This window comes from Castor canadensis, chromosome 5, assembly GCF_047511655.1.
Source record: "Castor canadensis chromosome 5, mCasCan1.hap1v2, whole genome shotgun sequence".
NCBI classification, from domain to species: Eukaryota; Metazoa; Chordata; class Mammalia; order Rodentia; family Castoridae; genus Castor; species Castor canadensis.
Genome location: NC_133390.1, coordinates 132,013,547 through 132,085,450, shown reverse-complemented (window position 1 = coordinate 132,085,450; position 71,904 = coordinate 132,013,547). Strand labels below are relative to the sequence as shown.

General features: G+C 43.6%; 2 protein-coding genes and 1 non-coding gene across 8 annotated transcripts; 2 read left to right on the top strand and 1 right to left on the bottom strand.

The window, feature by feature from the left end:
• The first annotated feature begins 2,593 nt into the window (after positions 1-2,593).
• Positions 2,594-12,065, top strand: Cst7 (cystatin F). The gene is made up of 4 exons (XM_020171581.2): positions 2,594-2,727; positions 9,015-9,190; positions 10,675-10,791; positions 11,707-12,065. The coding sequence occupies exons 1-4, from the start codon at positions 2,658-2,660 to the stop codon at positions 11,782-11,784; spliced, it is 441 nt and encodes a 146-aa protein (XP_020027170.1). The 5' UTR covers positions 2,594-2,657; the 3' UTR covers positions 11,785-12,065.
• Positions 12,066-15,974: 3,909 nt separating this feature from the next.
• On the bottom strand, positions 15,975-63,532 carry Apmap (adipocyte plasma membrane associated protein). Of its 6 annotated transcripts, none has more exons than XM_074074211.1 (10): positions 52,696-52,808; positions 52,135-52,165; positions 35,192-35,308; positions 32,316-32,431; positions 24,766-24,858; positions 23,367-23,483; positions 21,907-22,081; positions 21,166-21,300; positions 20,515-20,707; positions 15,975-17,149 (listed from the first exon to the last, which is right to left on the bottom strand). In XM_074074211.1, the coding sequence occupies exons 3-10, from the start codon at positions 35,281-35,283 to the stop codon at positions 16,940-16,942; spliced, it is 1,131 nt and encodes a 376-aa protein (XP_073930312.1). In that variant the 5' UTR covers positions 35,284-35,308; positions 52,135-52,165; positions 52,696-52,808; the 3' UTR covers positions 15,975-16,939. The 6 variants fall into 6 exon arrangements, with proteins under 6 accessions (XP_073930312.1, XP_073930310.1, XP_020027166.1 ...); XM_074074209.1 differs by adding an exon at positions 51,944-52,023 and having other exon boundaries at positions 52,135-52,800; XM_020171577.2 differs by lacking the exons at positions 52,135-52,165; positions 52,696-52,808 and adding an exon at positions 63,353-63,532.
• Positions 25,250-25,358, top strand: LOC141423664 (U6 spliceosomal RNA). Its single transcript, XR_012448495.1, has one exon. It is a non-coding gene; the product is annotated as a U6 spliceosomal RNA (small nuclear RNA).
• Positions 63,533-71,904: the final 8,372 nt, after the last annotated feature.

The window sequence follows — 71,904 nt, the reverse complement described above, 5'->3', positions numbered from 1 at the left end:
TTCCTGCAACTCTGAATCCCTTCCCCTACATTAACCCAAGGCAGGTGCAGCATTTCCAATTTGCTTACTATGGGCCATCTTTTGGTCCACAATTCAGTCAAATTTACAAAATTCTTTCTAACTCCCTGAGATGCAACTCAAATGCAGAATCTCTGCTTATTGAGCACATGTCATAAATTCAGCCTGATCCTACTTTATCCCACCATTTTCCCAAACCTTTTAATATCCATTCCCACACATGTTCCACAGACCTCTCTCTGTATAAATTAGGAAACTCAAGTACTTGAGCCAGGTGTGATGGCATACATCTCTAATCCCAACTACTCAGGAGGAAGAGATAAGAGGATCATTGTTTGAGGAAAGACTGGGCAAAAAAGTTATCAAGACCCTATTTCAAAAAACAATCTGGGTGTAGTGATACATACCTACAATCCAACTATAAGGAAGGCAGATGTAGGAGAATTGCAGGCTTAGGCTGGCCCTGAACAAAAACTCAAGACCTTATCTAAAAAATAACTACAATAAAAAAAGACTGAGTGTGGCTCAAGTGGTAGAGCACCTACCTAGCAAGTGCAAGTCCTTTAAAAAGAAGAGGAAAACTGAAGCACTTCTTTCAGTGTTAAATGCAACTCCTTGTGTGTCATACTTTGTACCTTACCTTGAGTTTTACTATAGGCCTAGAAGCAAAAGGAGATGGTAGGGAGCCCTAAAGAGGATTTGCATTTTCTTGCATGGCAACTGCCTCAGGGGAGACAATTGCAGCTTCCTTGGTGAATCCCCTTAGGCAGAGATAGGGATAACTCTTCAACTGAAGGTGAGGACACCTCTTCCTCTGGTAAAGAACACCCATCAGAACATAGGAGGTCAATATCCCCACCTTCCTTGGAATCCTGCAAGTTGGAATTAGAATGAGGACATCCCAACTTACAGGATCCCATTCTTCCCAGTCAGTGCCCTCTTTTAACAGTAGATCTCAGCCAGGCTGGAAGGTCAACTTACATACAGGCAATTGAAGGATGAGATTCTGTATTTGATTTTCAGCAATCTCAGCTTTACAGCTAGAGGAGATAAGGGTCTCCTTCGAGTCCTACATAGAAGCTTTTGGATCATTTATGTAGTGTTGAGCTAAGAATTCAAATCCTTTTATTTCACCACTTTGTCCAGCAACATTAGGATCTACCAGCCAAACTCATAAGATTTGTTAGATTTCCAAAAATGATCAAAAGTATCATTTGTACAGTCACTTGACAACTGCTTCCTATAAGTGGTTGAAGTATCCAGTAGAGATATTTTGCATATTTCTATTACCAGATCACTCCATCGACTATCAATGTTATACAGTTATTTCTCTCCTATCCATGAAGTATATATTCCAAGACTCCCCAGTGGATGCTTGAAACTGAGGATGGTACTAAACCCAATATATCCTGGAAATCTCATGTGACAGCCAAAAGATGAGGATCCCAGGGCCAAGTGTGTCAGGGCAAGCAGGGCCATGGGGGCAGTCATGGCAGCCACCATATACTGAGCACTGCCCCCATGCTTGGTGACAAATACCTAGATAGCAGTCCTCACAACAAATTTCAGAGCAACCAGGGCCCTCAGGGCCCCTGAGATTATGTGGCTCATCCCAGTCCCACAAACTCAAATCTCCCTGCCTAAAACTCAGTATGACACAGCCAGACCCATCTGGTACAGATTCCCTGGGATCTGTTTCAGAGTGTGTGTATGCAGTCAGCCTAGGTGACAATGGCATGGTCACATCTTCCTACTACCTGCACAGCCCCGTTCTCAGGGGCACATAGAATTCTCTGAAGCTATTCCAGCCCTGAGTATTCATATTGAGGAAGCTTCTAAATCCTGACCACATCCTTCCCAGAAGGAAACTGAGGCACAGATATGTTGTTCCTAGTCTAACATCAATAGGTGTTAAGAAGCAGAGCCAGAATTCCACTCAGGCCTCCCAGTTTCTGAGGCTCACTGTTAACCCTTGGGCTGGGCATGTAAAGGGAGGATTGCCAGGGCACCAGAACCTCTGAGACACACACTCTTCTTTCCTCTCCTTTACCAGCTTTGAACCCAAAAATGGAACATGAAAACAGTGCAGTTGGCAAACTCTGCACTGGAAATCTTCCTGATTTCCGGGTGCAAAAATCATTCAGAGGGTGCATGCATGTCTGACGATGTTCATGCTCTGATTCTGCAGTCTGGATCCTGTTTTCCTGCTCAAGAAAAAATGGCCACTCACATCAGGAGACCAGAGTCTCCTGCCAAGGGCCACTCAGAACTCCCTGATAAGGTGAGAGAGGGGTGTATAATTTGAGGAAGGGAAGTCAAGTGACTCTGCTTATGAAAGTCTCCACATTGTTTTACGGCAGCATCTCTCCCACGTGTGGTCCTGGGGTAGAACATTGCACCAGGCTGTTCACAGGTCTGTTCTCTTCCTCCTCCCCCAGCAAGTGATCGCTGCTTGGAAACTTTTATAAAGGAAGCGGTTGCCTTTGTGGCCAATAGATCTGGAGATGAAGGGCTTCTGGTCAAAATGATTCAGCAAGAAACCACGCCCCTCCCCAGCCTCAAAAAGGCAGCCCCCTCCACCTCCCCAGCCCAGTCAGTACTCAGCCCACTGTCCTGCACTACCTTCCTCCAAGGCAACCATGTGGCTGGCCTGGGCACTTTTCACCTTCTGCTGCCTTGCATCAAGAACCTGCGGGGACCCTGCCCCAGGTAAGAGGAGGGTTTCCCAGCCATTCACCTGCATGCTGTTCCTGAGACTGCCAATGGCAGTAGTACAGGATGCCCTGGGCTTCCTCCCTGGCTAAGGTCTTCCCCAGGGCACTCTCCTGGCTTGGAGCCCCACTGTGCAGGGCTCTGGGTCCTGGCAGCAGCTGCTGGGGTTGGCAGGGGGAGCAGACTTCAGGATGAAGCTGTATAGGCTGCCCCTGCCGGGATAGGGGAAGTTCTTCTGTTCCCTGCTGCTTCTGAGAGCTGAGGGGCACAGAATAGGAGATGCACTGTGGTCAAGCCACTTCTATCTATGACCGGACTCATTTTGTCCTTCCTGCCTGCCTGTGGGTGCTGTCCTGTGAGTTACCTCCAGGTACCCTAAGGATAACATCAGATACTCTCCTCCTTCCTGCAATTGGCATGGTGATAGCCACTGGGGGAGGAGCCAGGAGGACACTGCCTACACTGGGAAACTGAGGCATAGCCAGGTTAGGTGACTTGCCCAAGTCACACAGCAAGGACTGCCTGCTCCTGGAGTTGGAGTTGGGCCAATATCCTCCCCAGCACACAGAATCAGCCCCTAGATAGATGGAGACTTAGAGGGCCCTGCTTCATTTAACCAACAACGAAGCTGGCCACAGCCCACCACCCAGTAGACAGAGACAGCCCCCAAGGCAGCAACTGGCTTTGCCCTCCTTCCTCTCGGAGGGGGCTGGAGCGTGGCCATAGGTGACCAGGCAGGGGGACTTTGAGGTAGGGGCACAGTCCCAGGCTTCTAGACCTGACATAGCATGGATGCTGTAACTTGGGGACCATGCAGAGCAGGAGTGAGAGGAGGACAGCTTCCGTGCTCAAGGGGACAAGCCACAGCAGCTGGGTAGGGAGGTACTCAGCCAACAGATGGTTAGCACATTGCTAAGCAGAAGGCTAGAGACAGCAGTGGGGCTGAACTCAGAGCCTCAAACCCTGCCTCCTGCTGACTCCCTGCCTTCTTAGCTCACAGGGTGAGGCCAGACCCCTGCCTCTTGGCCTCTCCTCCTGGCCCTTTCCTGATACACACTGGCTTCCTGTTCCCCACCCTCTTGATGCCATGGGGACAGGGGGAGATCCTGGGGCAGAAGCTGGATATTAACACCAGAGAACAAGCCCTTCTCAGCCTCAGTGATAGATCTCCTTGAGGGAACACTGAGCCTGATGTCTCACCTGTCCCAGCTTTTAATTATTTATACTCTCTGTTCATGATTTGCATAAGTTCTGCTTGCCTTGGTGACCTCATCCAACAGGGTAGGGTCAGGGTTGTAACAGGATTTCCTGGGGGAATCCTTGAGACCCAAGATGCTAGACTGCTGTTAGTGCCTTGTTATCGACCATGCTATTGTCCTTTAGGCTGGTGTGTGAAGCTGGACGGAGCCCTTCCCCAGGCCTCCCCCCATGTCAGACTGCCAGGGCTGCATTACAGCTGCAAGAGGTGGGCTTCTCCCTGCTACAGCCCCCTGAGCTGACCTGGAACTGCCACCTCAAACCTATTCTCTATTCTCTGCCATTGGGCCAGGATGAGCACCCAGAGACCACCTCACACACAGGGCACCTGGGGGCACCTGCCTACTAGATATAGACCCTTGCACTTGCCACTCTATCCTGGGGAGCTGTAGTTGATTGCTTCAGGGGTGGCACCACAAGGTGTGTGGTGGGTCATGGTGCCCTTAGCAGCATCATCCCTTGCTCCTGAAGCTGTGGGGTCAGGCCCTTCCTCTGTTGTCCTGGTGACCACCCCCTCCCCGCAACCCCTCAAGTTTCAATCTTTCCTGGTGCTTCCAGCAAGGGCCTCAGGTCCTTGTCTGTATAGTGAGAGTGCCTGGATGCCCCTTTGGGGTCAAACAGAGCCAGAAATCTGCCCCACCCATGCCATGACCTCTACAGCCTCTCTCTTGCTTCCTCAGAACAGATTCCAGAACCTTCTGAAGGTTTCAGGGAAGGGGCACAGGGACACCAGGGGTGCATTCTCTGGGTATCTAGTTTCTGTATGCCATGAGCTAATCCACAGTGACTCACACACTGGGCCCCAGGCACACTGAGCCCTTCAAAACGTAGGAAGTTGCCACATTGGTTTCCTCGGTCCTCTCACCGTTGGTTGAAAATGGAAAGCCCTTCTTTCTCAACCTGTCCCCTCTTCCAGGAAGCACCCTGGCAGTCATGTCACTCTGCCCCACCCCCCACCCCCTCCGGTTAAGCTTGGACAGGGAAACCATGGTCAAGAGCCACATGCTCTCCACTACAGCTAGAGCTAGAGGACTATGCCAGGCCACAGAGACATCCTGGGGGTGAGAGGGCCTCCCACAGGAGCCCTGGGAGCTACTGCTGCCTGGGTTGGACCTTGAGGGGAATACTGTCTCCCTGTGTACTGAGAGTTCTTGCTTCCAATAGGGCACATCTGTTTGCACTTACAGGTCCCCTGCTGTGGCTACATTCCATTTGATACACTGGATAATAATTATATAATTGTTTCATGTGTATTCTGACCTCACTGAGAGGTCAGTGCCATCATCATCCTCATTTACAGCTGAAACATGGAGGCTCAGAGGTTAAGTAGCTTGCCTCCAGCTTCACAGAAAGTGAGCAGGGATTCCAACACTGAGTGTATCCCGGTAGGATAAAGCCAGGACTAATCCTAGGAGAGACCAGCATCCCAAGTGTGCCGGGGTCGGGGGGCACATTCAACCTCATTCCTCATCACTCAGGAACTGAGAACAGCCAGGTGTGGCCCATTGAATTTATGGACTTTCCAGCAAGAACTCAGACTCAAGGAAGTTTGATGGCATGGGGTGAAAGAAGCAGAGAGCGCAGAGTGCTGGTGACTCACCCCCAGGTGGCAGAGCTGGACATTCACTTTCCAGGCCCCAGTCCTCAGGCCAGCCCCTAGACTGAAGCTCTAAGAGATGAGGGCCCTCCCCAAGGGTCCTAACACCAGCCCTAAGAAAAGAGTCCCCAAGTCAACACATGGCACGGGCACCAGCAGGGACCATCTGCATTTGGCCCTGGGACACCTGAGTTCCCTTCTCAGAGATGGTTCACAAAGTGGGGTTCTTCCAACTCTTGAACCACACCTAGAACACTCCTGAAAGAGGAAGGTGGTAGGCAAGGCAAGCATCCCCTGAACACCTCCCCTCCCTGACTGCAGGCAGGGAAAAGGGGAGCTGTCCAAAGGGCACATCTCCCACTAAGCTTCAGTACTTGGAAGGTGGCATGTATCAAATTCTATTGCCCACCTACAGGGACATGTGACCAGTGTAAGGGATGACTACTGGGTTGTTTTAGCAGCTACTTTGGAAGGCCTTTAGGATCCTGGCCACTCTGTGGGTGGTAATTCCAGAGCAATTCTGGTCTCTGTCATCTGGAAACAGTGAACCATTGCTGCAGCCAACTGCATCCCCACAATGGCCCCCAAGTTCAGGGTCACTTGTTTGACTTCTGCTTTCATTTAAACTCTTGGATGTCTTTGTGAAGAGTCAATATATGTACATAAAGTATGTTCAGGCTAGTGTAGGGAGCTGACACCCACACAGGACTGAAGAGCCTGACATATGAAGACCAAATCCAATGTCAGTGTTAGGATTCTGAAGGCAGGGGTGGGGGGGAGGGAATGGGAACAGAAATAGGAACCGGAACATTGGTATCCGAGTCCTTTGTGATATATACAGAAAATTTATATCTTTAAGCTTCCCTCTCATTCTGATCCTCACCACCTGGGAGCAGAAGGACCGCCCTCCGCCCCACCCTAGACTCTGTGAGCCATGGATTCCCAGCCCTGAAGCTCCCTCTGGGAGCCTGGCCTCATGTACTGCCCAGGAAGAAGCCTACACCAGATGTCAGAGGCTGATATCCTAATACTATGGGCATAGACTCTCGCATCCTCTCTCCAGCATGTTGCATCTGCACCCTGGATGCTCAACTCTCTGCTCTTCATAGTGCTGACTGCCCTGTGGCAGCACCTGGGGGGGCACATGGTGCCCATCAGGACCTGGCACTAATCTTCTCTCTAATCCCTCGCCCCTTAGGGAAAACTGTCTGGGTGGGTGGTGCCAGATTCTCCCTCAGTTGCCCTCCCCTGCCCCACCTCCCTCTCAGTGTGTTCTGGAAGTTTCCTCCCTCTCTAGTGCATTGCCCATGCATTCCACCTCATGTATTTTATTTGAAAAACAGTTCATAAAAGTTACCTTCCAGATATCAAGAAAGATCGTCATTTTTTGCTACACTCTTCTCAAAATTTCAAATTTCCTGCCAAAATAGGTAAGTTTATATCCAAAAAAAGCCACAAATGTTTTTGCAAAGAACAAAACAGCCACATGAATTTACCTTGAGGAAAAAAAAAAAACACTAATCTCTGATGGCACAGATACACTGAAAATGCTATCTTCCCCCAAAAAAGTGTCCGTCTGCCTCTCTGCTATTTGAACTACAGTGATTAACAAATATCAAGCCAGCTAAAAAACAACAGTTCTTTGTCATTACTAAAAGCACACTGAATTTTGAGTGGTTGGTAAGCACAGGTTCTCTGAAAGCAATCTCTGTCATTCAGATCCTGCCAATCCCTTCATAGGTTGACATCAACTTTGACAGAGCCCAGGAGACCTCCACTGTCACTACTTGTTCCAGGAGCCAAGGGATGAAGCTTCCAGGGTCTCACCCAGGCCAACCAAGTCCAGCAGCTAACACTCAAGAACAGGTGCAGATAGTGTTTTTCTGGACCTCAGGGGCCTTCCACAAGGCCTCTGTGAGGATGTCACAAGGAGCTGGAGTGTGTACTGTGATAGAGAGCCCTTGAGGATACTTGAGCAGGACACAGCTGTGAACAACCCACAAACCAGCACCCAGTCACAAAGTTCTAAGGGGAGGTCAGGTTCTTTGGGAGCCAAAGCCTAGCAAACCTGGCACAGTAACTGTAGGCTTATCGGGGTGCTGTGTTCCTGACCTTGGAGCCAAATGGGGAGGCCCATTTGCCAGGTGGGGCTCTGCTTGGTCAGGCAATGTTGAACTCCCTCAGAGCCCATGGGATACCCCAAAGTCACAGAATTCCAACCACCCATGTCTTCTCTAATATACCACCCACCCCTTGTGCCACAGAGAGGAGACCCCACAGATGGGCTATATTGACCAGTGGCTTCCCAGTCTTGGCTCCCCACACTCAGGCCCCTGCACTCCCACTTCCCCACCTTTCTCTTGCTGCTCTGATGTTGATCTTGTTTATCTGGAAAACATTACACTTCTGCATCCATGCCCAGCGCTGGCAGGAGGAGGAGCGCTCAGGAAGGGGCTTGGCAGGTGTCATGAGTACCATGGGTGAGCTAAGTTGAAAGGAACAAATGGCTCAGGTTCTCTAGTGAGCCAGACTTAAGTAGAGCCATCAGGGAACCCTGGAGTCTCTCAGTCCACTTCTCTGGTAGCAGCAAAGCATGGGTAACGAAGGAGGCAGGTACTGAGTTCTGTCTGGCATAAGCAGGAGCCTGGCTGGGGCAGAAGCCCCCTCATACTGCTCCCCCCATCTTTCACATAGGAAGAGCAGGAAAAGGTGGAAGAAATCCAGCCTGCCTGGCTGGCCTCACTCACCTCCACTCCAGGCTCCACAGCCAAAGTTCATGAGATAACATTCACTCACAAGAGTATAACAGCTTGGACCCAGGCAACCACAGAAGTGGCACAGGAAGGTGCTGCAGGCTGCTGGGAATGGGAGCCCTTGAGTGGGACTGAGCCAGAGCCTGAGAGTGGTGCTAAGGAGGGTGCAAGAGTACAGGAGGGTCGCTGGTGGGGAGGCCTCCTTACCAGTGGGAGGCAGGACTGGGTCAAACAACACTGAAATGTGGCATCCTTGGATGGGACAAGCAGAGCAGGTAGAGGGTAGACAGTGCACGGTGGCCTCAGGGGCCAGGCTGACTTCTCCTTATACCTTAAGGTCACATCCTACCCTGAGGTCCTGCTGCCTGGAGGTCACATGCTGAAAATAACCCTGGGTTCTGAAAAGGGCTATGTGGGCAGGGGCTGGAGGACAGGGACTCTACCATTGTACCACCCACAGCACCTGTCCTCAACTTCAAATATGGAGCATATGAGGGGATGCACAGCACATGCATGATGGAAGTGAACAGGTGATGTGTATGCAGTGAGAGTGAAGAAGGGGCCAGGGGTCACATGGACAGAGAGGAGCACTGGGCATCACTGAGCATAAGGCCTGACCCCTGGACCAAGTATCTCACTAGTGCCAATGTTCTTGTCTGGTTCTTTGTTGCTTTCAGATTTTTGTTCCCAGGACCTTAAAAGCTCAGGTGCAAAGCCAGGATTTCCCCAAACAATAAAGACGAACAACCCAGAAGTCCTCAAAGCAGCCAGGCACAGTGTGGAGAAGTTTAACAACTGCACAAATGACATCTTCTTGTTCAAGGAATTCCATATCAGCAAAGCCATGGTGCAGGTGCGGAGTGGGGGTCTGGTCACCAGCATTTCAGGGACAGCTCTGGGGAGCCAAGCTACAGCACCCCAACCACCTAGAGCATACACAAGCATGGGAGTCTGAGGACAGCACTAAAACCAGTGTCACCCAGAGCTAAGCACAATTTACTCAAACTACCAAGCCTCTGGGCCAGAGCTTACTCAGTGGGAGTAAGGAGGCACAGGCCATAATGAGGCTCCTAGAGCTGAGCGAGCTGAAGCTGATGGCCCTGCGGCATGGACCACTGCACTGCAAGTCAGAGCTGCCCTCATCAGGGTCCTGGAATCCCTGTCCCAGCCTCACCTTTCATCTGTAGCCCCAAGGGCCTTCTTGCCTTTGTCCACCAGATGTGTTCATTCACATCCCTGAGCTAAGCCCAAGCCACTTCCTTCCCTGACTGACAAACCCACTCTGCCTCCAGCCTGTTTGAATGTCACACCCTGCAAGGCCATCACTCTTCTTAGTGACCTACAGCAACTATTGAGCACTCTCCTTCCCAGAGGGGACCTGACAGGGCACAGCCATCCTTGCAGTGTCCCAAGAACACGTCAATGTGGATGAGAGGATGCAGAATAGTGAGGAGACAGCACCAGCAGGTGGCTGGCAGGTGATCTCTGTCATTTGCTAAATCCAGGGACACCATTTGCTGTTATGGGAAGCTGGCTTTAGATGACATCCGTGTGTGTGTGGGGGTGGGGTGCTTGGAGGAAGAGGAAGAAGGTGGTAGTAGCCTGCTCTAAGGCTGATGGCTTCATAGCATTTGTAGTTACTCTGGGTCACAGGGCTAGGGATGATCATTACAGTCTTCTTCAGGGCTGGGGATCTTGCCTGGGCGAGGCACTGCCTTGTCTAGGGAGCCTAGTGCAATGATATGGACCTGAGTGCCCAAGGTCCTCCATGAGGGGGATGGAACACTGATCCTTTGTACCTCAGAGGATCTTCATTGGGGACTTCATTCAGGTAGTATTTGGTGGGACTGAGACTACCCAGAGACCCCAACTACTCAGAGACCACAAATGAGGAGAAAAAACTAGGTTGCTGCCATATCCCAGTGGAGAAGGGCTTTTTGAAACTCAAAACAGGAGCAGGGAAGGCTTGCAGCACTGCAGGCTCATGGGGGCTGCAGGGTGGGTTCCGATGACAGATACTGCCTTTGTCTGGGGGGCCAGGACAACCCCAGTGTGAGGTCCCTAATGAATGCAGAATACAGGGCAGAAAGGAGCCATCCTTTCTGAGACATAAAGCCCTTATCATAGCCAGCCCTTCGAGTAGGCAGAGGGAAGGGAGAGAGAAGACAGGAGTCCAGGCACACTTCCTTTCCAGCAGCTCTTCTGGCAAGTCCTGAATTTTCCTCCCTACCCCGCAGCTCCACCTCTCCCACCTGCCCCACCCCTCATCAGCAGGGAGCTGCCACCTTTCCATCCTGTGCTGAGTAATCCAGGACCCTGACCCTTTGTTCTCTTCAGGTCGTGAAAGGCCTAAAATACATGTTGGAGGTGGAAATTGGCAGAACCATATGCAGGAAAAACATGCACCCTCCTCTGGAGAGCTGTAACTTCCAAACCAACCCCACCTTAAAGCGGGTAAGGCACTTCCTCACCACCCCCCACCATTCTCCCCCCAGGACTGGTGGGGTGCTTCCAAACGTCATTCCTGAGGTCAGGCCACCAGTATTCCCACACAGCACACAGATACGAGAACATGAGTAGAGACCTTCTCAGGGACACGGCGTGAAAGGCAGCATCTTCCTACCCCTCACAGGATCTGCGTGACCGGCACAACCTGCTCTTCACTCCCTGAGAGGCACATCTCAAAAGAGAAAGGCTCTGGACTTGGGGTGTAAGATTAGAGAAGAAAAGCTTTGAATAATTCAGAAATTATACAGATGAGGTATATATAGATATCGGTATCTATATGTAATCACATATATCATCTATGCCATGACATGATATATGACATGATATATGTCATATATGGTATGATAAATGTATCATGTATGGTATGACATGTATCTTAATATATATGTATATGTATATATATATACATATATATGTGTGTATATATAACTGCAGAGATAGCAAGAGAGAGAAAGAAATATGGCAAATTTTAACAAATTATATAAATGAAAAGTACACACACACACAGTATTAGTGGTACTGGGGTTTGAACTCAAGGCCTCACACTTGCTAGGTAGGTGCTCTACTACTTGAGCTACGCCCCCAGTCTTTTTGATATGATTACTGAGATAGGGTCATACATGTATGTATGCCAGGCTGGACTGGACTTCAATCCTTGTATTTATGCTTCCTGCATAGCTGGGATTTTTCAAAATAAAAACTGGGGGCAAGGGAAGACCCCAGTGAGGAACACACATACACACTCTTACACAGAACTCCTGACCACCCAGGCTAGTTCTGGGGTGATAAGGAAAGGTGCCCTAAGTGGGTAGCAACCTCTGTAGCAGTCAGGATTTTCAGGTGAGCCATTCTTTGTTTCAGATTCTGAGCTGCTACTCTGAGGTCTGGGTTATTCCCTGGCTGCACACTTACGAGGTGCTTGTTCTCCACTGCCTCTGACTCCTGCCTCTGCAGCAAGACCGCAACTTCAACAAATACACAATGTGTGTGTCTCCGTTACCTTCAGCCCCGGCCCCGTATGCCCAACCACCAAAGACCCTCTCAGGCCTTCTCCTGAATGGAAGGACGGAAGTACCAGGGGGCCATACACAGTGGCTAAAATGGGAGAATGACAGTGCCTTTTGGCCTGATTAAATACATCATATTTTCTTCTAAAACTAGTATTTTTGATGCTGTGCACCTAGATTCAGGATCTGAGCACATAGGACTGAGTCCTGCAATGGGCATTATTGGAATAGGGGGCAAGGTAAGATGGGGGCCAACCTAAGGGCCAGTGGGCCCCTGGCTCCATGAAAGCCTGCATCCATCTCTTGGTCTCAGTCATTCATGTCACAACACTGTTGGGGACCAAGTGTGCTACTGATCACTTGACCTTCCATAGAGGATTAAAGTTACGAACTAAGAGCTGATTATCTCAAAGCCACAGCTGGGTGCTTTGAAATGGATCATCTTTTACCAGAGGTCAGGGAGGTGAGGGGAGCATTGCCAGGGGTTCCCTCACTGAGTGGTCTGATCTTCCATAAAACCCCTCAGAATAATTAGCTGCTAGCAAAATTATGCTTAAGACCTAAGCCGCCAAAACCAAGCAGGACTGTCCTTGTCATGAACAGGCAGGGCAGCAGTCCTGCCTCCAGCCATGTTTCTTCAGGGTTAGGGCGCCTCCACCCAAGTTCTCTGCTGCCTTTGAGCCCTGAGGGTTTGGAAATACCCAGTACATGAAAAGCTGCACCTGGGCAAGTTGACTGGGGCAGGTGCTGGGACAACCCCCACAGCGCCAGGTGCTGAAGATGGGCTGGAGATAGACAGGCTGTGCAGAGACCTGGGAAAGGGAAGAGTTGACTGTGGGCCACAGGACACTGGGTCCTGGGAAAAGACAGGTCTTGAACTGAAACAAGTGTGGGGCTGGACCAGAGAGGGCTGGCAGCCGGGGCCTCTGAGCCTTCATTCTGAGGGAAGGTAACTTCAAACCTATACCAAGGAGCCCCAGTGTGGACACAAGGACCACTTGCTGGGCTTCTGTCTAGGAAATCTTCAAACTATGACTGCAGAGCAGGGCACACACAGCAGAAGGCCTCTTGGTACCTTGAAGCAATATGTACTTGATAATTAAATAGGAAAGTCTGCATCACATCTGCATGGCAATGTAGCTCTCTGCTGCAGATTTCACCAAGGTAACAACCAAAGAAATACCCTCTGACTTCCTTTAGTGATGTGAGTTATTATAATTCCAAATCTTCATTCACTTTTGCTGTCCTGAAACAGCTCCTAGGTATTTAATTCAGGGACAGCGGTGCAGCAAATGCCAGAAGACATTTACCTTATTTGGCCCTCTTGAGCGCCCTGAAGGCAGTCCTTTCAAAAAGGTCCTGTTGATCCTGCATATAACCAAGCAGGGAGTCACAGAGCCAGAGGGAGATTCTCAAGATGAAGCAACAGGAAGAGGCCCCATGCCCTCACCCTCAGTCCATCCTACCAGAGCACATAAAGGTCTAGCTTCCCCACTACCTCCTCACAGGTCAGAAAAGAGCATGTGTGTGTACAGGTGTGGAGAGGGACAGCATCCCTGTTCTGAGCTACAGCAGAGCTCCCTGCCCTGGTCAGGCCTCCATCAAGATGGATCTGCCCAACCTCCCTAGCTACTTGAGGAGGAGGCTTCAAACCTTAACCGAACCCTCCAGGTTTGAACTCTCGCCTACACCCAAGACTTGCAATCCATTACTTTGGGACAGGATTTATCCCATGTCTTATAACTTAGGCAGACCAGTCATAACAGAGGCCTCTCCACAGAGAGCCCTCAGGCCCTGAACTCCAAAGTGAAGGCTTTACTTAAAATACACCATGATTTCAGTTATTCCTAATCTGTTGCATGTATTCCACATTACAAAAGAAAATGTTCTCCCTTAAACCAGTCATAGTGATGCAAGAAGGAAAGAAGCTGGGCTAGCAGTAAGATGCTACCTTGACTATCAGGAGCAAGAAGTTAGTATGCCTCTGGCTTATCAAAGCCACATCCACCAGCTCAACCCAAGGACATACTGCCAAATATACAATATCTGCCTTACTCACACCTTTGACCTGACTGCCAAGTGTAACTATTTTAACACCAAAGAGAAGCTGAGCTGTTATCTAATGTTACTGTCACTAAGAAAACATAAGGTTCAGTACCCAGGCTTCTAAGATATAGCAGGATTATGACCTCCTAAAAAGCACATTGGCCAATATCTCAAACTGACCAAAACCTGACAGAGCCCTCCCCTAAGTGTTCCAGAGCTTTCTCTAGCCATGCCACTGGCACATATCCTTGCCAGCTGTGCAGACTCACACAGAGCCAGCTTCATGGCCAGGCTCAGCTTAACAACCCCTGCAGGTGGTAGATGGGCTCAGGCTATAATTAATGTTCTGTAAACTGTCACTCTCACCACTGCTTATGCAAAACACCTGTGAAGCTTCAAACCACACTGATGCCCATGCAACTGCACAACCTGAGCACCCCAAACTCGGCTGTAACCCAAAGGCTACAGCAGCAGCCAGTGTCCATATAGGCCTAGGAAGGGCTACATGGGTTTTTTTGTTTATTTTGCGGTAGTGGGGTTTGAACTCAGGGCCGCACGCTGGCTAGGCAGGCACTCTACCACTTGAGCTACGCCTCCAGTCCTGGGCTGCCTGTTTCTTGTCCAGTTTCATGGATCATTCCTCAGTTATGATCCAGGGGGCCCCTGCTTCAGTCACGTGCTCGCTGTGAATTTTGGGCAGTTGGTAACCCCTGGAGTCTCAGTTTCCATCTGTATGAGGCCACACCTCCTTGCATTACTAAGAGTTAGCATACAGAAAGGGGCATGGTACAGATGCCTGCAGGCCCAACTACTCAGGAGGCTGAGGGAAGAGGATCACTTGACCCACATCTCAAAAAGAAAAAAAAAAGTTAGTGTATGGGAAAAACTTTCAAAAGTGTACACCACTCTGCAAGTGTATTTTGAGAATAAAAGTCTCAAAGGGGATTTCATTCCTATGAAAGGTAATAACTGAATACCAATGGAGTTTTTGTAATAGATAAAGAGGCATGTGTTAATTCACATTAAAGGAAATTCCTTTTATGTTTACAGCAAAAGTATTCACATATTTAAACCCAATAAGACTATCTTTTGTACCTCATCATGCCAAATTACCAGATAAAACACAGGAAATGACACTTGGAGACAAAATCAACATCTGAGTCAAAAATCAAGATTCCTTTGCTGAAAACTGTGAAAAACAATTTACCAGCTTTTTTTCACCATCGAGAATTTAGCACTAAATGCAAAGCTCTCTGTTCTCAAAGAATTGAGAAGTCAACTTACAGGCCCAGCACATTTAAATTGTTTTTAATGACAGAATAATTGAGTATTACATTATTCTTTTATACCTAATATATGAGGCAAAGCATTAGTTATTAAGAAGTATTTAATAATGGCTATTCAATTTTCTTTCCTAAAAAGTTATATGAATAATATTGACAGTTGTTGTGATAAAACATGGGTTGCATCAACTGGACTGAAGCCCATCTTGCCACTATTCTGCTGCTGCTCTATTCCACACAACACCAGTTCTAGGGAGATGACACAACAAGATTAGGCAAGACCAGCCCCTCACCAAACCCCTGCACTTCCCCAACATGAACTGAGCAGTACTGGGGGAAGGGCCAGGGCCAGCATGGTTAACAACACACATGGCTTCCACTTACCACAGCTATCTATTCTCTTTGAATTTCTGTATCATTACCTATTTAAAATATTGTCTGTCAAGTTATTTCAAATGCTTCCAGAGACAGAATCTCGTGTGTTCTCACAAATATCCAGGAAGAAAAGGAACAAGTGCTAACCCCATGGTGTAGGATGGTAAACAGAAAAAACTTCTACTATGAACTTAGCCAAGATGAATCAATGCTGGGAGGCAGACAGCTAAGCACAGCTGAGTGCCAAGAGGTCCTGTAGCTTCCATTCTGAGCACACCAGATGGGCTGCTTGGCCCTAAAACACCTTCTCCAAAATAATCCTCTTATCAACACTGTTAAATAATTAAAGTAGAAAAATAATTAAGAAAGAGAAGAAACTCCCAGAACACACCATCAAAAAGGTTAAACAACAGAAAAGTGGATTTAACATTATTTATTATTATCAAAATTAAGACCAGCATGCAAACATACTTAAAGAAATACAGCGAGTTTGCAAGGCTTATTACATTAGCACAAGTATGACATCAACACGTGCACTACTCACATCTGTGGGTCTAGAGGTGAAGAACAAAGGCCTAAAAATGACATTTCTAAATGCTTCCCAGTGTAGGTAGTGAATCGCTCAATCATTCAATTCCAGTGAGTCAGGTATTCACAGAAAAAAAGCCCCTCCAAGTCTTCTCAAGGGCCGCTCAAATTGGCCTGCTTCTCCTAGTCACCTTCTCAGGAGTCCTGCAAACCTCTGATATGAAGAAGCACTAGGCCACAGAAGGTGGAGTGTGGGCAGATGCCCCTCTACTGTGGCAGGAAATACCCAGGGCCCAAGGATCAGTGTTTCACACAATAACTGAGAGCACAATCTAGGTCTTGGTTTGTGCAGCATCTACCAGCTGACCTCAACATACTTGTACAAGGCTCCCCAGCCCATATACACACACAAAACAAAAGATCCCATTTCAGAAGAAAGACTGAGGTTGGCAGGACAGAACCAGTAGCAACAATAAGATCCCTGGGCAGCTCATCTCCTGCTCTATCTACCAAACCCTGAGCCCTGTTAAAAGTGCATGGAGTTTATCAAGTTCCACACAATTACTGTACTTGAGAGTTTTTTTTTTTTTTCTCTTAAGAGAAAATGGCTTTACATGAATTTGTCTTCCCTGTGGCAGATATGTTATACTTCACTCTACAGGTGAAGTCAAGCCCAGGTGAGGAGTACACCTCAGAGTCTGCACATCGTTGGGGTTGCAGCAGCTATTCCCACCACACCTCTGAGGGCTGAAAGGTACACAGGACAGAGCTATGTCCACAGCTACTCCCGGACAAGATATGGTGGCCGAGTGTGGCAATTCCTAGCACGCATGGTGGGGTCAGTTGCTGAGCTGGCTAAACTGACTGGAGGCTGAGTCTGCAAATGAAGGGGGACCTGAAGGAGCCCATGTACAGATGCCCATCATGCTCGTGCACCTCACTGATGTAGGTAGCCACCAGCCCATCAGGATCATGAAGACTTCTCCGGAAGGCACCACTGTCACTAAGTTCCAGGACCAGGCTATACCGTGGCACAAACTTCATCACTGTCTCCTGACTGAACAGCTGGAAGAGAAGCACAGTGGAGAATTACCTTCTGACCAAGAGAATGCTGTGAGAAGACAGACAACATGGCCCCTCACTATCAAGGAGTGACCTGGTACCTCTGGAGACAGGAATCATGCTCTGCCACCCCCACCCCCAAGCCAATGGAGATCAGGCCAGGGAGACCAAGCCCTGCCCCTCAGAGCCTTGCAATTTGCCACATGTGTGCTACCACCAACCTCTCCCTGGTTACTGGAACAACTCCCCATTAGTCCCCCCACAGCTAACCAAGCCCTGCTACAAGCTGTTCTCTGCAGCTACAGTTATCTTCTAAGACCTTCTTTGTGCTACATCACTCCTAACCTGAACAACCCAGACAGGAAGCTGCTTGTGTGGCTGAGCAGGGCAGATATGTGCAGAGGACAGTGACTCAAACCAGGTTGTCAGGGCACACCTAGGATAATGAAGTGTCCCTGCAATGGGGTAGGGTGGCCATGCACAAGCTGTCAGAGCCATATGGAGTGAGGAAGGGACAGCTTGGTGCAGACTAACAGAGTCCTTGAAGGGAAAGGCAGGCTCTAGCAAATGGTCAGGGAAGGATTGGCCTAGAGCCCAGCAAGGGCCACATCAGAGAGGTATGCAGTGGTTACAGACTGGTTACACTTGGCAGAATTGATTAAATAGGTAAATATGTGGTTCACTGGAGTGGCTATAATCCTAGTACTTGGGAAGTGAAGGCAGGAGGATTGCAAGTTTGAGGCCAGCCTGAGCTACCATAGACCCTGTCTTTAAAAAAAAAGAGAAAGAAGAGAAGACAAATATAAGGAGAAATAGAGAAAACTAGGATAAACCTTATGGTGCTAGGCTGTATCTGCATGAACTATGGTTTTTAATTTAAACAAACATGATAAATAAATGTAGGTATAAGTGCATGTTTACATTCCCTAGCTTTGTCCATGAGGGGAACTGGGAGCAGCTCACAGACAAATACATATGTATACTTGGCACCCAGACCTCTTCCAGAAGGAACCAGTGCTCCTTGGAGAAATGGCCAATTCCAGAGCTGGGGGCAGGGAAAATACAACATGAACCTGAAATAATCTATGTGCTAGACAGTGAGGACATGGGATGTGTCCAAAGGTCAGAAGTCACAATGAAGGGGCTACCATTGCCCACAGCTGGCCAGTAAGAGCATTAAGATAAATAAAGGCAGTAATATTATAGGAAACCACAAGATGGCACTGATTAGCTGTAAATGCTCCCACAAGATACTCATTAACTACAAGTGGAAAAAGTGACTTCACAGTGGAAGCCCGGCATTCTCTGTTGAATCAGGAATCAAAGTTGCCACCACCACTAACAGGGCCACTGACATGACACACCCCCAACTCTGCACTTTCTTGCTGTTCCTGCCAGCAATGTAGAGCCTGAATCTAATCATGAGCCAACATCACAAACCCACAGGGAGAGACATTCTGCTACACAAGTGACTTGTCAGCTTCCCAAACAATCAATGTCTAAAAGTCAAAGCAAGACTGGGCAGGTGGAGTGGCTCAAGTGCCTGACTAGCAAGTGGGAGGCCCTGAATTCAAAGTCCAGTTAAAAAAGAAAAAAAAAAACTGCTCCAAACTAAAGGAGAATAAAGAGCTGTGACAAACAACATGCTTGATCCTGGGTTAATCAAGGACAACAGGGCAACTGGCAAAACCTGAAGTGGCATGTGAATTGGACAGTCCTAAGATATTCACTTGAGTTTTCTGGTTTGGGTTGGTGGTAATGAAGAAGAATGTCCTTGCTATAGGAAAAAACCACTACAGTATCTGAGAGAGATGGGGAATCAGGTCAACAATTGCCTGCAGACAGTTCAAGGAAAAAGGTTCTTCATACCCTTCTGCTCCTTTTCTGTAACTTTAATATTATTTCAAAAGTAATTTTTTAAAAATCTCCAGTGCCTTAGATTACATTTTAAATAAAATCTAACCTTTCCAAATCTAGCGACCTGTGGTCCTCTCCTCCCTCTCCCATGATCTCTCCAGGCCACAAAAGACACTACACTCTCTCCTGCCCCAGGGACCCCCAACCATCAGTGCTCTCACATCTCCAGAAAACATTCCGCCAAGTTGGGGACAGCTGGTTCCTGGCCACACTTACTACCTGAGCACTCTAATCACTCACTCCTGGTGACTCACAGATGGTGAATGCTATGTACAGGCTCTGTTGGAGGTGCTGAATAAAAACTAGTAAAAAAAAAGAAGGAAAAAAACAAACCTACTCTGATGAGGTTCATGTTCTTTAGGAAGTAGAGATACAACCCCCCGCCCCACAATAGACAACAGGTGACAATTTCACTCCTGCTGTAGAACACTGACAATTATAGAAATCGAGTACTCAGTATGCTTGGCTAAGGGGCATCACATGCATCATTATATGTTCTCAGCAGGGACAGAGGCTGACTCTGGAGCCAATAAGGCACAGGAGGACCAGACTTCTGACAGTTTTTTCCACAGAGACTGAACTTGCATCACTAAAGGCCATGGGCCAGCCTCACTAAGAATGTGCATGCAGCCCCTCAGTGGGTCTATGCATACACCAGCACTGTGGATTTTCAGTAACTGCTGCCTGCTACCTCCAGAACCCTACCTTACAAATTTTTCTATCTGTTCAAATATTCAGTATCAATTTCAAATACCTCCTCAGTTTGTTGAAAAAGGTTTCTGCATTATACAAGCAACTAAGTCAGCAAGTTACTTCTCCACAGTGTAAACGTGCTGACCTGCAATGAGGTGTTTTGTGGAAGGCACTAGGGAAATGGTAGGATGACACATGTTTAAAGGCCATGTCAAAGGGGCTGTGACTGGCCATTGGTGGGGATGGGTAGTTTTTGTTAATGCAAAAGAGTCTGATGTGTCAAGAGGCCAAAGGGCAGAATCCTATGGAGAAGGCAGAAGACAGCAGTCAGAATGGAAGTGGAGGTAAGAGGGTTTATCCATGTGGCCACAGGAAGGAAAGGAAGATGCACCGATGACTGTTTTCTCTGTGAAGAGGGCAGGGTGGAAGGCAAAGTCACAGGGTCCAGAGGAGGGCAAAGGAGGTCTAAAATAGCCATGGCAGAGAGGGAGGAATGAGACTGACAGGCAGGAAGGAGGACCCAGCAGTCACAATGGTGAGGTAACAAAAATACCCAGAAACAGAAACCACAAGGAAAAGGGAAAATAACTCAAAGGGCTTAAATTTTATATTTCAGGGTGAAGAATAAAATCTGTTTATAGGTAGTCATTATTATCATAAGTAGAACTAGAACTTTTAAGGCTATAAAAGCAAAAACAAAAATCATTAATTAGATACGTTTTTATTTTGCTTTTTGGAACTATAGTTTTTATAATTACCTTAAAAATCATTCTTTTAATATAAGGTTTCTCAGATAAGAAATCCAACATGGAAAACCCAGGGTTAGGGCGAATGGTTGACATAGCGACCCAGTAACCTCCGGAACTGCTAGGTCGGATGTTGTCAGGAAATCCAGGCATGTTCTCCACGAACATATCAGCTCCTCCCTTCATCAGGCCAGACACGTAGACTCTGAAAAATATCCAAGCAGGTAGTGAGCAGTAACACCTCCGCCCCAATTTTAGGAAAAAATCAGCCAAATTCAAAACTGGCCTTAGTCCAAATATATGTATAGAAACTACTGGAAATGTGTCCATCATAACACTGACACAGCTGTGGAGATGACACCCGAGGGCCCTGCGTGCAGCTTGACCAAAGAAACAGGTGAGATGAACCAACTCCCACCCAACAGGGAAATGAGACCCAGGCTGTACAGCTGGCATTAAATTAAGTTGCTCTCCCAGACTATGACTCTCAAGAAGGCTAAGAACTGAGGAAGGAAACCCATCCTTCAACTTTACTATCAACATTATTATACAAAGGAGAGGCACCTGCTATATACCTCAAACTCCTGTCAACCTGCTTCCATCCCATCAAAGGCCGTGGCAAGCTCTAGCAAACAACTGACAGCTGGCTAACATCACATGTACCTTCGTATCCTGGCCATGGTCATTTCTGCCACCAGGACAAAGTCTTCCTCAGGAGAAAGCTGGACCCCATTAGGGAACTGCAACTGGTCCAATAAAACTTTCACTTCCTTGGTCACAGTATCATATTCCAGCAGGCTATGGAAGGCCAAAAGTGGATGGTCATGCAGGGGAAGAGTCTATGCTTCTCTGGGGCTTGGAGCTTTCTTTGTCCCTTGTTCTGGGTTTTTGGGGTATAGGGTATAGAAGGTGATTTAGGCTCACACTGGAGTGACCAGGCCCAGGGGTTCTCTGCTTAGACCTTGTCCCGGGCTGGCCAGTGGGGGCCTTCCCCATCCATAGCAGATCCATAGTGTCCTCTTCCAGAGCCCACCCCCCACCCCCGCCCATGCTCAGTGTTCTCACCGAGCTGGGAGTGAGGTCAGCACAGGGGGGCACGTGGGGGAGAGTGGGGGGGGTGGGCAGCAGGGAGGAACACAACTGAAGTCCAGCCCTGCTGTGGGACTTTGCCAGTCTGTCTAGAACTACCCTTGTGGACGGACTGGTTTGTTTCATTTTATTTCCTCAAAGAGGAAGTGAGAGTATCCTGCTCTCGCCTGACTCCAGAAACAAGTGAGATCCTACCTATCCTAGGAGCTAAATTATGCTCAGAAATACCCAAATAGCTCCTTGAAGTAACAACTTTGCTGCAGTCACCTGCTGGGTGCCAATTAATGGAATGGAAGACTTGAAATGAACACTTGCCGCCCATCATCAGTGCCCTCCATAACCAGAAGCAGGTAATCTCGTCTTTGCCATTTGCTGCTAGAATCTGTGAAATAAATCTTCCTCCCATCACGAGTGATGGTAAGATCATTCACAAAGGACATTTTCTTTCCCTCAATGGGTGTGTCAGAGGATAGCAGTAGTTTTACTTCACCTGAAGTTAGAAAAAAGAAAGATGTACTTTCACTCTAGGAACTGGTTTCTCAATAATTTTAAAATATTAATCAGCCTAGCTGATATGAAAGAAAAAAACTAAAATGAGTTTCTATGCCATATGTCAGAAGATTTGTTCCTTCTTACAGTCAGAACAGTGTATTAGCTGTTAGGTGATAATTTTTTTTTTTTTGTTGGCGGTGGGGAGGAGGTGGGGGGGAGGCATGGGGGAGACTGGAGTTTGAACTCAGGGCTTCATGCTTGCAAAGCACATGCTCTGCCACTTGAGTTACACCTCCAGTCCATTTTGCTCTGGTTATTTTCGAGATGGGGCAGTCTCACAAACTATTTGTCTAGGATGGCCTTGAACTGTGATCCTCCTGATCTCAGCCTCCAAAGTAGCTAGAATTACAGTTGTAAGCCAATGGTACCTAGCAGGTAATGAAATTTTTTTAGACTAAATTTATCAAAGGTAGACTCCTTTCTGTAAAGATAAGAAACTCTTTCACTGAGGCCAACAGATTTTTTAAAATCTATTAAAAATGTGAAGTAAAAAGATTTAGTTCTATTTGCTTGAGAGAAATATAAAATGTTCTACTCATCTGCATTTAAGTTCAGAAGTAGCAGAGACAAGTTTTAAAAAACAGCCAGGCACACTGGGGCATGTACCTGCAATCCCAGCTACTTGAGAGGTAGAGGCAGGAGAATCACTTAAACCCAGGAATTTGATGCCAGCCTGAGCAATACAACAAGACCCTACCTCAAACATAAAACAAAATAACAAATAAGACATTTATTGAGTACTAAGCTCTTTCCACATATAATCTCATGTAGATCTTCATGGAAGCCTATGAGGCAGGTCCTACTATTACCCCTAACTTATTCTCAAGGAAACTAGGCTCAGAGAGGGCAAATAACCTAAATAGTTACATAGCCAGCAGACAGCACAGCTGGGGCTACCCAAGCAACCAGTCTGCAGTGCCTATGGTCAGGCCCCGCCAGACTCCTCCACACATAAACATCCATCAAGAAAGTATACACAGCAAATATTGTAAAATTAGTCAAGGGCAAGAAAGGGAGGACAAGGAGCTGAAGAAAGAGAAAGAAAAAACAGAATGATGTAGAGAGATATAAAGATACATATATAGTCAATGCTTTCAGTACTATTCAGTGAGTAAAAAAATTAGACTCCAAGCAGACTGTATTTAACATATACTATCGTCTTATGCACATATTGTTTAAAGAGCTGAAAAAATCATAGAAAGAAACAAATTATTGTCACATACGTTTCCTAGGATTTACTTCAAACAGTCCCTTATATGCATCGGCCACAAAAAGAGTCCCATTGGGCCCTGCCCGGATGCCTAGGGGTCTACCACAAGCAGGTTCATCGTCTCGGGTTTCTAGGAAGACAAAGGACAGGAATCAGCGGTTGTTCCAAGTGTCTTCAGTGTCTGAGTATCTCATCCATCCCTCCCTAAACAGACATCATGCAGTATAGAGCAAAAAAGACCATGGCATTAAAGCTAGAGCTGCCCTTGCAGGGCTCAGCACAGGTGCTTATTGTGGGTGTTCACTAAGGGGTGCTGACTGCAGGAACTTACTGAGTTCTCACTGAAGGTGTTCACTATGGGGTGCTTAATATGGGGTACTCACTGCAAGTACTGTAGGTGCCCACAAAGGGTGCTCGCTGCTGGGTGCTCACTGTGGGCTGCTTACTGCCAAAATGGAGTAGAAAGAGGTGGTGAAAAAACCAAATGTAGAGTATAATTCTATCACAGAAAACTGGAAGTGTGGGTGTCCATGAATAAAAAGATGCCTGAAGTTGCTAAAATGTCAATAACTGTTACACCTGAAAGGTGGTTTTGATTTTGCTTTTTCTGTATTTGTATTGTTTTGTATTGTTTCCATTTCACAATGAAAATGCAAAAGAAAAAACATTCCAGCTATTAAAAATGATAATTAGGACCGGGGATGTGGCTCAGCAGTAAAACACATGCATGACACGCACAGGACCCTGGGTTCCCTTCCCAGCACTATTAAAAATTAATTAAATTAATTAAATTTAAAATTAACATAACAACTAATAAGAAGTCTGTGAAATGCCAAATTTTTTAATAGTGATATTCTTCTACTCTAAGCCTTGTCGCTGTTGTTTTGGGTTTTGGGGATATTTTTCACAAGGTCTCACAAGTCAACCCAGGCTAGCCTCAAACTTGCAATCCTCCTGTCTCATCCTTCCAAGTACTAGGATTACAGGTATGCACCACCATGCCAGGTGGGTATTTGAACTTGGAATAACACTGCTGATATTCTTAAGAAAGTAATGCAGGAATTATATTGAAGTATCTAAGCAATGGCAAAGGCACCTACTTTTTCATAGCAGTATTCCAACAACGCTCACTAAACTTTGAGGACCACAAAAGTGACTGAGGACCTGAATGGAATGGTGAAGGGCTGTGGCCACACAACATACTGAATAGGTACCATGGCCACTGCCCAACTGGGAAGTAGGATTGCAGAGGGACTACCAGACACTGTGAGATTCAGTGACCACCTGGCAAACATGGAGCTCAGGGTCACACCACAGCAAGCTATGTCTGCCAGATGGTCGGGGGTTCTTCATCTTCAAAGGTGAAAGCAGTTCCATAACAGCACCTGCTAAATGATTTGTCACCAACTTACTGCATGGGCCTGAACCAAACCGGGCGATGGTCTCCACTTCCCCGTTTTCAAGTTTTACAAGCCGGCCATCTGCTGTACCAGTAAACATCACATCTGTTTGGAAAAAAAAGGAAAAAAGATCTTTAAGGATTTGGCTTAAGATCTATGACCATACCACCTTCTTCTACAAAAGAGGGGGCTTGGTTATGTTTTTCATTTCCACAGAGGAAATGGCAGCTCAGAGAATGAAGAAGTGATATCTGGGAAAGGGTGGGGGGAGAAAGTCAGGAACCAGTGATGGACCTGAAGCTGATTCTGGAGCAAGGGTGTAGCAGACATGAGTCAGTGATAAGAACCTTGGGGCTTTTCTCTAGTCCTAAGACTCTCAGACAGGCATAAGTTCACATTCACCTTACATCAATGTCTGCTGCTAGCACTGATTACATCCTGCTAAAGGGTTAGAGGTGCTAGGAATACTCCAGGATAAAATCAAACCCCATAAACTGTTCACTTTAGCAGCACATGTACTAAAATTAGACCAAGACATAGAAGATTAATTAGCATAGCCCTGAAGCAAGGAAGATACACAAATTCATGAATGTTCCATAATCTTTAAAATATGTACCACAAACTCTAGGGTAACCACTACAAAAAGTAAAAATAGATAGTCAGATAGATAGATAGTTATATATATATACATATGCTAAGAAACAGAATGAATAAAATTATATAAAATGCTCAGTTTGGGGGCTGAACATGTAACTCAGTGGTACAGAGCTTGCCTAACGCAGGCAATGCCCTGGACTCAATCCCCAGCACTAAAAAAACAAAAACCCTAAAATATTCAATTTAAAACTACAAAAGGAAGGGGGGGAAAGTGGAAGTCAAAAATAGAAACAAAGAACAGGGCCCACACTTGTAATTCTAGCTACTTGGGAGTCTGAGATTGGAAGGATTGCAGCTCAAGACTAGCAAGAGCACAGTATGTGAGACCCCATCTCCAAAATAACCAGGGCAAAATGAATTGCAGGTGTGGCTCAAGTGGTAGAGCACCTGCTTTGCAAATGTGAAGCCCTAAGTTCAAACCCCAGTCCCACCAAAAACAAAACAAGCAAACAAACAAAAAACCAGGAAATTGATAAAGAAAAAAATAATTAAAACCAAAAGCTAATCTTTGAAAATATCAACAAAATTGATAAATATCTAGGCAGAAAAAAAAGATTAAAGAAGATACAAATTACTAACCTTAGAAACAAAACAGGGAACATCACTAAAGATCCTATGGATACTGAAAGAATAATAAAGGAATACTCTGAACAACGCTGTGTCTACAAACTAGATTAAATGCACTCAATTTTAAAAAGACCGCACTCTGCCAAAAGTACACAAGAAGAAAAAGACAATATGAATAGCCACATATGTATTAAAAAAATTGAATCAATAAATCCTGCAAGACAGACAGCATCAGGTCCAGATGGGTTTATTGGTGAATTTTACCAAACATTTAAGAAATTATATCCAATTGTCTCCTTCAGGAGACAGAAGTAAATACTTCCTAATTCATTCTTTGAAATCTAATACTACAACCACACAAATTATTGTAAGAAAACTACAAACCGATATCTCTCAGAAACATACATGCAAAGCCCTCAACAAAATATTAGTAGATCAAATCCAACAAAGTACAAAAAGAACTATATCACACAACCAAGTAGGATTTATTCCAGCTACATAAGGCTCATTCACATTCAAAATTCAATTAATGTACTCTACCACATTAACAGATTAAAAGAAAAATCATGATTGTATCAAAAGATATAGAAAGGGTCTCTAACAAAAATGCAACAGCTGTTCATAGAGAGAAAAGTTAAGAACAGGGGAGCATTCACAACCTAATAAAGAACATCTACAAACACTTACAGTTAACATTAGCTCTGAGGACACAAAGCTGCTCTGCTTAGGAACAAGGAAAGGATATCCACTTGTTTTAACATCATATTGGAAGTCCTAACTAATGCAATAAGACAGAAAAGGAAATAAAAGTGATACAGACTGGGAGAAATAAAACTGTCTTTGCTCACAGACAACACAATCATCTATATAGAAAATCTAAAAGAATCAACAAAATAAACTCCTGAAGTAATATACAATCATAGCAAGGTTACAGGATGCAGATACAAAAGTCAATCACAGTCCTATATACCAGCAATGAACAAGTAGAATCTGAAATTAAAACATAATCCATTTATATTAGCACCCAAAAGAATGATATTAGCACAAGTTCTATGAGGAAAGCTACAAAACTGATTAATGAAATCAAATAACTAAATAAATGAGAAAATACTCTACTTTCATGGATAAGAAGACTAAATATTGTCAAGATGTCACACCTTTCCAAAATGGTCTACAAATTCAATGCAGTTCCAATCAATCCCAGCAAAGTATTTTGTTTATATCAACAAACTGATCCTAAAGTTTACATGGAAAGGCAAAAGACCCAAAAGCACCAACATAATATTAAAGAAGAATGAATTTAGAGGACTGACAATTCTCAACTTCAAGACTAAATATAAAACTACAGTAATCCAGACAATCTGTTACTAGCAAAAGAACAAACAGGCCAAAGGAACAGAATAATGAGCTCAGAAACAGACCCACATAAATAGTCAACTGGTCTTTGACACAGAAGCCAAAGCAACACACTGGAGAAAACATAGTGTTTACCATAATGGTACTAAAACTGACATGCAAAAAAAAAAAAAAAGAATCTAGATATAGACTTTATACCACTCACAAAAATTAATTCCAAGTTGATCAAAAACCTACATGTAAAATACAAAACTAACAATTCCTACAAGGAGAATACAAACCACTGAAGAAAGAGATCAAAGAAAACTACAGAAGGTGGAAAGATCTCCCATGCTCATGGACTGGCAAAACCAACATAGTAAAAATGGCTATTCTACCAATCTACATGTTCAGTGCAACTCCCATCAAAATCCCAATGACATTCATCACAGAGACTGAAAAATCTACCCTTAAAGTTCCTTTGGAAACACAAAAGACTATAAATAGCCAAGGCAATTCTGAGCAAAAAGAGCAATGCTGGAGGTATCACAATACCTGACTTCAAACTATATTACAGAGCCACAGCAATAAAAACAGCATAGTACTGGCACAAAAACAGATATGAAGACCAGTGGGACAGAATACAGAACCCGGATATGAATCCCCATGGCTACGCCCACCTTATTTTTGACAAAGTTGCCAAAAACATATGATGGAGAAAAGACAGCCTCTTCAACAAATGTTGCTGGGAAAAGTGGTTATCTGCCTGTAGAAAACTGGAACTAGATCCATGCCTGTCACCCTGTACTAGTATCAACTCAAAGTGAAGTAAGGACCTTAAAATCAGACCCAAAACCTTGCAGTTAGTACAGGAAATACTCTGGAAGCAACAGGTATAGGTAAGGACTTCCTCAATAGAACTCCAGCAGCCCAGCAACTAGGAGAAAGGATGGATAAATGGGACTACATGAAATTAAAAAGCTTCTGCACAACAAAAGAAATGGTCTCTAAATTGAAGAGACCACCCACAGAGGAGAAAATATTTGCTAGCTTATATCCAACAAAGGACTGATAACCAGAATATACAGGGAGCTCAAAAAACTAAACTCCTCCAAAATCAGTGAACCAATAAAGAAGTGGGCAACTGAACTAAATAGAACTTTTTCAAAGGAAGAAGTCCAATGGCCAAAAAACACATGAAGAAATCCTCACCATCCTTGGCCATAAAGGAAATGAAAATTAAGACCACACTAAGATTCCACCTCACTCCTGTTAGAATAGCTAGCATCAAGAACACCACCAACAACAAATGTTAGCAAGGATGCAGGGAAAAGCAACCCTCATACTCTGCTGGTGTGAATGTAAGCTAGTAAAACCACTTTGGAAAACAATATGGAGGCTTCTCAAAAAACTAAACATAGATCTGCCATATGATCCAGCAATCCCACTCCTAGGGATATACCCAAAGGAATGCAACTCGGGTTATTACAAAGGCACCTGCACACCCATGTTTATTATTAGTCACAATAGGCAAGCTATGGAAACAGCCAAAATGCCCCACTATGGAAGAATGTATTAAGAAAATGTGGTATTTATACACAATGGAATTTAGTTCAGCCACAAAGAAAAATGAAATTTTGTCATTCGCAAATGGATGGAACTGGAGAACTTAAACTTAAGTGACATTAGCTAGCTCAGAAGGCCAAAAATCACATATTCTCCCTCATATGCAGATTATAGACCTAAAACAAATGCAGTAATATTTATGACATGGGTCACACACTAAGGGGAAAATGCACACAGGAGGAAAAGAGAAAGGGAAGGAAACCTAAAACTTGAATGTGGTTGAGGACCAAATATAGTAGTCTTAAACTGGCAGACACTGCCTGGTCCCTAGAGGGGACCAGGACGTATTAAGGATGTGTGGTAGAGATGAACCAATGTGGGTTGCAATACACAAGTACATGGAAGCAATGCTAGGGATGTCTCTGTATAGCTATCTTTATCTCAAACTAGGAAAAACGCTATGTGTTTCTTATTATCGCTTATGTTTTCTCTTCAACAAAATCAGAGAACAAGAGGGCGGAACAGGTTTTGCGGGGAGGGGGAGGGTGGCCCAAACAATGTATACACATGTGAGTAAATGTAAAAAACAAAAAAAAATAAAATAAAATTCCTAGAAGGTAACACAGGAGAAAATTTAGGTGACCTTGAGCATGACAATAATGTTCATAGATACAATATCAAAGAAATGATTCATGAAGAAATAAATGACAAGCTGGACATCATTAAAATTTAAAACCCTGTGAAAGAACCTACCAAGAAACTGAGAAGGGGTACCTGCCACTGAGGGGGCGGGGAGGGACAGAAGACAAGCCACAGACTAGGAAAAGATATTTGCAAAAGATATGTGCAATAAAGGACTGTTGTACAAAATATACAAAGAACTCTTAAAAACTAAATAAAAAAATGAACAACCCAATGGGCAAAGGACATGAACAGATACCTCAAGTCTACATATGAAAAGATGCTCCATTATCATGTGTTATGAGAAAAGTGCAAATCAAAACAACCCTGAAATACTTCTGCACACCTATGAGAAAGGCCAAAACCCTAAACACTGAAAACAAATGCTGACAAGGACTAGGAGCACGAGGAACTCTCATTTTTTGCTAATGGGAATGCCAAATGATATAGCCACTTTGAAAGACAGTTTGAAGGCTTTTGTTTTGTCTTCTTTATTGTTTTTTAAAACAAAACTAAACTTTTTCTTTACCTTATAATTCACTCTTCATGCTCCTTGGTATTTACCCAAATGACTTATGTTTACACAAAAATCTCACACTGGTTATTTACAGCAACCTTATTAATAATTGTCAAAACTTGGAAAAAAATGTCCATCAGTAAGCAAAGAGATAAATAAACTATGGTACATCCAGTCACTGGAATATGATTCAGTATTTAAAAGAAATGAACTATCAAGCCATGAAAAGACATGGAGGAACTTTAAATGCACATTACTAGGTGAAACAAATCAATCTGAAAAGGCTGAATATTGTATGACTCCAACTATATGACATTCTGGAAATGGCAAAACCATGGAGATAATAAAAAATATCAGTGGTTGCTAAGGGTTAAAAGCGAAAGGAAAGCACAGGGGATTTTCAGGGTAGGTAAAATATCCTGTATGATACTGTAATGGTAGATATATGTCATTACAATTCTATCCAAGCCCAGAGAATGTATACCAAAAGTGAACCCTAATGACAAGTCAAAGTGGGTTCATCAATTGTTTAAAACAAAAAAAAAAAAAGAGTACCACTCTGGGGAGAAGGATGACAATGGGGTAGGCCGTACATATATAGCCAGAACCAATACCCATTCATAATAAAAAAAAATTTTCAGAAAAATCTCTGTACCATCTGCTCAATTTTGTTGTAACCTTAAAACTACTCTTTAAAAATAAGTCTACTTAAAAACAAATAAAATAAAGCATGTTAATTGGTGGTTACTCTCCACCAGCACCCTCCTGAGGCTATTAGCACCTGCCAGCCATCCCCAGGACAACCTTCAAATAAGACTATGGTAGCCCAGATCTCCACAGAGACATAACAAGAGAGGTCCCCAGTGGGCCTAACCAGAAATGTCACCAGTGGATAATAACCAGCTTCTCAATGTGGAGAAAGGGAAAAGGCAGAGCAAGCACTCTCTTTGAGAGGTAAGGGAAGACCACTGACTTGCACTTTAACTCCTGTAAGTTCCAGTTTTAAACTGCAACATTTGATTTTTTTCACCAAAATTCATGAAATTTACTAATATCAATGTTTTTAAGAGGAACATGAAGTTCTATCATGAAGTACCTGTTATTCTTGAAACAATTTTGACTTCACCAAATAAAAAACAAACCAACAGTTGCTGAAATGGGTCAGCCTTTGGTTCCCTGGTCAACAGCAGAGGCAGGACAAGGGAAGATGCTCAAACACCCAGGGATCAGTTGCTGATCAGTCTGAGAAACAAAACAAAAGTGCACTCTATATACATATCCCCAGCCATTGCCAGGTAAAACACTGGACTTCTGAGTGACTAATGTCACTTCAAAAGAAGCAGTTCAGAAATCCTCACACCAGTTAATTTGTCAATCTTTTCATTAACTGTGTCTTTTCAATCCTAAGCTTAATTCTCATTTTAACACACAGAAAATGCCTAGGTCCAGGTTGCTAGATATAAAAGCCTTTGAACCAGATCCAATTCTTGTTCAGTGGAAATACATTTCAAAATGAAACCTAAGCAAAGACAAAATGAGAAAAGAAACAATGTGCTGTCAAGGAACATCTGCCTAACTTTGACAAATGAATTAAATATCATTGTCTGCATTTTGCCTTTTGCCCCTTCACAAAACTTTGAGCACAGTAAAGTGCTCTGCAGAGATGAACTTGAAGCCAGGCATGGTGGCACAAGACTGAAATCCCAACTACTCAGGAGGTAGAGACAGGAAGATGGCAAGTTTGAGGCCAGCTGGAACAAAAAGATAGTGAGACTCTGTCTCAAAAGCAAAAATAAAAATAAAAGGGGTGGGAGCATAGCTCAAGTGGTAGAATGCTTGCCTCATGCATGAGGCCCTAGGTACAATCCTGGGGCAAGAGAAAGGGGGGTAGGTGGAAAAGAGATGGGGTAAAGGAGAAGGGGTGGGGAGGCAGGCAGGGAGAAAGGGAGGGAGGGAAGGAGGAAAGAGGGAGGGAAGGAAGGAAGGATGGACTTGAACTCGCCCCACAGCATAGTGGCATGGTGGCATTAAACCTGGACATGAAGACAGGCAGAAAGAGCTATTTCCCTTGGGCCACTACTATGGGATGTCCACAGCTAAAAGTATGCCCAGGGCTCCTCACTTGGCAGCAGCATGCCACTGCAGCTGCTCCCACAGAACCCATCCCCTTGAGCAACCAGGCCTGGAAGGCATCCAAGTCACACTCCACAGTTGGGGGTGGTGGGAAGATGCTACTTACCACCAATATTTGCTATGGATTCTGGCCCAGTAAGTTGATTTTCAAACAGCCTTTCTGCCTGTCGCAACTTCGTATTTGGTTGCAGAACACCAAGCAAGAAAGGGGGTTCTTTGAAGCTGTAAAATAATGCAATAATAGGGATTTGTGTATAAAAATATACATGAAGTAAAATGTTTACTCACAACCTACTACCATCATCTGTTCTTTAATAAACAAAGCACATTCCAATAACATCCTTAGTTGCCAGAAACAAAGGTTAAGGTAAAAGAAATGTTCAGGGATATTAGAGTAGGTCACAATACAAAATAAGTAAGAAAATACAAACATGGAGAGACTTGCATGGGAAAAGCAGAAATGGTGTCCCTTACACCCTAACCTCCTGCAGTAGGAAAAGCAACCTGGAATCTAAGAGAGCTGATGCTCAGAAGTGCTTAAGAGAAGTTTTGTGCAATCCAGACTGATTCTGGTACCACGGCTGGCTCACTTCTCTGTGGCAAGCATTGCTGAGTTGATACCAGCTTTCTTCATTATGCCAACTATATATGACAGCCCTATCATCCTGCTCACATTTCAGCATGCTGTCAAGTGGATCTTCAAAGACCCTGTCAACAGGATATCAAATATGATGTGTCTAGGACACCCCTCTGATCTTCCACAAAAGAAAAGGAAGGAAGCTTTGTGGCTTAGGCTTTGAGTGGTCCTGAAACCTTCCAGGTGACATTTTTCCCTAAGTAGTGACACCAAGTATATCATCTTCAAGTCTGGAAGAGCTGCCACCCATCTCCTCTCTATCCTTGCTTGTTTTGCTCTGAATGGAACTTTAAAGAAACCTTTTTAGCTATTGTCATTAGCAACTTTTGCCTCACTGCTATTCTTGGAACTCTCTGCCAGTCTTCTGCTTTTGCTCTGTGTCTTACTCCCAATTCCTGAGCACATCAGCCCCAAATCTGAGCAGATCAGAGGACCCCTGTCGGCCACTCTGGTTTAAGCCTTCTTGCCTCATGAAGCAGACCTACTCCACGGAAAGAACTAACTTTGTATGACTACATTCCTCTGTTTTTGGCAGGGCTACACACCCCTCTTCCTGCTGCATTTCATCACCACTCCTTCCACACACAAATTGGTCTTCTCTGAGATCAGTGGATTTCAGTCACTGAAGCTCCATCCTCCATCTCCATCATCACCTGCGCTGCTGCTCCCCACTTTCCAAGGCTAATCCAAATCTGTGCTTCTGATCCCCAGCTCTGGACGCTGTTCACTCTCCTGCCTTTGCCTCAGAATTATCCAGTAAGGCCCAGATCAGGTCTACTTGGGGTGGACTGAGTCATCACTCTACATGTTGACAAGGGTTAGCAAGAGAGGCACCTCTGAGAGGATTCCCTGAATGTCTTCATGCCTGGCTCAGGGAGGAAACACATGTAAGCCATCAACACACCAGGACTTAGAGCCAACACTCTGTGACTGAGTAGGTCTTCATCCATTCTCCATCTTATGGAAGTTAATTGTGCTTTTAGTGTACATCATATCTTTACTAATTCTAGTGATTATTTTGGTTTTCTTTTCTTTTTTTTTTTTCTTTTGTGGTGCTGGGGAGGTCAAACCCACAGCCTTGCAGTTACAAGTGTTCTCCCACTAAGGTACATCCCCAACCTCTCCACTAATTCTAAATCCAACAACAAGTTGACTCTTGTATGCAGATGTCAATCTAAGATCAGAATCAAGCCCCCTTTAATCTCTGTATCTACTCAGGCATACTAGATAGTGAACACATTTTTAGTGCATTGAATCCAATATAAAACCTTAATTTTTATGTATAAAACACCAACACATTATTCAACTTTGTATGTTATATTTGCTGTAGAGTTAGACATGGTTCTTGTCTGAAGTGTTCAGTCTTACATAGACTAACTCATTTACAAAAAACTTTAGGCAACTTCACCTCCATCAGTTATTTCAAGAAGAACCAGGAACTTCCTGAACCAAACTGCACAGCCCTCTTGCCACCAGCTTAGTCTCCATGTCAAAAGCCATCACACCAATAAGAACCTTGCCTTACTATAATCACAAACATGAAAATATTTCAAGGGGAAAATTTTTTTAAGTTATAATGTGGAAGGAAGGCAGAGAGGGGGAAGAGAGATTAATGAGTGCTACAGTGAAACAAAGGAAAAACAGAGTTGGGGAATGTTACCTGGAGACCAGAGAAGGGTTACCTTGCCCCAGAGGTTAGGGCAGCCAATGAAATAACATGTGATTATGTATGGGACAAGCTGTACCCCGCCCACCCATTTCTGTAACCTGCTCTAAATGGTATATAAGGAAATCCCCCTTTGTTCTCAGGGCTCAGCCTTTGGACTAGAGTCTGCTGAGTTGCTGCCAGCTTGCTTAATAAACTTGCTTCCCGAAAGCTTTGGTGCCCTCTCAGTCACCGTTGAGCCTTTCTGCAACAATAATGGACTATATTCCTCATAGATCTTTACTGGTGAAAGATAACTTAGCAAAAACAGAACCCTAATTACAGGTTTTCTTAAAAATCAATTACTTACAAAATTTAAACAAGGTAGCCTTAACTTTACTTGCATGTGCTTTTGGCACTTCAACTTCTAACTCCTAAGCTTCTCTTATTTTGATTTTTGTACTTGTTTTGTAGTTTTTGAAACAAGGACAGAGACAATTCCACACATGTATTCTAAGTAATATCTAATTCAACATGAAAACTCAAGTATTTTAGTACCTTTCTTTAGAAATGACAGAGCTCTATTTCTCATAACTTACCTTCATTCCAGACTGATTTAATTGTCCTCCTTTTCCTAGAAATTACATCAGCCTGATACATTTCATTAAGCAATCCCTTCAGAGGACTGTGGGTGGCTCACCTGAGAGGCTGGGGATCTATAGGAGACTCCAGCAGCATCGTGGCTCCAAGCAGGGGAACAGTGAGGGAAACAGCCAGCATCAAGAAGGTCATTCGGAAAACTCTGCCACTAAAGGAGCTGCCAGAGATAACACATACAAAGGCAATCAGCAGAGCCTCACAGTGACAACCTCAGCTGGTCTCAGGCCCTTTCCCCAGAGGCAGGGCCACACCCCCAGTTTCCCCACTGCAAGGCTGTCGACCTTTGTGGCTTGTGATTAAACTTTAGCACTATTTGCCGGAATTCACAAACATGACTTGTTTTATTTTTTAAGTCTTCCAGCTATGTGAGATACGATCAGTTATTTTCCATATCTTAAACCTTCTAGCAGAGTTCATCAAGAATTGATGAATGCACAAAGTAAAGGGAGAAAAGAATTCCAACAATGTGAGGAATACACACTGACCATTTGAGACTGACACTTCTCAAAAGCCACGAGTTCCTGCTGCGTGGATTCAAAGCAGTGACACTTGGTACTGTGTCTTAAGATAAAAGAGACAGGGCTGGGGTGACTCAGAGGTTCAGCACCTGCCTAGCATGGGAAAGGCATGGGGTTCTACCCCCAGCACCACAAAAGAAAGAGACAGAGAAAAAGAGAGAGAGAGACAAAGACAGAGAGAGAGAAATTTCATGAAGCAAAAGAAGGCAAACTCCTTGACCCTCTAACTCCCCAATCACTTTGCAGATCTCACCTCTAGGAATCAAAAGGAAACCTCAGCTCTTCCACTTGGTGGAGCAAGTATGACATATACTCACGGGTCACAAAGATTCTACAAAATTAAAACTCCAGCTTATCACTTTGAAGCCTTGGGAAGATCTGAAAGCAGCCTTGGGAGTCTTGGGTAAAGTTTTCAAATGACCAGTTGTGAATAAAATGTGTCTCAACCAATCCTCACATACATTATTTCTCATCTGGTAAACAACTGATAACATTTAGCCCCTTGCTACTAAATAAACCTCACAGAATCATTATCTGTTTATATAAAGTGTATTTGAATTCACTAAACACTTGATATTAAGATTAACTCAAAGCAAATAAAATCTCCAGCTTCTAAGGTATAATGTGATTTTTTTTTTCCTAGAATCTTTTTGTTATTGTTGTTCATTGTTTTGGTTATTTTGACACTGAGTCTCAATACATAGCCCAGGCTGGCCTTGAAGTCTGGATCCTCCTGCCTCAGCTTCCTGAGTGCTGGGATTACAGGTGTGCACTACCATACCTGGCTAGAGACTAGAGAATGTTTTTTGCTATCAAAAAAATTTTTTAATGTTGACTTAAAAAAAGTCAAAATTCACAATTAACAGAAAAGTCTTGATTTGAGGGTAGTGTTTTGGTATTTTTTTTCTTGGTACTGGGGTTAGAACTCAAGGATTTGTACGTGCCAGGCAGGCACATTACTGTCTGCACCTTGTCTGGTTATTTGCTCTTTTTGCTCTGGTTATTTTTGAGATAGTGTTTTGTCCATGCCTTCCTGGACTGTGAGCCTCCTATTTTATACTTCCTGCCATAGCTGTGAGGACAAGTATGTGCCACCATGCCCACATACTGGTTGAGATGGGATCTTTAGAACTTTTTGCCTGGGCTGGCCTGAAACCTCAATTCTCCTTATCTCAGTCTCCCAAATAGCTCAGTGTTTTGATTTTTGACAGAAGGACAGGATTCTGCCATGTTAAGTCTGCTCCAAGTAAAGGGTAGAAATGGAGACCTGTGCCAGTCCTGAATTTCCCAACAACCAGCCAAGCAACTATAGGCCAGTTTCTTCACTCCAAAAGACCACAAATTCCCAGTGAATGGGGTGGTGGGAGGGGAATCTCAATGTCCTGCCCAGTTTTGAACAGGCATGACTACAATAAATGAATAAAGCAGAAAATGAAATTGGTTCTTCTATTTCCATTAGGGTAGGGAAAAAGGAAAAAGACAAAGGGAAAGAAAGACAAAGGGCAAGGACAGAGAGTAGCTTCATAAAAATGCCCCTTGCAAACACATTGGACAGCACAATTTAAGAGCACTTGGGTTCTGGCAGCACCACGAGTGGACAGGAATCAGATTCTTCCCTGGAGCCTCTAGAAAAGAACATAGCCATGTCAATACCTTGACTTAAGCACAGTGAGACCTGTCCAGGACTTCTGACTTACAGAACTGTTAGATAATAAAGTTGTGTTATTTATGCTACTAAGTATGTGGCAATTTGTTATGGCAGCTATAGAAAATGAATATAGTTTTTTTTCTGCGATAGGATCTTACTATGTAGCCCAGGCTGGCCTCAAACTCATGATCCTCCTGCTGAGGCTCCCAAATGCTGAGATTACAGGCCTGAGCTCCCATGCCCAGCTTCATGAATATGGTTTTTTGAATAAATTAATTTCTAGCACTGGAAGTAAGATGCTGCTGCACCAAATACCTAAAAAATGTAGAAATAGCTTCTGAATTGGGCTGCTGGTGAAGGATGGAAAAATTTTGAACAGGACAGAAAAGGCTTCTGTTTCCTTGAGAAGATTGTTAATAGAAATATGAATGTCATAGATTCTGCTATAGAGGTCTCAGAAAGAAGTACGGAAATGGTAGAAAAGATATACATCATAAGGATCTGAATTCAATCCCCACTACCAACAAAAAAAAGATACATGTCATCTTAGAGAATGCCTAACTCATTATGGACACACTTAGCAAAAATGTAGACATAAAAGGCACTGCTGGTAAAGGTTTAGAAAGAAGTCAGAGACATGTTAATGGTAACATATAGGAAAAGGAGAAAAGCATAAAAAACACACAGGAAGCAAATCCTTATAATATGGCTGAATCATGTCCTACATGAAAACCAAACTTATAAAGATGGTGAGGAGATTTCTAAGCAGAATGTTGAAGGTATAGCCTGGTTTCTTCCTGTTGCTAACTCTTCCATAGCAGGTCAGGCATAGGGACAGTGCTAACTGAAGCAGAACAGATGAGAACACAGAGAAATTACATTATTTTATTAATACATTACACTATTTTAATAAATGTGTTCATTATTTTAATAAATTATTTAAACATTAAAAGTGTCAGACTCAGACATTGGAATGAAGAAGTAAAAACTAAAAAGCCAGGGCAGCTAACCACCCCCACCCATCTCTGTTTAGATGCTAAGTAACAAAGGAGACTCAAAAGAGCATCTGCTTTCTCCTTCGAGATGTTAACAAGTTTCAGGGCTCCTTAAATGGGGAGAGGGAAAGGCATGTCTGGCAAACTCACCTACTGTCCCTGTGTTTTGGGTAGGCCTAGATAATCTCACCATGTTTAAAAATAATACACAGTACCCCTACTGACACTCAGAACCACTATCTAATGCTTAGAGTTGATAGACTTGACAGGATGATGTGTGTTTCCCCAACTCAACATAAAGAACCTTGAAAGGGCCACCATTTTTCAGCTTGTCTCCACCCCCACTCCCGCACTTCTAGCAAGAGGTACTTTTTTTCCCCTCTTTAAATTTTTCCCTACTTTATCCTGTTAAACTAAAATAAATCCTTGCTAAAACTTCCACCTTGTGAAACTCCCTTTTTGTGAGCACCTTGAAATTCTTTTCACATGTGAATCTCTAGACCTGTGATTCTGCATGGAAACTGAGAAGTTGTGGGCGAGCCAGGGAGGGGCTCACTCTCACAAGGTATGAAAACCATTTAGCTTTGGAACTTTCTCTAAATCTGTCTCTTAGCTATGGAGGAGTTTTCTTTCACCTCTCCTACTCCATAGCCTGCCCATCTCCTCTCCTAGACTGGCTACCTGAGTAAGAGGCAAAGATGAACTAGGAGAAAGGGAAAGAGGTCCTATTCCAGTTATTTTGTGGCTCCAGCCAGTTCTCTCAGCCTCCAAAGTGACTCACAAGGTCCCAGGATTGAAAACATAAAATCAATTTGGTTGCTAAATGGCATGTAGCTGATGATTGGAGCTGCTTCTCTGTCCCAGTCTCCTAGGTTTTTTCCACCTAATGCTAAGCCTCTACTCTACATCTGCCTAAATTCCCTATCAACAGTTTTTTCCTTTAAGTCTTGCTTTCGAGATGGGCCATTATCCTGCCACAGACAAGAGGAGTGAACAGGTCATGTTCAGGTCACAGCAGGAGCCAACACTGGGCCACCCCATCCCCTTTTCTGGCCAAGGCACCACTCAGTCAGAGGTTATGAACCCATGCCCTCCCTCTTCCCACTCGTTCATTTAGTTCACATGAGTCACCCATGACCTCAAGAGCCCCTCAAAGGACTGTAGCACACGTGTCTGATAGAACAATAATGTCGCCATTTGTAAATCAGCTGTCATTTTATCTTCAGACCTCACTTGAGAAACTCCCAAGGACAGCCCTTAAACAGAAATTCCCGCTCTAAGACAATCTCCACGCCTACCAGAGACTATCACGCATGCACGGAGTCCTTCTTGCACAAAGAGCCGTGATCTCTTTCTCTTTCCTCAAAATCCTAGCGCTAGGTCTCGGCTCACTCCCGTCCCTGGGAACCGGGTTTCCTAGGACTGTGGGTCCCTGTGGTGAAGACATTCCCCCCGGGTGTCCCACATCTATTCTCTCCTGAGGAACTGATATTTCAGGGACACCCACCATATCTCTCCTCAGTTCAGGCCTCACCATGGAGATTGGACCATCCCAAATTCCTTCAGACTCCCCACTGGGATGTCTCCTGGCCAAGAATGGGCCCCTCTCCTAATGCCTGATCTTAAGCCATGAAAACTTATTTTTCTCTGTAATCAGGCATGGCCCCAATACCCATTAGACAATGTCTCCAAATGGCCACTGAATGGCACTTTCAATCCCAATATTTTAAGGGACTTATACAATTTCTGTGAGCGTGCTGGTAAAAGGAAGGAAATACCCTACGCCCAATCCTTTTCTTATCTCCACATCAAACCCTCCCTCTGTACTTCCTGTCCCCCTGCACAGGTTCTATTAGCCTCTAAACCAGCTTCTAAATGAACCAAATTCTCTCCCGAACCACCTCCTTCCCCATGTAAGCAGACTTCTTGTGCTGCTCACGCTGCCTGTCTCTTCCTATCTTCCTGAAGGACCTTCCCATCATGGTGTCAAGCCAGCCGCTCCTTGCCAACTCTGGCCTCAAGGCGGTTCCAGCTCTGGGAGACCGTATGCTCCCTCCCTGTGGGCTGAGACCAAGCCTGGAGTTTATTTAGGTATGCCTCACGCTACGTTGGGGGAGTCCTATTTGATTATGGCATCTGACCATTGCTTCTCTTCTCCCACCCCACCCCACCCCCAGTCTGATGCCTCTTTTTCCTGAGACAGCAACCAGAGAGTGGAGGTTTCGTGTTGCTGAAAGTGTTCCAGTACCAGTCAATGGGAGCGACCTAGAGGCACAGGTGATGGCTAATCCCTCAGGCAGGTGTCATGCCTCCAGGCTCTGCCTTCCCCTTCCTTACATAAGATGTCAGCTCACCTTTCTGCCTCCTCCATGGTCTCACCACATGTCCTTTGTCTCTGTCTGCCTTCTCCTCCCAGTGCTTATGGGACCCTGCCTCCCGTGAAAAACTTGTAGCATGGTACCTTATGACTTAAGTTATTCCAACTAGTTTGCCAGGCCTCTCAGTCTAAAGTAACTTTAAATCAGCTGCTAGGCAAAAGTGCTTACAAAAAACTGCAGCTGCCACGCTAATGCCATAACTTTGCCCCCACAAGGGGAGGAAGGAAAGCAAATAGGCGCGCTCATGCACAGCAGGAACACCTACCATAGCTAAGAGAATCCATAGGCCAACCCAACACACATCCTAGGCTGCCAGGCGCACATGGCGGTGGCTGTGGCCTGCCACCACTTCCCCTAGAATAAAACACATGCAGATACACAGGAAGGGGGGAGGGGCAACAGGCCACAGGACCAGTCCTAGGCAGTCAGGCTCACTTGTCCCAGGTGTGTGTGGAGGGTGTCGGTGCCTTGCACACGCCCTGCTCCTAGTCCCACCTCACACCTCGGGGCACCAAACCCAGCCCTTGTAAGCCAATTTTTAGCTCAAGGTTATAGTCCCAGAAATAGCTATTACTGTGGTCTCTAATCTCATTTAAAATTTTCTACACTTTCAGCCTCAGCACAAATTTTTCCCTTCAAACATTAACACTAGTTGTCCCGTATAGTACTGTTATTGGCCTGGGATGCCCTCTAAATGCCCTTCTCTAACTTTACAGATGATTTATTCCTTTGTTAAAAAGGTAGCCTTTATTAAAGAGGCTGCCTGCTGTTAACTAAAAGACAAGATGCTAGCATTTTGTTCTTTCTAGATGGGACCTGAACCTTCCAGTTTTCTGGCTTGTAGATGTTGGAAACTTTGTACTGAGGCCTGGCCTCAGTATGCTTTGGGTGGCCAAGAGAAGTGGCCTTCATAGTGTTCATTAAATTACAATACCATACTCCAATTAGACCTATTCTATAAAAGGGAAAAAAGTGAACTGAGGTCCCCTATACAAATTTCTACCTTCTAAGCCACCCTAATATTCAGAACCTCCTAATGGGTGCTTCCCCTTTCAACAGGTAATGGTAGGAAGAAGGCAAGTCTATGTCCCCTTCCAGCTATCAGATCTAAGGGAAATTTAAAAACATCTGGACAGCTATAGTGATGCCCAGACAAATACATTCAAGCCTTTATCTCTGTAATCCAAACCTTTCAATTGACATGGAAGGATATTATGCTTCTCCTGGACCAGACTCTTTCCTCATTACAAATGCAATGGGTTCTGGCCCAGGCCACTCAGGTTGGAAATGATTAGCATTTACAATGAGCCCCAATACTAGTGGCACCCAGAAATAAAGGAATAAATGTGCCTACCTACAGGGGCACAGGCACTCCCCTTGACAGATCCACACCAAAAGGGCCTGGTGATATGGCTCAAGCAGAAGAGTGCCACTTTGAAGGCATAAAGTCCTGAGTTCAAGCCCCAGTATAGCCAAAGGAAAAAGAAAAAAATATTTGGGGATAAGGACATAGCTCAGTGGGAGAGTGTCTGCCCAGCATGTGCAAGGCCCTGGGTTCAATTCCTCAGCATTAGCATTTGTTGCCCTTAACGCAGAGAAACTAAAGCAGATACCTTAAAGCAACTGAGGCCAATAGGAAAAGGGGAACAGGTACTAGAGAAAAGGTTAGATCAAAAAGAATTAACCTAGAAGGTAACACCCGCGCACAGGAAATCAATGTGAGTCAATGCCCTGTATAGCTATCCTTATCTCAACCAGCAAAAACCCTTGTTCCCTCCTATTATTGCTTATACTCTCTCTACAACAAAATTAGAAATAAGGGCAAAATAGTTTCTGCTGGGTATTGAGGTGGGGGAGAGGGAGGGGGCAGAGTGGGTGGTAAGGGAGGGGGTGGGGGCAGTGGGGAGAAATGAACCAATCCTTGTATGCACATATGAATAATAAAAGAAAAATGAAAGAAAAAAAAATTCCTCAGCATTGTTAAATCAAAAAAAAATGGTAAGAAAGATAAGTGGCATTAATGTCACTTCAGCCATCTAATAGTGGAAGAAGGTAGTTTAATCTAGATCAGATCCCTCATTCTTCAAGTGAGGAAACTGAGGCCCAGAACAGTTCAGAGACCTGCTCTACAGAGTATCAGGTGTCAATGTAAAATAACAACTTTACTTTATAGCAATGCTCTGAAGAAAATCCCCTTACCTTTCTGCAGCATCTTAAGGATGCTATCAGAAAGCATACCACAGTGGACCCAGAGTCACAGATGAGAGAGGTTCTCCTCAAAGATAAATTTCTAACAGTCAGCCCCAGATATTTGTAGAAAACTCAGTCTGTGGCTGAAGGAGAAAAGTCACTGGATCAACTAATATAGCTAGCCATGTCTGTGTACTATAACTGGGACATTACTAACAGAGAGAAAGATAAGAAACATCATGACCTTATTGCTGCCCCCACCCAAATGGGGCCTGCATCTTGAACTTGGTACCATGGTGGACAAGAGGGGCACTTCTGCAGAGGATGCTCAAATTGGGGGAACAGCACGGGAGACAGCCCAGTCCCCAAACAGGACCCTGCCCTCTCTGCAAAGGTAACCACTGGAGGTCTAAGTGCTCCATCCCCCCATCTCCAGATGGAAGGCAAGGTGCTACCTCCTATGGATTGATGGGTCCTGGCCCCCTGTCCATGCTCCACTTCTTGGCATCAATGTTGAGGAGCCTCATGGTAGCCATTGTGGCAGAAAAAACAAAAGATCATTTTTTGACTAGACAGTGGAGCTTATTTCTCTGTTTTACCTTTCTTTCTCTCCCGGTTCCCGGTCCAATGACAAAAGTTATCATTCGAGGCAAATCTGGCCAGCCCCTACAGCACTAGTTTACCCAGCCTCTGGCCTGCTCTTGAGGAGACCTCCTCTTCTGTCATTCTTTCCTCATAGTTCCTGAAACTCCAAACTAAACGCTCAAATTCTCTTCCCCTCAGGCAGCTATTTCTGCTGCCCCTTCCTTAAGGGACAAATAGATTCCACAGTGTGGACTGATGAGATGAGTGTAGGGCGAGCCAGGCTGGCCCTCCCTATTCAAATAAAACTCAAAAATCCCTCACAGTTTCCACACCTAAAACAATATCCCCTCCAGCCTGAGGGATGATGAGGCCCTATGCCTATCACAAATTCCTTAAAACAACAAGGGCTACTAATTAGTTGCTTCAGCCCCTATAATAAATCCAAAATTCTTATAAAAGTTAATTTTAAAATACAAGTTACAAAGTAAACAACTGGAAAGGATACAGATGGGTAGTGAATGTATTTTTTGAGAAGTTAAAGGAAAAATGAATGTTTTTAGATGAGAAAGGACTATGTAAAGAAGGGTTTGTCCTAAAGATTGTTTCAAATAGGAGGGATAAGGACAAGCCATCAAAGGGTTTAGTATGTTATATAAAGGTCTAAGTAAGTTTTAAAAGTGTATAATAAAAAGCTTCAGTGTGTAATAAAGTTAAAGTTGAGTATAATCTAAAAGTTGCCTAAGATTTTTAGGGTCATGTCAAACTAAAATCAAATTCTCTACGTCTATAAAATAACAAGGTTATCTTAATATTGTTCTGCTCTGAGTAACATCTACAGAAAACTGCTATAGGGAAAGATTTTATCAAAGAAATTATTTGTTTTCTGCTGATCTTGTCAAGCTTAAGTACTACTAAATCAGAGTTCATTTACATATTTGCTTATGTGTCTTAAATGACCACTTTGCAACAGTGTTGTGTCTATACTTTATCTAAATATGGTACAAACATTTACAATGTTATATAAAAAATGAGCTAGAGCTCTCTTTTATCCAAGAGTGTTAAATTTAAATCCTGCCATCCCCTGCCTCCCACAGGTCACCTACCTAGGTGTGGCCTTAAAGGGACAGACTCACTCCCTGAGTCATGAGTGAACCAACCCAATCTTCCGTTTCCCTCCCCCCATACCATAAAGCAGCTTACAGCTTTCTTGGGAGTTAGAGGATTTTGCAGAATTTAGATCCCTAGGTATGTAGTCCCTTAGCAGACACCTTTTTATGCTCCTCCTAATATTCCTATTTGGGTCTTAAATAATATATGGCCACCTATTTCTCTTAGAAAACTTGCTTCCAACAGACTCTGCTCTTCTGACTGACTACCTACCTTATCTTAACCTTCTCAGGGAACTTCTCAGAGAGCATGCAGACCAGATCCTGCCCCACCCTATAACAATTTCTGTTAAACCAGGGGATATTGCTCTCCTAAAGGATCTTCTACCCTCTCCATTGGGACTTCGGTGGACCATCCCCCATCTGGTCATTCTCACAACACCCACTGCTGTCAAGCTCAATGGGATCCCCCAGTGGCGGCCCCTCTCAAGGAACAGTTAGAAAAATGAAGGGAGTTGGAAGACTCTTGGAATCCTCCAGGGAATAACATTTCACAGTGGTTCTCCTGGATAACGCCCATCCTAATGCCTGTATTTCTTGCTCTCATATTCTTAAGCTTCCTCCCTTGTATCATAAAAACAGTACAAAGATTTCTTTTGGACTGCATGTCTGCTATTGCTAATCAAAAGTTTAACTAGTTGTACCTCCAGGTACCATCCAGAGACTGCTATGAGGGCCCCCACCAGGACACAGGAGTCTGAGGATCTCACCCCATACAATGTCCCCTGCCCGCAGGAAGCAGCTAAGAGACCAACACTTCGCCCCAGTTCCCGATCCTCAGCCCCTACCCTCATCATTATTAAAGAAAAAATGGGGGAATGATAGAACAATAACGTCACCATTTGTAAATCAGTGGCCATTTTATCCTCAGACCTCACTTGAGAAACTCCCAAGGACAACCCTGCCCTTAACAGAAATTCCCACACTCTAAGACAGCCCCACCCCTACCAGAGACTGCTGCACACGCACTAACTTCCTTAACCTCTCCCTTCTATAAAAGCCATGCCTGGCCCAGAGTTTGTGCTGCGCCATCTTTCCCCTGGCCAGCCTGGCAGTTTGGGCCTGCCATTAAACTTTGCTTTTGGACATGAGACTTTTCTCATGAGCTTTGTTAGCAGTGTTTTTCTTAACAGTGTCTATGTGGGGTCCCCAGACACAGGCACACACTGTAAGGACTAAAAAGGAAATTTCAATTTTCCCATCCAAGCTTTCCTTTAACTCCTACAAATGCCCCAGAATTCTGGGTTAGGACAGCAGCTAAAAGGCACAAGGACAGCCCTCCTTGGGTATTGCTATGGATTTAATAAGGCATTTGGGGTTTAGGGATTAGGAGGCCTTGCCCCCTAAAATTAACTACTGACTTTTTACTGCTTACTAAGATTGGCAGCTTTTCCAGCTTACTAAGATCAGCAGATATCCATCCATTTTAACAGAGATGTATTCCCTTTAACTGGAGACTGTTAGTCTTATCTCTTCCCTTCCTGCTTAACATGCAGATTCTGATTTCAGAAATCAGGCTCTTCAAATTAATCATAAAAAGTTAATTTCTGATGTATAACAAAAGGTCATTTACTAAGAATTCAGACCCAGTTCCATCTAATCCTTGTTTTAGCCAGCAAGGAAGTTCAGAAGATGCCAATAATAAAAGACTGGGAAGTATAAAGATTAGAGGGGGGCACCTCCCTGCAAAACCATTGTAGGTTTATTAATCTTACTCATTAAGGTGTACAGAACCATCCATCCTTAAGAGTATAGATTAATAGTTCTAAGTAAGGGAATTTACAAAGGGAGAGTTCCTAGATCACCAGGAGAATCAAGAGCAGCAATGCACCTCTCTATTCCTTTCATTTTCCTCCTTCTATCTTTCTCCCCAGGCACAGAAAATGAAGATGGGAACCATCATTAGTATTCCTGGTAACTCTCCATTAGGATGTATTTTAGAGAATTGGAAATTCATCAAAAGGGGATTAAAGGAAAATTTGTTATTGTAATACAATATGAACTCAATATCAGTTGGGTAGCAAAAAAACTTGGAGCTTTGATTTTAATACTGTTCTCCAGCTAGATTAATTTTGCAAAAGGAAAATGGTCTCAAATTCTCTATGCACAGCTGTTTCTGATGGTACATAGAGAACCAAAAGTTAGAGAAAAATGTAGGATTTTGTATGTTCCAGCATCCAACCTAGCAGATCCACTAGAGGATGGTTTTTGAGGGGTTGCTAGGAGACCCCCTTATTAGGCTCCTCCTACTGCTCCAGAGGCAAGAGAACATCAGGAGGTAACTAGTTCCTCTGCTTCACTCATACTCTCTGCTCTGAAGGTCTCTAACTATGCCATCTAGGGCATCTAATTCTTTCCCTACCTGAGTTATCCCTTACCTCAACAAGAATCCCTATACCCCTCTTTGGCAGAAATAAGTCCTGTAGGCACTACTGGCAGTGCTGCTTCATATCACCCAGAACCAGCTGCAATGCTTCCCTTAAGAGAAGTGGCAGCCAGGCAACAGTTGCTCATGCCTGTAATTCTACCTAATCAGGAGGGACATACCAGGAGGATCACAGTTTGAAGCGGTTCAAGCAAATAGTGTTGAAAATACCCAACACAAAACAGAGCGGGCAGAGTGGCTCAAGTGGTAGATCTCTTTCCTGCCTGGCAAGCATGAGGCCCTGAGTTCAAATCCCAGTACAGGACAGAGAGAGAGAGAGAGAGAAGTGGCAGTTGTAGATGAGGGCACCATGTAGGATGTAGGTACATGTCCCTTTCTCAATAAATGAAGTGTCTCAATGTGAAGAGAAACTAGGGTGCTTTTCCAAGGACCCTAGGAAATTCTTTGATGAATTTAATGCTATCACTGCCTTTTTTTTTTTTTTGGTGGACTGAGGTTTGAACTCAGGGCTTCATGCCAGCAAAGCAGACACTCTTATCGCTTGAGCCACATCTTCAGTCCAACTTGCTCTGTTTATTTTGGAGATGGGGGTCTCAAGAATTGTTTGCCTGGGCTTACCTCAAACCTCAATCCTACTGATCTCAGCCTCCCAAGTAGCTAGGATTACAGGCATGAACCAGTGCTAGTAGAGTGGCTAAAGCAGTAAAATGTGCCTGACTCATGCCTAGCAGGCATGAGGCCCTGAGTTCAAACCCCAATAGGAGAGAGGAAGGAAGGGAGGGAAGGAGGAAGGAAGGAAGTACAGACATGAGTCATAGGTGCCCAGCTCACTGCCACTTTTGTACCTAACCTGGAAGGACTTTCATGTTCTCCTGTCAGTTTGTTGTAATCCTGAAGAGAAGCACAGCATTTGGACAGCAGCTTGGGCTTGTGTTGATGATACTCATGTCAGGGATGAAAGTAAACCAGTGGAAAATGTTGCCACTTACAGTGATGAACCAAATTGGAGTTACCACATCAGAAATGCCAAGTAGAAATTACATGATTAATTGTTTAATTGAAGGAATAAAGCAATAAATGCATAAGGCTGTTAATTATGACAAATCAAGGGATATCACTCAGGGAAAGGATGAATACCCTAAACTGTATTTAGGACGATTAACAGGGGTCCTGAGAAAATACACTGGTATCAGCCCAGATTCAACAGAAGGGCAAACACTTTGGGGGATGTCTTTCTATCTTTTTTTTTTTGGTGGGACTGGGGTTTGAAAGCAGGGCTTCAGACTTGCAAAGAGGCACTCTACCTTGTAAGCCACATCTCCAGCCCAGGGGATGTATTTTATTAGCCAGTCAGCACCAAATATCCATAATAAGCTACACAAACAAGACAGGTCTCCAGACCCCACTTAAAGAATTAGTAAATTTGGCCTTTGAGATTTTCATCAACCAGGTTTAATGGAGAAATGTAAAGATTAAGTGAGGTCAGTTACAGGCAGAGAGGCAGGCCCAATTATTTGCTGAAAAGCAAGGTAGAATATTGGCTGTGATTATGAGTGGGAAATATTCCTCTAAAGGAATATCTCCTTGAGAAATAAGTAACTTGGGAAAACTCTAAACACAGGTTAATTCCAGAAACTCGCAGGGAGATGTTATAAATGTGGAGACATAGGGCATTGGAAAAGTAAGTACACCAAAAAGGGGCCACAATATCCAGGAACATGGCCCCTCTGCCACGAGGAAAAACAACAGAGAAAGGACTGTTCCTCTCTCCAGAGAGAGAGGGGAACATCTGCTTCTGAAATGGCAGTCCTTGACAACTGAAGATGCCCAAGGGTTCCCACTATTTGAACCCCAACCAATAATCAACTACCAATGTCCTCTGCAAGTGGATAGTGGGGTTCAATATTCTGCCTTGACTGACTTCCCTAGATCTCTTTCTAAATGGAGCTGCATGGTAACAGGTATTGATGGATCCCCAAAGATCTAAAGATTCACTCCTCTTCTGGATTGCAGATATGAGGATTTTATTTTCTCTCAAAGATTTCTTGTTTCACCAAAATGCCCAACTCCAAGACTGGCAGAGATATTATAACTGCTTTAGGAGCATCAACAGTTTAATATTAGTAACTGTATGCCATTCCTGGGAGCCTTAATAGACCCACCAACATAAAGAGAATAATATTCCTTAGGAGATTTTATCAGCAAGATTTTATCCTACAAGTCTGAGATACGGAAATGCCTAGACAGGCTCAACCTGTTGTTATTCATTTAAAGACTCCTTCCCAGCCAAGTGCCAGTGGCTCACACCTATAATCCTAGCTACATGGGAGGCTAAGATTGGGAGAATAGCAGTACAAGGCCAGCCTGGGCAAATAGTGTGTGAGAACTGGTCTACAAAATAACCAGAGCAAAAATGAACTGGAGGTATGGCTCAACTGATAGAGCACCTGTTTCACTAGTCAATCTCAGTCCCACCAAAAAAAAAAAAAAAATTCTTCCAAATACTCTCGTAAAAAGATCAAATCCAAGGCCAGACATGGGTTGCAATCCTTAGTTACTAAGTTTTTGTTTGGCTTTGCTTTTGTTTGGTTGGGTTTTGTTGTTATTGTTGTTTGGTTGGTTGGTTGGTTGGTTTTGCTGTACTGGGGCTTGAACTCAGGACCTACACCTTAGGTTCAATGGCCACTCTACAAGCCCTTTTTTTTTTTGTGATGAGTTTTTCTGAGATAGGAGCTTGTGAACTATTCGCCCAGGATGGGTTTGAACCATGATCCTCCTGGTCTCTGCCTCCTAAGTAGCTAGGATTATAGGCGTGAGCCAGTGGTACTCGGCTTAATTACTTAGTTTGGACTATATAATGCCAGTCTCCTACTCTACGTGTTTTAAACCAAATGGAGAATAAAGGCTTCTATAAGACTTAAAAGAGAAATTAATGAGACAATTGTGCCTATCCATCCCATAGTTCCAAATCCCTATAATACCTTAGTTCAGATACCTACAGGAACATGTTGGTTTACTGTTCTTGATATATACCTCTTGACCCTAAGTCTCAATTTCTGTTTGCTTCTAAATGGAAAAGTCCTGATACTTTTTAAACAACTCAATGCACTGGAATGTGCTACCCCAAGGTTCACTGACAGCTGACCCTTATTTGGGAATGGTCTGGCTAAGGAACTATGAACTCTGATACTTAGCCGTGGAGCTCCAATACAATATGTGAATGATTTGTTAATATGCAGACCTACAAAACAGGACTCAAAAAAATATACTATTCAAGGGCTTAATTTCCTGGAAGAAGCAGGATACCTGAGCATGTCCCAAAAAGGCTCAAATTTCAAAGCAAAAGGTTAAATACTTGGGCCATACATTAACCCTGGAGAAATAAAATTAGCTCCAGAAAGACAAAGAGCCATTCTCCAAGTTGGGCTCCCACAAAAAGGCAACTAATGTTCCTGTGAATTGCCAAATTTTGTAGAATCTGGATACCAGGGTTTGACTTAGTAGCAAAACCCTTATGTGACACAGTTAGGGATCCAGATTCAGCCTCTAGATTGAACTGGAGAACAGGAAAGGGCCTTTAAGGACTTAAAGGAGCTTTTAACTTTACTCCTGCATTGGGAGTCCCTGATTTAAGCAAACCGTTCACTTTACATGTAATCAAAAGATAAGTACTAGCTCTGGAGTCTTAACCCAGAGACTATGTGACACATCCAGACCTGTCTGCCTACTTCTCTAAGCAACCACACACTGTTTCATATGGGGGAGCAGCTGTCTATAGGCAGTTGCAGTAACTGCTCTTCTACTAGAAGCTTCAAAAATTAACTTTGGGAAGACCTCTGGAAATAAAAACCTCTCAGCAAGTCCAGAGTGTATTAGATGTTAAAAGACACCAATATCTGACAGATGGAAGGCTTACTAAATATCAAGCCCTTTAAAAACTTGTAATACTTTAAACCCAGCCACCTTCCTGCCCTCATCAGATGGAGAATTAACACATTCTTATGTAGAAACTACTGATCAGGTCTATTCTAGTCAACCTGACTTAAAGAACCAGCCATTAGAAAAACCCTGGTGAAGAATGTTTTACACATGGAAGCACTTTTGTCAAGGAAGGAAAAGGGATTCCAGGATATACAGTTGTTAGCCACAGGACTGTAATAGAAGCAAAGCCTCTTTTTTGTAATACCTCAGCACAGAAAGCTGAAATAACTGCTTTAACTTGAGTGCTGCAGTTAGGGAAAGATAAGAGGCTTAATGACTATATTGATTCTAACTATGCATTTCGGGTTTTATACGCTCATGAAGCCATTTGGAAAGAGCAAGGTCTATTGACTGCTTTAAAAACTTCCTATAAAACATGGGGTAGAACTCTCATCTCTATTAAAGGCTGTTTGGAAACCCTCACAGGTAGCTGTCATGCACTGCAGAGGTCATCAGAAGTCAGTTCTCCTAACTAGCCAAGGTAATGCTTTTGTAGACGGAAGTGCAAAGCAAGCTGCATTAACTGCTTACAAATGGCTTTGATTCCCATCATGCCAAAACTACCTGATGATCCATAATACTTGGAGGTGGGTAAAGAACGGGGAATTAGAAAGGGTTATAAATTAGGAGAAAGTGGTTGGTGGATGAGAGAGGATAATCATAATACTTCGGGCAGATCAATGGAAAATTATAAAAAGGTCTTCAAGACTCCAGACACTTAGCCTAAGATGCCCTTACAACACTGCTCTCCCAAGTGATTGGGAGGTATCTACCATATTCAAGAAGCAACTGGAGCTTACCCTACATGTTTGCAAAAGAATCCTGGAGATAACAGAAAACCACCCCATCTCCTTAAAATCACTTCAAGGAAAGGATGCTTTTCCAGATGAAGACTGACAATTAGGTTTTACTCAAGTCTCAAAATGCCAAGACAAAAGTACTTACTGTGATATGTGGACACATTTTCAAGGTGTATTGAAGCTTTTCCAACCAGTACAGAGAAAGTCTAAGTAGTTGAGACATTACTAAAAGAAATAGTACCCAGGTTTGGGCTGTCTATATTCTTCCAATGACCTGGGCCTTCCTTTATTTCACAAGTAACTGAGGAAATTTGCAAGGCTCTGGGAACTACTTACCATCTGCATGCTTCTTGGCACCCTTAATCCTCTGGTAAAATTAAAAGAGCAAATTTCAACTTAAAACTACACTGGTTAAGCTAAATCCTGGATAAAACTATTACCCATTGCTTAACTAACAATTAGAATGGCTCCTAAAGAGCTCTCTTCAATTGAGTGTATATTTCAAATACAGTTGAGTGTATTTGAAATATTGTATGGACACCCTTCCTTAAGCTCTGATTTTCTATTAGATTCTAAAATACAGAGCCTCTCGAAATATGGAATTAATGTAGGCTAGGTACAGCAAGCTCTACAGGAATTTAGAAATTATATTCTTCCTGCTCCAGAAGATAAGAGCACTGTAAATCCAAAGACAAAATCTGGAAAGAGGATTCCCCTCAGACCCTCAGTTTCTTTCCAGATGGAAAGGACCATACACAGTTCTTTTCAGCACTCCTACAGCTGTTAAGCTGGCTGGCATTTCTTCATAGGTTCATATCTCTGGAATAAAACTTTTATCTCAGCTTCCAGGTTCATCTGAAACTAAAGAAGAAACTAAAGAACTAAAGATTCCTCTACCTGTGACCCACTACATGACTTAAAATTCCTCTTCAAGAAAAGGAAGGATTCACCCTAATAAACTAAGGAAGAGCCATTTAACCTGTGCACTTCTAGTGACATTCTACACAATCATTGTTGATCTTTGTACCAACCTGGTGACTAATTAATCATTTTGGGAATATTTAACCCCTATTTCCTCTCACTCCTGGGTTGTATTTTAACTCTTGCCCTCTTACTTTAGCAACTGAATATGCCCCCTCACAATGCATCAATCACTGATTATAATCCTGGTTTTATTTTTACAGGGGATAACAGTATTTAATCTAATACTGGAGACAGCCAAGGAGACTAATAAAACTGTTTGTTCTCCTACAGCTCACAGTGTATCAGATTTTAAACTTACTGCCTTAGAGCAAAGGCTACCTGAAAATCTCATTGAACGTTGGGGCCATCACTATGATGGGTCATACAAGCTTCTAATACTACTGACATGCCAGTAACAGTACAAGAACAACAGGCACAAAAATGTCAATAAACCACAGATCATCTATGGCCAGACTTGGCAGCAGGCTAATGCAACCTAAGAGGTCTGCAGCAGGAAAAGGAGTAGGGCCACAAAAAGAGGAATGGAAAAACAGTAAAAATAAGAAAATGTCATGCAATGTGCTTTACCTGGGTAACTAGGTGGAGCTGTGATCTCTATGCTTTACTAATGAAGAACGTAGGTGGCAAGAGGCTGAGTGGCCTGTCCACAGAAGAGCACTAGAATAACTAGAAGAGCACCAGTGAGACACAAGCTAGCCTGCCATCACCATTAGCAATAGTGACCGCCAAGTACATAGGGAGAGAGCAGAGGATGTCTGGACCTAGAGCCCTCAGTCAGGGTCTGCAAATGCTGTAAAAAAGGTCATGGTGGTGAACCTAATTAATACTTCATGTAAATGCATCAGTAATTGTTCTTTTTACTGGTTGTACATGTATACCAAACTTTGTTCATCCACTAATCAATCCACTGATGGCCATCTGTGTGTGAGGGGGAAATGACTTCTTCCACTGGGTGTTACTCAATGATTACTTAATGTATACAAGGTATTTTAATGGGGTGATGAAAAAAGTTTTGAACCTAGAAAGAGCTGGTAGCTGCCCAATACTTTGAAAACACTAAACATCTCAGTTAAAATGGTTAACTGTATGTTATATGAATTTCACCTCAACTAAAAAAAGAGTTCTAAACTTAGACGATGGTGATTGTTAGAAAACTCCTTCATTATACTGAAAAGCATTGAATTGAAGACTTCAAATTAGTGAACTTAGTGTTATATGAATTACCTCTTAACAAAAATGCTTTAAAAAAAAAAAAAGAAAGAAAGAAAGAAAAGAAAAACAAAGCCAAAAGTTCTCCTAGGCAAACTGCCACACCACAGGCTGGGACACTGTAACCCAAGTGATTTTCTTGAAATGGCCTAAAGCCTAGCACCACAATGAGAATAACAACATATATGTTCAGTAAAGTAGGACTGGCTACAAGTACAAGTAGCAGAAAGGCTTTTGGGTAGTGTGGTTCTTTTTAAAACAAGAGTCCCAAAGGGAGACAAACACATTCTAAGGTTCCTAGGGAAGATGTGTGGACACTGGCTGCAAGCACTGACTTCAAGGGGATTCTGTACAGTCCAACCAAGATAGTCCCTGCTTTAACAGATGTGGATGTGATTGTCTACCCCTCCCTAACCCCTGCAGAAGCAGAAAAGTTGTGTCATCTGTCACCTTGGGTTGTCATCAACAAAACAAGCAGTGAAACCTAGCCAAATTGCAGCTTTCTTTTTTCCTTACTTATCAAAACAAATTCTTCCTTTACCATAACGAACCTTATGTTTTTTGGGGAAGGAGAACTAGGGATGCAGCCCAGAGCCTCACACATACTAAGTATGCACTCTACCACTGAACTACACACCCAACCCCAGCACCTCACACTTTAAAAACCTTAATTTTGGGTGGGCACTGGTAATTCATGCTTCCAATCCTAGCTATTTGTGAGGCAGAGATAAGGAGGATCACGGTTGGAGGCCAGCTCAGGCAAATAGTTTGTGAGACCCTCATCTACAAAATAACCAGAGCAAAAGGGACTGGAGGATGACTCAAGTGGTAGAGCATCTGCTTTGTAAGCAAGAAGCCCTGAGTTTAAACTCCAATCCCACTAAAAAAAAAAAAAAAGAGTCTTAATTTAGAAATCTGATTCAGAGTTTGTGACACCCTACTTGAGTACCTTCACATAATGGCAAAAGGTTCAGTTTCACCCAAAACAAAAGGTCCAGTGAGGACTCAAAGTGAAAGAACTTACAACAAGAAGATGGTCAAAGTCCAGGAACAACATGTGTCCCATCAGCCATCCTTGCTGGCTACATCTTACAGGTACAGAGGACAGAAAGCTGGAGAAGGATTTAGAGGCCAACAGTCTAGGGGTCCCTATGGCAGTAGCCCCTAGATCACCTACACCAAGACCACATCGGGCAGCTTTAAGAAAGGCCTGGAGATTCTGGTTTGGGAGGTCCACAGGGGCCTGAGTCTTTATTTTTTCCATCAGTTGTCCCTGATGTCCAGCTAGACATCACAAATCTTATCTAACTCCATCCTCAGCGAATATTCATTAATAGCTCCTACCCTCCATTTGAGCATCGTCCAATCTCTACTGGAAAGTTTTGTGGTCAAGTTTTAGAAATACTAGCTTAAATCTAAACAAAACTCTGATGAGCAGTGCTGTCCAATAGGACTTCCTACGATAATGGAAACAACAGTAGCTATGTGTGGTTACTGAGCACTTAAAACAGAGAGAGCTTGTTACATAAATGAGGCAAACATGGCTCCTGTGCCCCTGCTCTGGGCAGAACACTTACTTTCATCCAAGATTCACTTTTTAACAGGTGCTTCTTGCTGCTGGTTCTTAGAAACCCTTAGTCAACTACAATTCCTCCACCTTTTCTCATGTTTGTCTCTGTATACCTACATTATCTTAACTTAAATAAAGGACACTATCTTCATCCCTATCCATTTTGACTGACAGAGCACCACAACAAGGAAGGCTTGGCAACTTACTTCCCAGGTGCAGTCTGGGAAATCAACTTCTTTGTCCCAATCTCTCCTGCAGAGCCTGAAGCAATACTCACCTCCTTGAGGACTGTTCACCCTGAAATTTCCTAGCCTCTAAGGGAAAGAACGCAATCACAGTGGTGCAACATGTTCTGACAGTCACATTTCACAAAATCCTCTGTAATTGCACCAGCCAAATCTGAAGGGTATTCTCTAATTCTTTCTACACACCAGACCTTAGGGCCTGGGGGGGCCACAGGGCTTTGAATCATAGATTGAAGTCTTGATGAACAGACTTCAAAAGTCCAAAAATGAACTGCAATTTCTGTTAGTCCCAAATCCACAGAGGTACCAGCAATCTTGGGTGTCAAGGTGATCCCTGGAACCGGAGGAAGTCAAAGAGCAACAAGTTCTACCTTTTTAAGTGACTACACCTTTAATTTGCTCATTTTTCATACTCTTTTAAGCCAGATCTGCTACAAATATTTTTTCTTGAAAAAAATTAAAAAGCTACTTTTCTAATTAAACAAGTTAAAAGAGCCATTTGAAAACACAAATGCTGGGCAGAGCTGAGTTGAAAATTCCAGACTTCTGACTCCTCATGAATTCATGAATGCCTATCTGTATCTCCACACTGCCTCCTCTACTCTTTTGTCTTAAAATGGAAAAAGAGAAGTAGAACAAGCAAAGACTTTTAACTAGCCTAAAAGCTTTCAGAGATTGTTGGAAAAGCAGCTTTTAAATTCTCAACACATGCATTCTTCACTCCTGAATAATTAAACAGTTTGCTTACTAGACAGAACTGTGTTCCAAAAGGGAAGAAATAGTTTCACAGAGCACAATTATTCTTTCAATAAAGTTTCTAAAGCATTTGGATAAACTGATGCCAAATAATAATAAGCTTGCACTAGTATGTTAAAGTGCTTAACTCATCTACATTCCACACTGATAAAAGGATTTAACAATCAAATTCTCAAATACAGAAACTCAAAAACTTTAGCACAAAATCTTTCTTTTTTTTTTCTTTTCTTTGTTTTGTTTTGTTTTGTTTTGCAATACTGGCGTTTGAACTCAAGGCCTCACACTTGCTAGGCAGGCGCTCTACCACTTGAGCCACTGCACTTCACACAAAATCCTATTTCCAAAGTATAATTCTTAAAATATGCTTCTCAGTCACTGTGCAGTTGCAAGCTCTATCCTTCTTCCTTCACTTTCATTTCTCTTTTAACTCTATACCTCTGTAACTCTACATAAACCACCTTATTCACACAGACCCCAATGACCTTGTTAGTAAAACACAGCAAATGTGCCCTTTTGTGCCAAGCTAAAGTACTGGTAGGTATCTTTTCCATTGCTAAAATCCATTTTCCTTCTTCTATTCTGATAATTCAATAGTATGTCTTTTGAGGCTTCCTTTATTCCATTTAACATATGTAAAGTTTATTCTAACAGTTTTATGTTTCTATTTCCTTCAGATTCCTTTACTTCACCTACCATACAGAAGGCTTTCTTGGTTTTGTGTGGAACCTTCACCCTTTAAGGTAGCCAAGAATATAATTAAACAAACTACTAGAAATATCACAAAAGATATTAAAATTCATGAATATAGAACTGCTCACAAAAAACAAGAACAGCTATAAATGTTACAATAACAAATGTGGAAAGTGGATAAGAATTCACTCTGAAAAACATGGTTACAGATATACACAAAAGGTATCAATAAGAGAAACATAAAAATACAGGATACTAATAACACGATCATGAACAAGAAAGACAACATCTTAAACACAATGTAAGATCATATCCTAGGGCACAAAGCAAGCCTCAGCAAATATAAGAAAATAGAAATAATACCATGCATACTATCTGACCACAATGCAGTAAAAGTAGAACTCAACAACAAAAGTAAAGACAAAAAACATGCAAACAGCTGGAAACTAAATAACTCATTACTTAATGAAGAATGGATCATCGATGCAATAAAAGAGGAAATTAAAAAGTTCCTAGAAGTCAATGAAAATGAAAACACAACCTACCAGAACCTATGGGACACAGCTAAGGCAGTCTTGAGAGGAAAGTTTATAGCCATGAGTGCATATATTAAAAAGATTGAAAGATCCCAAATCAATGACCTAATGATACATCTCAAACTCCTAGAAAAACAAGAACAAGCAAATCCCAAAACAAATAGAAGGAGAGAAATAATAAAAATAAGAGCTGAAATCAACGAAATAGAAACCAAAAAAACCATACAAAGAATTAATGAAACAAAAAGTTGGTTCTTTGAAAAAATAAACAAGATCGATAGACCCCTGGCAAACCTGACTAAAATGAGGAGAGAAAAAACCCAAATTAGTAGAATCAGGAATGCAAAAGGGGAGATAACAACAAACACCATGGAAGTCCAGGAAATCATCAGAGACTACTTTGAGAACCTATATTCAAATAAATTTGAAAATCTAAAAGAAATGGACAGATTTCTAGATGCATATGATCATCCAAAACTGAACCAAGAGGAAATTAATCACCTGAATAGACCTATAACACAAAATGAAATTGAAGCAGCAATCAAGAGTCTCCCCAAAAAGAAAAGTCCAGGACCTGATGGATTCTCTGCTGAATTCTATCAGACCTTTAAAGAAGAACTGATACCAACCCTCCTTAAACTGTTCCATGAAATAGAAAGGGAAGGAAAACTGCCAAACACATTTTATGAAGCCACTATTACACTTATCCCAAAACCAGGCAAAGACACCTCCAAAAAGGAGAACTATAGGCCAATCTCCTTAATGAACATAGATTCAAAAATCCTCAACAAAATAATGGCAAATCGAATTCAGCAACACATCAAAAAGATTATTCACCACGACCAGGTAGGCTTCATCCCAGGGATGCAGGGGTGGTTCAACATACGAAAATCAATAAACGTAATAAACCACATTAACAGAAGCAAAGACAAAAACCACTTGATCATCTCAATAGATGCAGAAAAAGCCTTTGATAAGATCCAACATCATTTCATGATAAAAGCTCTAAGAAAACTAGGAATAGAAGGAAAGTTCCTCAACATTATAAAAGCTATATATGACAAACCTACAGCCAGCATTATACTTAACGGAGAAAAATTAAAACCATTCCCTCTAAAATCAGGAACCAGACAAGGATGCCCACTATCTCCACTCCTATTCAACATAGTACTGGAAATCCTAGCCAGAGCAATTAGGCAAGAAGAAGGAATAAAAGGAATACAAATAGGTAAAGAAACTGTCAAAATATCCCTATTTGCAGACGACATGATCCTATACCTTAAAGACCCAAAAAACTCTACTCAGAAGCTTCTAGACATCATCAATAGCTATAGCAAGGTAGCAGGATATAAAATCAACATAGAAAAATCATTAGCATTTCTATACACTAACAATGAGCAAACGGAAAAAGAATGTATGAAAACAATTCCATTTACAATAGCCTCAAACAAAATCAAATACCTAGGTGTAAACCTAACAAAAGATGTGAAAGACCTCTACAAGGAAAACTATACACTTCTGAAGAAAGAGATTGAGGAAGACTATAGAAAGTGGAGAGATCTCCCATGCTCATGGATTGGTAGAATCAACATAGTAAAAATGTCGATACTCCCCAAAGTAATCTACATGTTTAATGCAATTCCCATCAAAATTCCAATGACATTCATCAAAGAGATTGAAAAATCTACTGTTAAATTTATATGGAAACACAAGAGGCCACGAATAGCCAAGGCAATACTCAGTCAAAAGAACAATGCAGGAGGTATCACAATACCTGACTTCAAACTATATTACAAAGCAATAACAATAAAAACAGCATGGTACTGGCACAAAAACAGACATGAAGACCAGTGGAACAGAATAGAGGATCCAGATATGAAGCCACACAACTATAAGCAACTTATCTTTGACAAAGGAGCTAAAAATATACGATGGAGAAATAGCAGCCTCTTCAACAAAAACTGCTGGGAAAACTGGTTAGCAGTCTGCAAAAAACTGAAACTAGATCCATGTATATCACCCTATACCAAGATTAACTCAAAATGGATCAAGGATCTTAATATCAGACCCCAAACTCTTAAGTTGATACAAGAAAGAGTAGGAAATACTCTGGAGTTAGTAGGTATAGGTAAGAACTTTCTCAATGAAACCCCAGCAGCACAGCAACTAAGAGATAGCATAGATAAATGGGACCTCATAAAACTAAAAAGCTTCTGTTCATCAAAAGAAATGGTCTCTAAACTGAAGAGAACACCCACAGAGTGGGAGAAAATATTTGCCAACTATACATCAGACAAAGGACTGATAACCAGAATATACAGGGAACTTAAAAAACTAAATTCTCCCAAAACTAATGAACCAATAAAGAAATGGGCAGGTGAACTAAACAGAACTTTCTCAAAAGAAGAAATTCAAATGGCCAGAAAACACATGAAAAAATGCTCACCATCTCTAGCAATAAAGGAAATGCAAATTAAAACCACACTAAGATTCCACCTCACCCCTGTTAGAATAGCCATCATCAGCAACACCACCAACAACAGGTGTTGGCGAGGATGCGGGGAAAAAGGAACCCTCTTACACTGTTGGTGGGAATGCAGACTAGTACAACCACTCTGGAAAAAAATGTGGAGGCTACTTAAAAAGCTGGACATCGATCTACCATTTGATCCAGCAATACCACTCTTGGGGATATACCCAAAAGACTGTTACTCCAGAGGCACCTGCACATCCATGTTTATTGCGGCACTATTCACAATAGCCAAGTTATGGAAACAGCCAAGATGCCCCAGCACTGACGAATGGATTAAGAAAATGTGGTATCTATACACAATGGAATTTTATGCAGCCATGAAGAAGAACGAAATGTTATCATTCGCTGGTAAATGGATGGAATTGGAGAACATCATTCTGAGTGAGGTTAGCCTGGCTCAAAAGACCAAAAATCGTATGTTCTCCCTCATATGTGGACATTAGATCAAGGGCAAACACAACAAGGGGATTGGACTATGAGCACATGATAAAAGCGAGAGCACACAAGGGAGGGGTGAGGATAGGTAAGACACCTAAAAAACTAGCTAGCATTTGTTGCCCTTAATGCAGAGAAACTAAAGCAGATACCTTAAAGCAACTGAGGCCAATAGGAAAAGGAGACCAGGAACTAGAGAAAAGGTTAGATTAAAAAGAATTAACCTAGAAGGTAACACCCACGCACAGGAAATCAATGTGAGTCAATGCCCTGTATAGCTATCCTTATCTCAACCAGCAAAACCCCTTGTTCCTTCCTATTATTGCTTATACTCTCTCTACAACAAAATTAGAGATAAGGGCAAAATAGTTACTGCTGGGTATTGAGGGGGGGAGCGGGAGGGGGTGGAGTGGGTGGTAAGGGAGGGGGTGGGGGCAGGGGGGAGAAATAAACCAAGCCTTGTATGCACATATGAATAATAAAAGAAAAATGAAAAAAAAAAATGAGGACAGGGGATTTATGAGAGTGGTGGAGGGGGTGAATTCAAGTGTGATATATTTGATACATTGTAAGAAACTTTGTAAATGCCACACTGTACCCCCACCCAGCACAATAAAGGAAAAAAATTAAAAAAAAAAAAAAACACAATGTAAAAGGCACACTGGAAAAGATCAGGTGGCAAAAGATGTCTATGTTACATCCAATTTACTTTATTATTAGGGAAGAAATCCCCACAGAGAACCTGAAAAAAAATTTAATTAAGTCTGCCCTCTGCCCTGAGGCCAGGAGTGTCACAGCAGCTATCCAGAAAATTGGACCCATCTGACAAGTACCCTCAGGTACTGTATGCTCACTGCACTTTATACAGCACCCAAGGGCTGGCAATGGTTCAAGTGGTTGACTGCCTGCCTGGCAAGTGTGAGGCACTAAGTTCAAGCTCCAGTACCGCAAAAAAAGAAAAGAAAAACAGCTTATCCAACACCTGAGCAGCACCTTGGCTGCTTTCATTCCTCATGTCAAAGTGCCTTATTTTCATAGTTTCTGTAGTAAACCATGGCTAGCCTTTGCATATGAATTCTATGGGACTCATCAGTCATCAGCAGATAATTAATTCACAATAGCCACAATAAGTAAGATGACCAACTTGTCCCAGGTTTAGCAAGTAGTGCTTGGAAATGTGAATTCCTGGCAACCCAGGATGGCTGGTCACCCCACTGTCTGGGTATATGGCTGCAACTTCCTCATTCTTCCACAGACCCAGGAACTCAATTACAACCAAATAATCTTCTCTCCGAATTGCCTTTCTAGAATCAAAACACTCCTTTCTGCTATCATTCTCCTTCAAATGTATTCTTATAATCATCAGTGAATAAATTTGATGTATCTTTGGCAAAAACTGCCTCATTCAGTAGGTCCCACACTCCTCAGCACACTGTTGATCAATAAGTACTTCTAATATTTCTACCAACATATAGGTTAATAATTCCACGGTTTTGGATTTGGTCTGTGGGGCCAAAATCCAAATTCCAAATTTCTTGGGTTCTCCCTAGAAATTCAAAATTATAAAATTCAAGACACAAAACTGAAAAGTGAATTTTAAGGATCACGGTTCAGTTTTTAGCTAACAAAACATGGCATAGGTAAATTCTGGAAGACTGGGAAAGGAAGCAATACCCAAAAGCCTAAGATTTATTAGGCATCAACAACTACAATTTCCTTTGCTTCTCCATCTCTACATAAAAACCTGCAAAACTGATTCTCATAAAAAATTGCCTTCAAGCTGGGAGTGCCAGCTCGAAGCACTTCCCCAGCTCTAGGGATGCGGAGGCAGGACGATGAGCGTTCAAGACCAGCCTGGGCTACATAGAGAGACCCTGTCTCAAAAAAAAAGATACATAAAAGAGCTGAGGATGTAGCCCAGCTGTCGAGCGCTTGCCTTCTAAGGTGCACGGCCCTGGGTTCCATCACCAGCACCCAAAAATAATAACAATGTTGCCTACAATGTCCCTTCTGGTCTCTACTCTCAGAAAACAGCGATGAGAACTGCACTCAGCGTGAGAGTGACAGGAGCAAAAGAGCAGGTGTAGAAGGCAGCTCTTCGCTGGATCGCGATAGGAGCCCAGTATCTTTTTTGGACCTCCAATCAGAAAAGCGTGAAAAAACACGAAAGACGAAGGGCGGTGGACAGGTGGCTGATCCCAAGTATCGGGTGAGCCAGCAGGGGCAGAGCGGAGAGTTGAGTGCACAGAAGGAAAGACGAAGAAGCTCCGGTTCTGGAGGAGGGGCAGGAGTTAGGGGCAAGAAAGGACAGATGCAGCATGAGGACCAGGAGAGCCAGGAAAAGCGTCGCTGGTTGGGCGCCCACAAGGGTGTACTCGAAGCCTGAATGACCTGGCAGGTGCATCCGATTTATCGGACCTGTTTCCTTCTCTTTAAAACGAGTCCTGCGTGAGGATTAAACAAGCGGGCTTTTGCAACGCGCTTGTCATCACGTTTATTCACCCTGTCGCTGTTAATGCAAGTTGCGGTTCACAAGGAGGGTCGCCCCCGCACCCCGCCCTAGGCTCCAGCGACCGGGTCTGAAGGTCCCGCCTACCTGCCGTCCTTGGCCTCAGGAGCCTGGCCATCGTCCGTGACAACTTGCGGCCGCAGTGGCCGGCGCTGCCGCAGCCCGTCAGCCTCGCTCATTGCACCGCCACGCCACCCTGCTAATTAATCGTACCCGCTCTTAGCAGCGCAGGATTGGGGTCTAGGAGCGCCCCGCCCCGTCCCGTCCCATCCCACGGCGCGCGGAAATGACACAGAGCCCATTGGCCAATCACTGTCTGCCCCGCCCCTTCCGGTGGCGGTCTGGAGAGCTTTACCTTTAGCTCTTACAGGGGAATTTAAGCCCGCGGTGCGCGGCGCCACCTGGAGGTCCAGAGGTAACGCAAAGGTCTGCGGAGGCCCGGGCTGGCCATTGTCCCTTGGGACTGGAACGCAGATGGCCTAGCGACGGTCCTAATGCTCACCGCGTTTGCGGCGCTTTATTTGCAACGATGAGGCCACAGCAATAATCAATGTGCACATCGACCGTGCTGGACTGCGATGGTGGCCGGTTTTGCCCTTAGATAGGATGGCGCTGTTTATTAAATGACAATGGTCTAGATTTTTTCATGCAGAATGAAAGTAACGCTTTCATGCTCTTGGACCGCAGTACACGTACCCCCGCCACTCCCACCCCCCCACTACCGAAAATTATCTTTTCTGAACCAATAAGAATAAGGGGGAAATAGGCAAAATAATTCCCTTTAGTTACGATTAGATGTTGATTACTATATCTTTAAAGGTTACAACAGGCATTTGATTAAGTTTTGAAGAAGGTTACCCATAAGTAAAGGCAGGGTATAAACAGAAATCGTCACTAATAACAAAGTTTAACAAGTGTGGACAGGTTACTCCAGAGGCACCTGCACACCCATGTTTATTGCGGCACTATTCACAACAGCCAAGTTATGGAAACAGCCAAGATGCCCCAGCACTGACGAATGGATTAAGAAAATGTGGTATCTATACACAATGGAATTTTATGCAGCCATGAAGAAGAACGAAATGTTATCATTCGCTGGTAAATGGATGGAATTGGAGAACATCATTCTGAGTGAGGTTAGCCTGGCCCAAAAGACCAAAAATCGTATGTTCTCCCTCATATGTGGACATTAGATCAAGGGCAAACACAACAAGGGGATTGGACTTTGAGCACATGATAAAAGCAAGAGCACACAAGGGAGGGGTGAGGATAGGTAAGACACCTGAAAAATTAGCTAGCATATGTTGCCCTTAACGCAGAGAAACTAAAGCAGATACCTTAAAAGCAACTGAGGCCAATAGGAAAAGGGGATCAGGAACTAGAGAAAAGGTGAGATCAAAAAGAATTAACCTAGAAGGTAACACACACGCACAGGAAATCAATGTGAGTCAACTCCCTGTATAGCTGTCCTTATCTCAACCAGCAAAAACCCTTGTTCCTTCCTATTATGGCTTATACTCTCTCTACAACAAAATTAGAAATAAGGGCAAAATAGTTTCTGCTGGGTAATGAGGGGGTAGGGGGGAGAGGGAGGGGGCAGAGTGGGTGGTAAGGGAGGGGGTGGGGGCAGGGGGGAGAAATGACAAGCCTTGTATGCACATATGAATAAAAAAATTTTAAAAAAATAAAAATAAAAAAGTGTCGATTTATCAACAGTATTATAGCCAAATCAAGTATATTTCCAGGTGCTGAGAGATGATGGTCAGCAAAAATCACAGGGTCCCTCCATATTGGAAATTAAGCTAATGGAAGAGATTAATCCGTATCCGTAATAAATGTGAATTTTTAAATGCAGTAACTGCTTTAAAGGGAGTGAACTTGATCCTGTGAAAGCATTTGATAGGTGAAGGGACTGAATGATGACAGAATTGGGAGGAAAAGACAGGGAGAGGGATTCCCAGAAAACCAAGTCCTGTTTCATACTGCAGGAGGAATGGTCTCTGGAAAAAAACATGTTCAAAATGCAGTTAAGAATTTTCTTATTGCACTTGCCATGATCTTTTTTAGTGCTAGATGGCACTAGAATTCCACATAAATGTTCTCATTCATTCAGAATTAAAGAACCAACTTAGAAGGAGAGTTCCACAAATCCCCTACTGCAGAGATCCCAGGTTGTAATTCAAGCCTTGGAAACATTTTACTTCCAGTCATTGAACACAGCAGGTGTAGCTATTATAACAGAGACAATTTTAACAAAGTGAAGTGTTGGGTGATCTGGCCCCTCTTGCCTCTGGATTGTCTTTCTTAGTCTTGAATTCCCTGTTTCAGATGCTCATGATTGCTTGCCTTTTCTAAATCCGTGACTCCCTGCCCTTGTCCATGTTATTCCTTCTTCCTTGTGATATATTTTCCTTCACCTCCACGTGACTAAAACCATTTTTCTCATTCAAGACCTAATTCCAGTATCAATGCTGAAAATCCCTTCCCCAAATTCCCCAACAGAATATTTTCCTCTTACTTTCTAAGGCACTTTGAACATTCCCTGTCTGTAGCCATAAGCCCAGCTCACTGAAGTTATTTGTAGTCCATGCCCAGTGTGAAAGCCCAAAAATAGCCAGGAACACACCCTTTAAAATAATAAAAAGTTGGATTCATTGAACTTGCTGCGGAAAAAAAAAAGTCTCTTCAAAAAGGGGCAGTTATGGAAAGCTTCTCATGAGGTTGGGGCTGAAGTTAGTCATAGATGGTCTTGGCATGGATTGGTCAGAGCATGTAAACTAGGAGAGTGGATGAAGGAGCCAATGCTCTTATCTGTGGAACACGTGAATAGAATATATGTGGAGTTACTGAGATTAACTCATTGTCTTATTTTGAATCACATGAGTCTGAATGAGCTGCTATTAAAATGATTTGAACTTAGATCATTTGTGTTGCATAACACAGTTTAGTCCAGTCTTTCTGTTTGTAAGCCATAGTGAAATCCATTTTACTTGTGTCTTGTTTTAGCTCTCAGTCTCACCATGACACCCACCCTACAGCCCAGTTACCAATCAGACCAACTTCATTTTCTCATTGTGCCAGTTATTTGCTGAGGAATGGGATCACTACGATTTATTGCCTCAGGTTTCCAAACTTCAGCACTGCTAACATTTGGCCTAGATAGTCCTTTGTTGGGGAGTTAGAAGAAGGCATGTCCTGTTGTAAGCAAATTATCTTTTCTATCAAAGTATTTGTTACCCTCCTAGATTACTTAAAAATTCCTCAGGTCACCATTTTAGGTGAATTACATGTTGAAAGCGTCCTTGCATCTTCTTTCAGATTCCTTGTTCAACTCCATTGCCCACCAAACTGCATGTCCTAACCCATCCTCCAAGCCTTTTAGCCAACTGGGAAAGGTTGTGAACCTTTGACCTGAACAAATCCCAGGTGAGGGGCAGGTACAACTGCCATCAGGGATATAAGGAGGAGCCACTGTCAGCCCTTTTGTGCTTGCGTGTTTCCTTAGCTAGAGTTAGCACATGCTTGCACCCTCTTGATCAAGAGAAATTGCCTTGTCAAGATTTTCTGTCTCTTGTGTGTCTGTTTTTGGCACTGGAAGGTTATTAATTCCAACACTGTACATAATAGAATGTTCAGTAGCATCCCTGGCTTACACCCACTAGAAAGACCAGTAGCATCCCACCTACTAATTGTGTGTTACAGTTTGAATCTGAAACTCCAAAGGCCCATGTGGTAAGACTGGTACTCAGCATGTGGTACTGTTAGGAGGTGGTGAAACCCTTAAGTGGGGCCTAGTGAAAGAACTTTAGGTCATTAGGAACATGCCCTTGTAGGGAATTTAGGACCCCACCCCTTTCTCTTTCTCAGTTTCTCTTTCCCCACCCCTTTTTCTCTACTTTCTCACTTCCCAGTCATAAGGTAAGGTGAGCAGTTTGCTCCACCACACACTCCCACCATTGTTTGCTCCCACAGCACATAAGCAATGATCAATTGACCATGGACTGAAACGTCAAAACCTAAGCCAATATAAATCATTTCTCTGTATAAGTTGATCATCTAAGTATTTGTTATAGTGACAGAAAGCTTACGAACACGTTGTGGTAATCAAAAATGTCCCCAGACGTTGCCAAGTATCCCCAAAGGAATAAAATAGCCCTTAATGAAGGACCACTGGATTGAGCCACTATCCACCCTAGGACTAGGATGAGGATCATTTCCATTGAAACATGGCCCATATAGACATTATTTATCTCAAAAAAATCAGGGCTGTGCCAAAATGGAAGAAGAAGCCCATGATCCTAGGCAGGCAACCAGCCATGTACCTCAAAACTGAAACTAGAAACAACTGGACTTCTAAACTCCAGGGCTTTATTGGGGGATGAACTTAGGGCTTTGAACTTGATAAGTGCGCTGCCACTTTAGCCACACTCCCAGCCCATCTAGTTGTAGTTATTTTCTGGTAAGTCTTGCTTTTTGCCTGAGGCCAGCAACAGACCTAATTCTCTGCCTCCACACATAACTGGAGGGGGGGTGGGACCCCACAATCAGTTTCCTAATCCCATGCTTTTCAATCCCCTGCATAGGTATCTCCTGAAAACCTACCAGGTGCCAGGTCTTTAAAAAAAAAAAGGGAGGGGGAGGGACTAAGGGAATTCAACCTATATAATCTGGGTGGAGAGATAAGCCTAATAATCATTATAAAGGACTTCCACAGAAAAACCTGGCAGCAACATGCTCTGGAACCTTGAAAGAGAACAAATGCCAACAGGTGGGTGTGGCTAGAGAAGACTTCTTGGAGGAAGTGGCTTGTGTGCACCAAGCCTGGGATAAATGAGATTATCAATGAACTAGGGAGCAGAGAAGGACAATAGACAGACCAGGAGGAAAGAGTGGGGTGCCTGGGATTGGTAAACAAGAAGGTGATGACTGTGGGTAGACTTAAAGGTTACTGAGCAATCAAGGAAGAATAGTCCAAAAAGGTCAAAGAAAGGCAAGAAGTAGGCTGAGCTCTCTCCTCTTCCCACAAGTACAAGAAAATAGGAAGAATCAATGGCCTACTGGGAAAAGGGCTTCAAGGTGTCATAGGACCAAAGAATTGGCCAGTGAGGCAGCAAACTGACTTCACGAGATGACAAGGTCAACACTCAAGTAAGATTTATTAGAAAGAATGGAAAGGCTACAGCTAGATCAGTGCAGCAGAGCCCAGAAACCAGTGGCTCCTTGTTGTTTACATAGAGGGGGCTTTTATTTGGTCCTTTTGGTTGGGAAGGGGAGTTAAGAGCCAGGGGTGGAATGGCCTTTTGATGTATCTTTGTAGAAACGCACTCTGTTGGGGAGGGGAGGTATAGGAGTTAGAAGTGGAGTAATCTCTTAACATATCTCTGCAGGATCATATACACAGTTCTGTGAAAGTCTGCTTGTCACCCTTGTGTCATTTTGAGGCATCCCCAGGAGGCCATAAGTTGTGAAACTGGGTGTCCCTTTATAGGATGTAGGGCTCACAGTGCTCTCATGGGAGATGGGGGCACTGGCTCATTTGTCTTCTGAGCCCCCAGACCCAACAAAGTTGTGATGGGACGTTCTTGCTTCAGTTGGCCTTCATCAGGGATTGTTTTTGGCACACAGACTGTACTTTTATATACTGTCATACTTATGCTGGAGAGCTTGGGGATATAAAAATGCTGGGCCAAGGTGGTCTCAAGAGCTGTTTGTCCTGAGTGAGTTCCTTCATGGAACTGTTTGACAAATGTAGGAGCCAGCGATTCTGGGATTACAAATATAGCCATTGGCAAATTTCCACCATCCACCTGGTAGAAAATTTCCCCCCTCAGTCTTAAACCAAGCCTGTTCTTGTGGTATGTACCATGGGTCCCATTGAACTAAGGGGCATGGGAACAAGGTAAACATCAGCACAGTTGGGGTTGGTCCCCTCATGAGGGTCACTTATTTGACCTTCCTGTCAGCTTTCCAGTTTCTCTGAGCAATTGTTACATCTCCCTTTTGTTGCCCTCTGCAGTGTATGACTGCTACTTGCTTAGAGGCCCATACAGCTTTTAGCAATTTCAGAATTTCCTGCCCATACTTAATACTTTTTTCTCCCAAGATAATGAGCCCCTTTTATTTACATAGGGCTCCATGGACATGAATAATAAAGGCATATTTAGAGTCTGTATAGATGTTTACCCACACTCCTGCAGCAAGCTGGAGCACCCACATGAGAGTGATGAGCTCAGCTGTTTATGCAGAGATCCCCACTGGCAATGGACGTGCTTCAGTGACAGCATCCAGAGTCACTACTGCATATCTGGCAAAATATGTATTGTCCCAGACAAAGTTGCTCCCATCTGTGAAATATTCAACATCCAAATGACTAATAGTCTGATCAGTCAAGTCCGGCTGGCTGGAGAACACTTCAACCATAACCTCTAAACAGGTATGCTCCAGGGGGCCTGAATCAAGTGGCAGTAGTGTGGCCGGGTTTAGAGTCTTAACAAACTCTAGTCAGATACATGGGTTTTCACATAACATGCTTTTAATATCTGACCATTTGGGAGTTTTTCAGCCAGTAATTTCCTTTATATTTCATAAGAGTCATAACAGAGTGGGGAACTTGGACTGTGAGTTCTTGTCCCAAAGTAAATTTGTCTGTTTCAGTCACCAAGACAGCAGTGGCCACCAGGGCATGCAGGCAGGGTAGCCAGCCTCAGGAAACTGTATCAAGTAACTTTGATAAATAGGCCACTGAGTGGTGCCAGGAATCTAGCAGCTGGGTCAAGACTCCTACAGCTGTCCCCAGTCGCTCATGTACATATATGAAGGAGGGCTTCACCACATCTGGCAAGCCCAGAACAGGGGAGTTTGTGAGTGCCCTCTTAATTTCTTTAAAGGCCTTTTCTTGCTCTTCTCCCCATACCATGGGTTCCTGTTCTCCCCACTTTCTGACTTCATAAAGGGGTTTTGCCAAGAGAGTAATTGGGAATCCAGATCCAGCGGAAACCTGCAGCCCCTAGAAAATCTGTCAACAGGTCATGGGGGCTGGAATGGAACAGACAGCATGTTTCCTCTCAGGGCAACTGTCAAGGACAGTCTAAGCTGTCCTTGTGACAGGTGAAACCCAAGGTATTTGGCAGTATCCTGGCAAATCTGAGCTTTCTTTTGGGAAACCTTATATCCTGCCTTACACAAAAGGGAGAGAAGTGAGTTCCTTCCATACAATTCTCCTGAGTTGGTCCAGCCAATAGAAGGTCATATACATACTGAAGGAGTGTACAGCTATGCTGACCAGCCAAGAAAGCCTTTAGATTGGATGCCAAGGCAGTCCCAAAGATAGTGGGAGAATTTTTGAAGCCTTGTGGCAACAGAGTCCAAGTCAATTGTCCCTTCTCTCCAGTACTAGAAATTTCCCATTGGAAGGCAATGATGGGTTGGCTCTGTGGGACCAAGCAGATGCAGAAAAATGCACCCTTAAGGTCCCAGCAGGTAAAGAACTTTACCTCAGCTGGAATAAGGTCCAAAATCATGTACAGGTTTAGGACCACAGGGTATAAAGTAACAGTTGCTGAGTTGACCGCACAGAGATAGTCTGTCAAGATACTTTGGGATCTCAATTTGGGCTTTGCAAGGAATGTAGTATTGCCTCTAGCTAACAGAAATGGCTCCCAGCTTTAATTCTACCACTACCAGAAGTATGTTCTGAGCCAGTCTGGGGGTTGTCTTCAGCTCATACTCCTGAGAATATTAAAGGGACTTTTAAGCATCTCAGGAACCTCTTTCTTGAAGGCATAGAGTTGTCATACCTCCTCCTGTGCAACTGTGAGAGTTAGAATCTTGGCTTTAGGCCCTCTCAGCTTTAAGGCTGCCATGCCATCAGGGTCAAAAGTTATCTGTGCCCTTAGTTTGCACAAGTCTCTGCCCATCAAGTCCACAGGGCAATCAGGAAGGTAAAGATACTCATGTCTTACTTCATGCTTTCCAAGATTGTATTTAGAGTCAGAAGATGCTGTCAGCAGTCTGTCCAGGTGGGATTATGAGTTTGGATGATGGACTGCATTAGCTCAATCAGAGCCTGAGGCTTTTATGTGAAGGAAGGGTATGGTGCTTCCAACTTAAGAGGTCTGTGGTGGTGAAGGGCTGGTAGATGAATGTTCACCTTCCTCCTTGTATCTGACCATGCTGTTCATAATATATTGGGCCCTGGACCTCTCTCAGGGGCATCTGCATGACGGTGAGTCCCAGGGGGAAGATAGGCCTGTATTGGGACTGTTCAAAGGTTCCTGGTTGGACTTAGGGGCAAGTCTCACAGGGAGCTGCAGAGTAAGGACTGATAGGCTCAGAGTGAGCATGAGGTTCATGGGGCCTGAGGAAGGTAGGGTTGTTACAGTTTCAAAGACTCTTGGGCCCAGCCTTGTAGGCATATTTACTGCTGGGCTTCCCCATCTGATGTTGCTTCCCCATCTGAGGGTGGAGGCAAAATGGCAGAAAGCAGTGGCAAAGATGAGTATAGTAGCACATAAGGAGGTGGGGTCTCCTTGGGGTTGCCTCCTAATATGGGTTTCTCTGGGCTTTTACATTTTTCCCTGCATTTGGAAGGTACTGCCACCCAGGCTACCATGACCCTACATGCTCCCTTTAGGTGGGGA

Bases quoted from the DNA above. Each gene is read 5' to 3' on its own strand.
- Cst7 (XM_020171581.2), top strand. From the start codon at position 2,658: ATGTGGCTGGCCTGGGCACTTTTCACCTTCTGCTGCCTTGCATCAAGA. The intron at 2,728-9,014 runs GTAAGAGGAGGG...TGTTGCTTTCAG, and splicing joins CTGCGGGGACCCTGCCCCAG to ATTTTTGTTCCCAGGACCTT. The intron at 9,191-10,674 runs GTGCGGAGTGGG...TGTTCTCTTCAG, and splicing joins TCAGCAAAGCCATGGTGCAG to GTCGTGAAAGGCCTAAAATA.
- Apmap (XM_020171577.2), bottom strand. From the start codon at position 63,444: ATGAGCGAGGCTGACGGGCTGCGGCAGCGCCGGCCACTGCGGCCGCAA. The intron at 32,432-35,191 runs GTGAGCCACCCA...ATTATTTTACAG, and splicing joins ATAGATCCCCAGCCTCTCAG to CTTCAAAGAACCCCCTTTCT. The intron at 17,150-20,514 runs GTAATTATAAAA...CTTCTCTTCCAG, and splicing joins TTAAAAGAATGATTTTTAAG to CTGTTCAGTCAGGAGACAGT.